The sequence below is a fragment of the Portunus trituberculatus genome, chromosome 41, assembly GCF_017591435.1.
Source record: "Portunus trituberculatus isolate SZX2019 chromosome 41, ASM1759143v1, whole genome shotgun sequence".
Taxonomy (NCBI): Eukaryota; Metazoa; Arthropoda; class Malacostraca; order Decapoda; family Portunidae; genus Portunus; species Portunus trituberculatus.
In genome coordinates this window covers 27,148,548-27,218,227 of record NC_059295.1, presented here as the reverse complement: position 1 = coordinate 27,218,227, position 69,680 = coordinate 27,148,548, and the positions used below count along the sequence as shown (strand labels likewise).

Sequence of the window (69,680 nt, the reverse complement as noted above, 5' to 3'; positions counted from 1 at the left end):
GCGGCGGAGCATTTACCCTGACACCCCGCACCGCCGCCCACATGTACCCCCAAACCCCGCCCGCCTTCTGCCTCCGCCGCCCACTGCAGGTAACACACGGTAAGAGGGAGGCGCCCTTGCCCTTACCCCGACAACGCCCATGGAGGAGGAGGAGGAGGAGGAGGAAGAGAAGGAAGAGGAAGAGGAGGTGGTGGTGGTGGTGGTAGTGCGGTAAAGTCTTCAGTGATCTCCCGTTACTAATTTCTTTCCCTTCCTTATGGAGATCATTTCTTTCATTTATTTCTCTCTCTCGTAAATAATAATGACAAGGTAATCTCCTCCTCCTCCTCCTCCTCCTCCTTTTTCATCTCTTCATACATCTTTTCCTGCCTTCTTAATGCTCTCCTTTCTCACACACCAACTCCGTCTGTCTCTCCTACTACCTATCTATCTATCTCTCTATCTCTCTCTGGTTCCTATCTCAAGGTTCTTCCAGGTCGCCAGCACGTCTCTGCAGCGCTCTCAACATACTGCCGGGGCTACACAGTGCTATGGGGGTCTGGGCGGACGGAGGGGTTGGAGGGGAGAAGTAGGATGTAAGGAATGGAGAGTGGAGGAGCCTGATGGAGGTAAGAAGGGGTGGAGGAAGGAGAAGTAACAGACCTGGTGTTGTTAGCCTCCTACACTCAGGCCAGCCAGCGACACATCCCAGACACACCAGCCCTCGCCGCCCACCGCCCTGCTCTAACACGGGACCACACTACACCCACACACCAGCGCCGGCCGCCCACGCTACATCCACACATCACAATACCTACTCGTCCCAGCCACGCCCATGGAACACGTCTCCTTTTCCTCTTTTTCTTTACGAGGGCTTTCTACTTCTTCACTTTCCTTTACGAGTTGACAATGCTTTTCCTATTAACATTTGTAAGGTGAAGATGAAAGGATGAGGAGGAGGAGGAGGAGGAGGAGGAGGAGGAGGAGGAGGAGGAGGAGGAGGAGGAGGAGGAGGAGGAGGAGGAGGAGAAAAGATGACAAAGATATAGATGAAAAACGATGATGATGACGAGGAGAAAGATAAAAACAGAGATAAGAGCTAAGAAAAATTATATTAATACTGTAGTACTATCTCTCTCTCTCTCTCTCTCTCTCTCTCTCTACCACACCCTATACCACCTCCTGACTTCGTACCCTGCACATTACCCTCCCACTGCCCCCCATCACTCGACTCCACCCCCCTCCCCCTAACACACTCCCGCCCCCCCCTCACTAACAGTACGTACACGACTAAATCTCACTTTTAACATGGACACAAGGAGAATACGTACGAAGACTTAAGTAAACGGTGTGTGTGTGTGTGTGTGTGTGTGTGTGTGTGTGTGTGTGTGTGTGTGTGTGTGTGTGTGTGTGTGTGTGTGTGTGTGTGTGTGTGTGTTCGTTCTGAGAAATGTAATGCATATAAAAAGTAATGAGAATCCAATCTATACATACAAACACACACACACACACAGTCACTTTCTCTCTCTCTCTCTCTCTCTCTCTCTCTCTCTCTCTCTCTCTCTCTCTCTCTCTCTCTCTGTTTTTGCCTCTTTCCTTTCGCTCGTTTTACTGTCTTTTGTCTGATTTATTTGTTTTTTCTTCCTGCTTTCCTTTATTCATTCATTCATTCATTCATTAGCATTGTTCTTTATCTTCCTTCTATTTCTTTCTTTCCTCATCTAACATACCAACTATTTTTCATTCTCTCTCTCTCTCTCTCTCTCTCTAGACACCAGCAAAGTAATTAATATTCACTAAATACTTAAGCAGAGCATTTACATATCAATATTTGTTTGTACGTATAAATTAACAAAATTTACTGAGAGAGAGAGAGAGAGAGAGAGAGAGAGAGAGAGAGAGAGAGAGAGAGAGAGAGAGAGAGAGAGAGAGAGAGAGAGAGGGGAGCACCACTTATTCACTTACTGAGAATCACGTAGCGGTAATAATAATTCCGTGCATACCGTGGACAAGAGGGAGAAGCTTCACTCGATACACTGACTAAGGAGAGAGAGAGAGAGAGAGAGAGAGAGAGAGAGAGAGAGAGAGAGAGAGAGAGAGAGAGAGAGAGAGACTGACCTCGCAAGCACTGTCCTAAAACTGGTACTGGCATTGCAGAAAAGGAAGATTATTTTTTCCCTAATCACAACCACCTCATGGCTGCCTCCCTTCCTCCTATATACTCTTATTCTACAAACGGCTGTGTGTGTGTGTGTGTGTGTGTGTGTGTGTGTGTGTGTGTGTGTGTGTGTGTGTGTGTGTGTGTGTTCTCCTTTACAATGTTCACGCTTGTTTTGTTGTTTCTTTTTTTTTCCCTCCTACTCGTGCATTCTTCTTAAAATAATTTTAATTTGTTTTCCTTCCTGCTGTCTTGAGTCACGCTCCTTCAGAACCTAACTTGTGTGGACAGCGCTCGACATGATTTAGCGCCATATTCAGAAACGCTTCTCTCTCTCTCTCTCTCTCTCTCTCTCTCTCTCTCTCTCTCTCTCCGCGACCATTTTCAAAAGCTACAGAGATGACTAGCCGAGTTCTAAAGAGTATTTTCCCTGTTGATAATGCAGAAAACTTGTCAACATGTCACTAGAATCACAGAAACATCCTTAAAAAAAAACCAGTGTCACTTCAACTAGAGCCCTTTCAAAAGAGTAAAGGTGCTGTGAGGCGCGGAAGTGTTTCAGAATATGGGTCTCAGTCTAATGTTACGGTCAAGATTATGACAGTGATTGTTAGACGGAGAAGTGAGTGCCAGGTACCGACTGACACATGCGCCAGGTAACGTGAAGGAGCAGCAGGTAGTACAGTAACAGGATGACCAGTGGGTGTGTGCGTGCGTGTGTGACAAGTGGACCAGATAATAGCGATCCCATCCCGAGTTACAAATTATCTTCCTCCATAATTTTACTTCATTTTAGTCTGTGTCAGCGGATTCCCTTTACTATCGTTACCATCAATATTATTACCAATTATACAGCAATCTTTCTCCAACACCCACAAGGTCTGAGGACTACAAGGGGCTGAGGAACGCCGCTATCTCACCAGATGTCTCGCCCTGATGCACCCACACCACTATGCCAGGCCACATGCAAATCTCTCTCTCTCTCTCTCACACACACACACACACACACACACACACACACACACACACACACACACACACACACACACACACAATTTACACATCTAAGAGAATCAAGCGGCGCCCGAGGGGATGCTGCAGGCGGAGCGCGAATCAGCTTCTCTCCCTCATGATTCCCAGCCGTCTGAAATACCAAACCGTAGCGGCGGAACCACCACCTTCACCTGACCCAACGATTCCTAGGCTAGTATCCTCAAACTTTTCTGTGCTTCACCTCCACTATTTCTGGCTTTGTTTAAATTAATACAGAGTTTTCTAAGGTGTTTTTACGGTTCTAGAGGCAAAGCGACAAGATTTCTCTATTATTAACCGGAGAAACACTCTTCTTGAAAACCACGCTAGTCATCTCTGTGGCCTTGGAAAACAGTCGTGGTGAGAGACCAAAGCGATCCTGAATACGGGCCCTAAAATTGTCAGCCTAGGAGCACTGGGGTATGTATCACCTTACACCGTCCCAGCCTCACTGTGACCTATGATACCAGCTAGGCCTTCACTGGTAATGTTCACAGTTACAGCCAGACCAGTTTGATATTGAATGTGTCGCCTTACAGCTTACTCTCTCCCTGGAACTCGCTGTGAAGTATGATGTCAGGCCTTCCACCAAATCACTCGAGTCAAAGGGGAGATCAGTTCACTCACGCATAACTTTGATGCTACACATAGAATGGTTCTCAGGCCACGAACAACGCACGCCACGCCAACATCAACCCCAAGCCGCCTCATGCTTCAGAACTACACTGTTAACGCAACTATGACTCAACTCTCTCTCTCTCTCTCTCTCTCTCTCTCTCTCTCTCTCTCTCTCTCTCTCTCTTCAATGACACAGAACAGACTACAAGGCACTACTAGACACACTTCACCATGGCAAGTTAAAAAAGGAACAATACTTAAAATCAACACATACCAATCTTACGCTCGTAGTGCCTTGCTGAATACGAAATTTCAGAAAATCACACCCAATCAAGGAATTTAGCAACCACAATTGTAAAATTCCCTAATAAGGTGATCTTCTGGATGCAAGTGTCAAGTGCCCCTGTGTGAACTAGGCTTAGGAGAGAGAGAGAGAGAGAGAGAGAGAGAGAGAGAGAGAGAGAGAGAGAGAGAGAGAGAGAGAGAGAGAGAGAGAGAGAGAGAGAATAGGAGGATTTATTCAGCCTTTTACTTTTCCCTTGCCCTCAAAAGCTGCTTTCTCTGAAAGACTTAAAGAGAAACGCAGTCTTACTAAAATGTAAAGATAATAACCCTTCCTACATACAAGGCGAGAGAAAATGTCTTCCCCACCTTAAGTGAAACCACCTCTCATCAGCTGGCAGAACACAGCCGCCCGACCCGCGGCGCTGCGAGGGAAGCATCACCTCAACGTAAAGAAACCCATTTCTTTTTATCAGGAAAAGCCGTCCGTCCCCCTCCAGCCAACACGTGAGGAGGAAAAAGTCCACGGCAGGGCACGGCGCTGAGGAGTCTCGCCGCCGCCAGTTACAAAGGAAATACTGAACCCAACAGTTAGGAGGCCAACCCCGCCTTAAGGAACCGACCCGCAATGCGCCTCCATTCTTGCCAAAACACATGACCCGCAGAGCACCCAGCATCTCTGAGGCAAAAAGAACCAGAGGGCATGTGTGTCTGAAGCCGAGGCAGGCCGAATGGTGGTGGTGGTGAAGGGGAGGTGGGGGGTTAGGAGACGAGACGTGCCCCTTGCCTCCTCGACCCCTCCTGCACCTGTGAACACTCCGCCTCTCACACCCCACTCTGTCCCCATTCAAACGCTCCCCCGCCACCAGGCACACCCAAACACCCACTATATTCACCCCTACAACATTAAATCACCAGTCACGTGACATATTTAATAAATATTAACACGACAAGCAAGCTCTCGGCCACGCAAGAAAATAAACTAGTTAGCAACTTTGGAGCGGAGACTGAAATCCCGGAGCATCTTGATGTGGCGGTGTGCGGCTCAGCATCAGCACCTGTGGCACACCAGCATACCAACACACCACCACTGAACACAGAATTAGCGGGTGGTATGAGGAGCGGCTGGGCACGAGGGAACCCACCGTCTTGAGGCGGCGCGGAGAGGCCGCCGCGTCATGGCAAGCAGCAAGGCCCAGTCAAGTGTTCCACCACCACAATGCTGCACTATTTTCAGCCGCCAAGGGTGAGGGAGTCGTCCCTCCACTACAGCCTTCTCTCAGCACCACGGAGGGTCGGGGCATCAGAGCAGACGGTGTGGTGTTCAGGGTAACGAGTCTCACACGAGCACTAACTTGAAGGAAAATACTAAACCTGCCACCCCGTCGCCACACACACGAGTCCCCCGAGGGTGGCCCACATCACACCATCCCCGCATCGATACCATGCCCGACCCACCACACCACACCACTACCCCGCCAACATACACACAGTCAGGCATTACTAGTCTCAAATCTTACCTTCATCAAGAAGTCTTTCGACGTGCAGAAATACGCTGGGAAAGGCTGCGAGCTGTTTCTTATCCTTTAAGAGCTGGGCGAGGTAGTCCGCAATGCTAGTAGTAGTGTTAGAGTCACCCATTGTGTCAGTCTGTGTGAGTAGGCGAGAAGACGAGTGAGGGAAACAAGAGGTTAGTCGACACTACGGAGCAAGACACCAGTACTAGACCACCAACCACGGTTCCTCACTCCCCACTGCCGCGCACGCGCACTGCTTCCCTGGGCCAGCCCACTCGCCCCTGCGGGGGAGGGCACCACGTTTTCTACTCTGTATTTAAAGGTAGACTTTCTTATGTCTGCAAAGACGTTCTCTGGGTCCCTCCTACGCTACATATTTTATTGTTACATGTCGTATAAAAACTCACGTACACAGAATAGCACCCACATGTGCACATTTATACATTTTATAACAATATACAATTGTTCAAAATGTGCTTTATGCGGTGATATACCTCACGGCAGAGAAGAAGAGTATTTAATCATGATTTAGCTGATAAACTAAGTACTGTGATACATTTACTTCCACCACTGTCTTATTAGAAAGACATATATAGCACCCCGCTTTGCTTGGACATACTAGTGGTGACTGGCGCGCCATGCTGGCAACTCAGCTCAACATAAAACAAAATAAACTCATAATAAGGCAAATATTTCATCAAGTAACCTGGCCTACTTTTCTTACCATTGTAGGAGCAACATGCCAGCTCGTATTCCACTGATGTGGTGTTCTCATTCCATATACTTCACGCTTGATAGCTTCGTCAGGATTCGTTTCGCTATGCTATTCAGATGAGCGATGATGTGGAGAGAGATGCTTGGGGAGAAGCAAGCAGGATACCGAATGTGTGTGGACGAGTGGCAGGGAAGGAAGGATTAGTTGATTGTTGGATTGAATTGTTTTTGGCGTTACACCAACAGATCATATAGCACTTCGTAAAGATCAGAGTATTAAGGACACACCTTGCTGCAGCACGTCACATTAAACGCCAGAAATGTTACACGCCACAACCTTTATTATACTCACCAGTGATTTCCGATAAGCCGCTGACCTTCAACTTATACGCCCCCGCAGCTCTCTGACGCTCTTTCTTCCACTTTCCATCTCTATCGCAAGTTTCCACAAACAGAAATTTTCCTTATCTCTCTTTCTTTGACTCTTTTCCTCGTTCCTTCTTTAATTTACCTCTTTCTTAATTCAATCTATATCTAAATCCTTCATCCTCCTTTTTTTTTTTTTCCTACAATCATTTCTCTGTTTCTTCTCTTATTTTGACAGAAGCATTTATCAAAACCAAACAACTCTTCATTCATTCTCCACCTCTTCAGAACCACGCCATTTGCTGTAAAGACCCTGAGTGCTAACTTTTCCCCTCTACAGTCCATCTCATGCACCCAGTTACTACGTCTCCAGCTATATCACCCAGTGATGTCACCTGCTATGTACATATCTTTCGTTAGCGTTAGACTTCGAGGCACCACTGCTGAAACTCTTGCTAATATGAGCTGAATTCTCCCTCATGCATAGTATACTGGCACCCCTAGTCATACAGTTTATGGGGCGCTCTTGCTTTCACTCTCAAGGGAGATTTAACTAACCCCTTCAGTACCATGATGCGTTTCCATTTTCATTCTGCTTGCTTTATGGTGATTTTATACAGCTTCAGAAACTTATGTGGGGAAATAGAATAGTAAAAACTGTGGCCACCAATCTTCTGACCTCCATATACCTTTCGTAATGTTGATAAAATGGTCTAATAGTACACAAATCTCAAGGTGAAAATTTGTCCCAGTATTAAAAGGGGTTAATGTTATTTCTCAGACCAACTGGCATATCACAAGTAACTTTCCAATTAAGTACATTTCGTAGTGTTTCAGATCGTATATAAATGGAGGCGTTATATGTATGGGGATCTTGTAACTTATATCCAGAAGCATATGATCCTATTGTTGCAGTGTGTTTTATCAGTTAACCACTTTAGTACTGAGACACATACCTTGAGATTTGTGCACGATTAGACCATTTTGTTTACATCAGAAAGAGTCTATGGATGTCAGAAGATTAGTGACCAAAGTCTTCACTATTTCAATCCTCCACATGAGTTTCTGAAGCCGTACAAAATCACCTAATAGTTAGCAAAATTAATATGGAAATGCGTCATGGTACTGAAGGGCTTAATAAACTTGCCAGATTCTACTTACTTTGTTGATCTATCTATCAATCAGTGTATGTATCTATGTATATAATGTATGTATGTATCCATCCATCCATTTGTCTATTACTAGTTAATCTAATGTGCAAGAAAATAAATAAACAAATGCTGTTCCCGAAACCATCTTACATAAAAAGGATACAGAAGAACCAAGTGATAAGACCAGTTTAGTGTCCAGCATGTCTTGAAATTCTCCTGAAGTGTCTCACATCGTATATTAGAGGAAAACAGACAAGAGAAGTTAAGAGTTTACCAGTAAGAGTGATGAAACAATGAAAATACCGGTTAACACTAGTATTAAGAAGCTGGACTAAATAGGGTTAGTTACGTAAGAGTAAGTAGAATTTTTATGAAACATGTATTAGAATGGCAAGTAGTGATGGAATAACAGTAGATTATAGTCAGAAGATATTACATTTTGGCAGCAGGTGAGACAAACGAAAGCAGACTCTTGGAAGAAAGGATTCAATGCAACAAAAAAATATTTAACGCTACCCTTTAAGTCTCGCAAATAGGATCATACTAAATCAAAATCAGTCTGCATCAATAGACAAACGTTTAGAGTGGGTGGTAGGGAAATACAAGCTGAGAAGAATATAGTATACATACCTTGAACATCAACTTGTTTCCTTACCACCCACTCTACACGAAGTCAGTCCATTAATAGCAAGTTATGTGAGAGGAATTTTTTTCAGTTTCGATACGCTTACCAACTCTACCAAATATTCCGTTAGTGTAGGTTCATTTCACGCTACCTTTTCCATCCTGTAGGAGTGTAGATGTGCAGACACTCACTTCATGTATATATAGATTTTAAAAACAGGTCACGTAGAATAAACCAGGAGGCTTATGTCATCTGCTCTCGTTATCTTTTCTTTATTTCCTCTTTCTTTCTTTTCTAGCCCCATTTCTCCACCCCCCTTCCCCGTCTCTCTCTCTCTCTCTCTCTCTCTCTCTCTCTCTCTCTCTCTCTCTCTCTCTCTCTCTCTCACGCAACAATTATACACGGAGGCAGAGGCAGCCAGGTGCAGTGCAGGAACGTATGTTTACAGTCTTGCTGGGACATACTACGTAAGTAACATTTGTAACAGCTTGAAAAATAAATGCCCTTGAAACTCGTACATATTTAAGAGTTGTTTAATGGTTCGCGAATGTTGTTCTTAATAATAGTTTTACGAACATCAGAAAGGACTGAACGAATTTAAGGTCATAGATAGTTAAGCGTTCCCTTCTCCATTTTTTCCTTTTTTATTCGTGTTGGCAAGACTTAGCACGTTTAGCCTAACACAAACTATTAGTATTTTGGAAGTGGAACGAGCGTGTCCTCCCACCCACGCCTGCCGACCCTCATGCGCCCAACCACTGCGGCCAAAGGTATTTTAAGTTTCTAAGTTAATAGGAGTAAGACGTCAAATCCTATCAGCTTTTGTTCTATGCGCCTGACTGACTCACCGCTCGTGGGGCGTGGTGATAAGCGGGAGTTATGGACGGCAAAGAGAACATCACAGTCCTCTCGGGAACATATTTCCAAATGTGAATATTTACGAGTATTGGCAGCTCGTCTGAGACTCAAGGTGGTCACGGGGCGCTGGAGTGACGGGGAGGGCGCCGAGATGGGATCTGCAGCAGGAAGTGTGGCCATTGAGGAAAGTTGGAAGATTAAAGCGGGCGTGGTGTCTAAAAAAACAATAAATAAATAAAAGAAAAAGAAAAAAAAAGTCTTCCTTGTTTTTAAGCTTATTAATTCTGGGCCGCCGCCCACACACTCCCGTCGCATCCACAAACTTCGTGATTATGTAGTGAAATGATCAACGATGAAACTTTAGCAGCAAACATACCTACATTATGCGTGGCACATTTTCTTTTACGATGTGATCAAACAGACAAGTCAGTGGCATTTTAATGTTACTAAAATATTTCAGTTTTATTGGTTGCGTCAGAGGGGTGACTCCATGGACAGTTGCAGCAAATCTAGTAAATTGGAAATGTTCTTATCTTCTAAACTGGTACCTTTTCAGCCCGTGACGTGGGTGACGCATCTGCTTGACTCATGCAATCCTCAAGTAGAAGAATTTTCTTGGCGCTCTCACTTCATTCATAATTAAATCCTCGTGTTTGTTGGAATACATATAGAAGACATGAAGGAAAGTGTACATAAAAGTTTACAAAAGATATATTCATCGTTGTTTCATACTTGGTAAAGTTTGCAATCTATCTAATCAATCTCCCTTCGTTCTTAATTAATAATGCCTTGTTTCCTTTGAAAATACACTTATGATGTGAAGTAGAGCTGTGGATGTGGTGAAGCAGGGAAGAAAAGTGGCAAGTGCAGTCATCCTAGGATCACTGTAAAATGTTCAAGTTGCAGTCTGTGAGGCCCAACGTGTCAACAGGAAACCGGTGTGAGTGTAATAAGTGACGTAGGCGTGACGCGTGACGGTGTACTCGTAGGCCGCTTTGCCGTTAACTGGAGTGAGTCACATCGATGGTACATTTACGCGTAAGTGTGGAGCTGTCCTTGATGATGAACTCAGCTACTGGAGCCATAAGTGTTCACGGCACCGCGGTCACCTCCCGAAATAACCTGAATACCATTTTTAGACTTCATCTGCCGGGCTGGTAGAGGCTGACTCATCAATCTCTTCTCCCTAGTCTCCTGTGTGAAGCCATGGCGTGTTCTGAGGCGCAGAAATGTGTGTGTGTGTGTGTGTGTGTGTGTGTGTGTGTGTGTGTGAGAATCAGGCAATACTTTCCTTCGCGATCCTGCCGGCTTGCAGACCCCTCCAAAGGATCTCACGCTTGGTTGAAGGTCACACTATCTTTCAAACCTACACAGGCGCCATACACGGCACGATGAATGGTTTTTTTTTTTTTTTTTTTTCCCTTTGTGTGTGTGTTGTGACAGTTGGCTCATGTGTTGTCACTGCAGAGGGAAAACAGTGATGCATAACTTTTGCGTTGCGACACGTTACTTTTCACACACACACACACACACACAGAGAGAGAGAGAGAGAGAGAGAGAGAGAGAGAGAGAGAGAGAGAATTTCGATATTAGTAAAGTGCATGAGTTTTAAGCACTAAACCAACAACCATGTAGCACCAAGGCTATTTTGGTCGTGATTATATTAGGTGAACAAGAGTGGACAAAAAGAACCGATGTTGGATATGAAGGTGTAAACTATAAGGCTGCCAAGAATGCCTAGACTTGAGTGAAAGTAAGAATTACGTTACTTTTATTAGGCAATCAAGGGGTAGCTAATTGAGAAAATGATGGACGATAACAGTATGAGTTTGAAGAGGACTCGTGAGTTAATTACACGCACTGCTTTCATAATGCTACAAAGATGGGTTTGCTGCAATATGGAAGATGAATTTGTAGGATTGGATACATTTAATTACTAATATTTGAGTCTCATTAATACTGGTAGAGGAATTAAGCAATGTGAGAACTACATGATTAATTAGCAACGTGTGGAAAAGTTAATTGCTAATGTTTGAGTCTCATTGATACTGGTAGAGGAACTAAGCAATGTGAGAACTACATCATTAATTGGCAAGGTGTGTGGAAGAGCTACAGAACGTGTGATACAATAGTGTTTGTTTCTAATGTTACTTGCATGACTGGAGATCCAATATAAAGTTACTTCTTTTTATAATTAGACAACAACCTCTCATTCTTTCAGGAGTTATAGGAGACTGACTTCTAACCATTCACCCCCAAATGCCTTAAAACAAACTTTAGATTCAGAGTTTTTATTTGTATATACATGTTTAGGCCCTTTATACAGTGCACATCATTTGATGACGCCCTCGGTCCCCTGCTGCTGTACCATCTAAGGACCCCTGAAATAGTTCTGCTGTAAAGGCCTTCCAGATAGTCCTGGAAATGAGGTACTTGGCCTGAATAACTGTCCTCCTGTGGTGAGCTCCTAGACTACATCGATATGTGGAATGAGGCCTATCTTTCACATACTCAACTGTTACCTATCGTTGGCCGAGGAAATAAAACAAAATAAAAGCATGTCTACGTACACTTGGTTCACTCGTCTACAAAATAAAAACGGTGTTCTTTTTCCTTTCGTCAAGGTTGGCAATACAGGATCACAGCAGTAAGTAGTTCCAGTGTACTGAAGGATTCGCCCTTCTTTTAAAACTGTTCGGTAAAGCCCTGACGTCACTTTCCTCCGTCAGGTGTGTCCAGCGCACTCGGAGGCTTGTGGTGGAGGCAGGCTTGGGCTAGGCTTGCACTCTACTTCATAGATGATGTCTTGCCAAGCTCTTTTTTTGTATATAATATATACTTCTCTTTACCACTATCAAAGAGTAAAAAACACATGCTTTTCCAATTACCTATGAACTATTTTACTCAGAAGTCTTACAAAACTCCAGCCTGAGGTACAACAGGGACCTGGGTACATTATAACTCCATTTTGTACTCAACTAACATCTGTAGTGACCAGTATCTGCAGTCCAAATTTAGTACTTGCACACACTACATAGTATTACCTCAGACGCCACACAAAGCTACCATATCAACACTAGTTTGATCACCAATCATTAGCTGAGTACAAGATGCAACACACATCTCCCAACTCAAACTACGTACATACCCAGGAAAATATAAGTAAATTTATTTGTGTGTTTTTTCAGGATGAAGTATGACACTACACCAGTTCCTTTAAGCCTAACCACTGGCAATGTCTTATGCATGACTCACTCAGGCAGACTTAGGATACACTCAACTGTGTCAGGTAAAGATACAAAATCATTTGAAACTTGCTCCTAAATATATAACATACAGTGATTTTGGGTTGCACACAATGCAATACACAATCTCAAAGAAACACATTTTTGTGTTAAAAAATGCATAGCAGCTAAATGTTTCAAACACATTATAATAACAATCAAAGAAGTAAATACTATACATATTTTGTCAACAAACATAAATGCAAGCACTCAATTTTGCATCTTTACTGTCACAGTCATTTGCTCAGTCTTACAACTGCACACTAAGTACACATGAATAAGATGTGCATTCTAAAACGAATGCCTATCATTTCTTGGGGAAGAAAACTAACATGTAAGCAAACACATACTGGCGTATGAAGTGTACAAAAGTGAGAAAAGATGCTGAGATAGTAATGTGAAGAGAGAAAATAAGCTGCTTCAGTCTCTTGACAATATTAATTGCCAAATTTTTTATCTCCTGTAAATGAGGTCAGATGTTTTCCTCAATGATTAAGGAAGTGGGAGCCCAATTACACTTTAATCATGGAAGCACAATTGAACACAAAGGTAATACTTCAACCGTGAATGTATTACAGATTCTGGTTGTGCACTACACACTTCCTTTTTTCCAAATCTCCAAACAGGACACTTCCCTCTCAAAGGTGGTGCTTCATTTCTTAGGGAGACAGGTTCACAGGGACAAGCTGGATTCATTCCTCCACTAATGACACTCGGGCATACTGAACCAAACACACAAAAAACTGAGTATCTTCTCTGGGCTTCAAGAATTTTTAAATTGCAATATAATTTGCATTTCTTTAAAAGCGTGGACATACATCTTTTGAACTCAATATGGGGACAGAAAAAACAAAAAACTAAAACACATATATGGCACATTGAGCAACAGTAACATTACTACTACTACTAAGGAATCTTCCTTACATAGGGAGGGACACAGTTGCAGGCAGCTGAGGGGAGGAGTCTGAGGTATGTAAGAGGAACCACAAGAAAGGGACACAAGGGAAAACACTGAGGTACACCTGGGGATAATGAACCCTAATAGATGCTGGCTTATGATAATGACAATTCATGATTAACAAAAACAAATAAAGTAGCAAAACTGGAATCGTATCACACATAGCTCAAGGTTTGCTGGACTGAGTCGAGACCACTGGTGTGCAGTATTCTCTCCTGCACAGGCAGCCACTCAGCTTTCAACAAGTGTCTTGTCTAGGGATCATTTGTGTGGTATTCCTGGTAACTGCAGCTGAAAACTCCCCAGGATGCTTTCTGGTCTGCAGATGTACTTGAAAGGCAAGTGTCTGAGTCTTAGCGTTCAGGGTGATCTGAACGACACAAATATGAACCGAGAGCTTACAGTAGTGGCATGCCACAGCTAAGTGTTCAGGTTGGGTGGATAGTATTACTGGGCTATAGGTGACCCTACTGTGGCTGACACTGGCTCTGGACATCACATCATAGGATGCCGTCACACTCATGGGTGAAGGGAGGAGTGAGGCAGGGTGTAGCATCATTAGGCGGTGGGAGAAGTAGTAGGGAGGGAACTTTCCTGTCTTAGACACACTAGAAGTATCTTCTCTGGGGAAATTAACTTTTCCCATTTCAAAAGTTAATTTCCGTAGATAAAGGAGAGTTTGCTGTATATGCTAGTGTGAGTGAATGATGATGCAATGAGAGGTGAGAATGAGGAATAATGAGTGGCAGCAGCAAATGGGGTTATGACAGTGATGAAGGTGCTGGGGATGGAACTGTTAGGAGCTGGGTTGGGGTAGAGCAACATTCTGTGAGCCAGATGACACTGGGAGGACTGCAGAAAAGCAATGGATTCAGACCCTTTAGATGGACATGCGAACTCTTGAATGAAAAAATAAAGGCACTATCTAAATCCATGTTTTTTTGTTGTTTTTGTTTTTTATACAAAGCTGCACAGATATCCTACCTACGCCAGCAGGGAGACATAAAACTTTACTGTCTGGGGAGAAGAAAGCCACTGCTCTATTGTCCTGGCTGCTCCCAGGTGGTGTGCAGTTACACTAAGTTTTTATTTTGGTTTTAATCACAGTTATCTGTAGTGTTCCAATGCAATATAAAATTTCTAACAAAATTGATACAACAAATATCCTTAGAGGCTCACAAATACATTATAAAAATGCAACTTAACTCCACATGCAAAATAATACAACAGATCTTCCAAACAAAAACATGGGAAATTATGAGAAACAACTACAATTACTGCATATTGATTTTTTTTCAAAGATTATTATATAAAAATCTTAACATCTTATTACCTAATTATGAACTGTACTCAATCATAACATTGCAAAATGATCCCTGCCTTATGGATAGAGGCAAGGAACAGGTTGTATTTTCTGTACTCAACACATATATACACACCCTCACACATCCAAACAGCAGCTATATACATCACTGGTACTCATGTAAGCAAAGAAATCCTGTAGGTAGAGAACCACTCTTGTGCTTAGTCCATATTGGTTTTTGTGCCAATCACCATCACCACTGCATTGTACACAATGATGGCGCAAACAAGCTTTATCTCTAATGGTTCCACACAAAATAATTGTTCCTAGTCCTTACTTACAAAATATTTCCACCTTGTGCAGGAAATATCTGACAACGAACGGACGTCATCACGTCATAATCTGATGTGATACACATCAATCATCACTCTATTAAAAGAAAGGCTTTTGTGAAGGTCAAGCAGGATAAAATCAGACTACATTCACTTCCTTGAGATTTTTCTTCTCTTTTCTTTTTTCCCCACGGCACTGAGTTTCCAGAGTGCAGAACGCTTTCATATACTGCATAACATTAAGCGTTTTTAAGTCCACAGATAATTCATAGCAATAGAAATATAATCCACTATATGGCTATGGGTGATGTGGACAAATCACAGTACAAAGGTGGGTAATATAGTCTATGTAAAATTTCCAATACTTTGTGTTTAGTTAGAAGTAAAGTGCATGAAGACACTAATCCTGCTTTTCTAAATACTGATCATAAACCAAAAGGCTGGTGGGCATCCGAGGCAGAGTCTAAATACAAACTTTACATTACGGTGATGCTCCCAGCCGGTAGTTAGACCTCTGCCATCAATGACTGTGATTCGATGGGCGCAGCAGAGTCATAGAGGGTGTCTGTGTCCTGCGTGGGCTCCCCCTGCAGCTGGCATTGGTTGTTGAGGGTCCCAGCACCACAGTCACAGAAAAACCTTAAAACAATAGCAAGATTGAAAGTGAGACACTGAACCACAACTTCAAATATATGGGAATGAGTCAAATACTTTACATATATGAGAGAGAGAGAGAGAGAGAGAGAGAGAGAGAGAGAGAGAGAGAGAGAGAGAGAGAGAGAGAGAGAGAGAGAGAGAGAGAGAGAGAGAGAGAGAGAGAGAGAGAGAGAGAGAGAGAGAGATTCAGTTTTAAGAATTCTACTGATAAATGAAAAAGTAGCCATAACCTCCCTCCAAACACAGCCCTTGTTGACACCTACCTGTCATGGCGTATGAACTCCACCACGTGTCCATTGTGACAAGTCTTGATGCAGTTCACACATATGGCATTCCGTTCAGTTGTATTGCATGTGCGGCACCGAAAAAAGTCGTGCATTGGGAAGCTTGTGTAAGAAGATATCTTATAGAGGCACTGACCACTGGATACAGCCTTTTCCACAGCATCATGATTACTGAATATCTTATTGCCTGCAAGTGGAATGAAGAATTAATGAAAGGCATCTTATTTTGCAAGGTAATTTGTCTTCTTGCTTACAATGTTAACTCAACTTTATGCTTGCTCTTTTAATTGCTATTCTAGGCCTTATCCTGTCTCCCATCTACTGACCACCATGAAACTTTCAACTCAGTCAGTATCGTCTATTATTTCCACATTGCCTAATCTAATACAATCTCAGTCATAATCACTCATATGATAAATGCATTGATATGTTTCTTATTAATCTAGTTTCAAAGACAGCTTGTGCTCCATCAAAGCGATATCATTACTGCACACGTAACAACCTCTATTAACATGCATATTTCAAAGGCCCACTCCCAATAGCTAACCACATCTAAATTATTCATAACTATGTTGCAAAAGCTAGTAAGATCTTAAACAAATAATTACAGTTCATAGCATGAAATTCCTTGGCATATACAAATAAACAAGAAATTTTAAAAACAACCATTTCCATAGATTAACAGTGAGAATTTCCTCCTAAATGTCATAAAGAGAATCAAGACAATCACTATCAATACTTGCCAAACAGTTATATAGTACTGAAACGCTCACCTCTCTGGATTGGGTTCACTCCTGATGCTAAGCAGAGGCCACCAAAACGATTATTGAATATTTGGTTGTGCTCTAATGTTGCCGTTGCATTATTGGTTATTTCAATGCCCGCCGCAAGCCCGTCATATATCTGGTTCCGCCTTAAACTAGGATGGCTCTGTGTCGGATGGCTCTGGGTGGATATTAGAACACCTGCTTGCGCATTTCGGAAAATCTCATTCTCCTCCAACAACCCTGGAAAGAGAAAACACCATTAAGTATGTAGACAGGAAAATTTCTTGAGTAAGTGATGTTGAGTTCTTCAGAAGATTGATATTGTTGGTGCAATGTCACCTACTCACCTTTACCCCCATTAAATATACAAATGCCAGCCTCTCTTCCATCGTATATTTTGTTCCGCCGCAAGATGGGGTTACTGTCCGTCTTTATCCACACACCAGCCATGGCATTGTCAAAAATTTCATTCTGTTCCAGTAGTCCCAGACCACCATTGTACACCAAAACACCACCGTTCTGCCCTCCCCATATCTTGTTCCGACGGATGATGGGGTTACTTCCAGTCCTGGAAAAAGAGTACGTCAAATGAGATTAGATTTTCCAAGAAATATATTCAAGCAACTCTCAGGCAATCAGACATTAATGGTTAAGAATGAAGCTAAGTTGTACAGGCACAACAAAAGACACTCACCTGATTTGTACTCCTGAGTATAAGTGATTGAAGATATCATTGTCCTCTAGCAGGCCATGGCCATTATCATAGAAGTACACCCCAACCTGCTTGCCCGAGTGGATGCGATTCCTCCGCAGTGTTGGGGTACTCCCTGCAATGGGTGGAGGAATAAGTATCTTGCATAGCACAAAAAACCTTGAAAGCCTTGGCTCCATCTCAGTTAAGCAATTACTGTCATGCATACATTGAGTAAATGACCATACAACACTTTTAGAGTTAATTCTGTCATGCACCTAATATTTCACAAACTCATCAAAATTTGTACATCTATTTTCTATTATTATCTCATGTTGGTTTCTGTAACCATCAGTCTCTCACTATTGACTCAATCCATTTGGGTTAAAACAAGACATGTTACAAGTCCCTCAATGTCTTTAATTCTGCTCTCCACAGCTGCATCAAATTTATTTTCAACACCATTATATAAACTGGAACTTTAGATTAAAAAAATGCTACAGCAATGTTTGTCTCAGGAAACTTGGGGAAACTTGGTAGAGGATTACTGAGACATCTCATCTTTTTGTTATAGAGTGACAAGAATACCTATACTAACATAACACTAATTGCATGATTGAGCCATATGCAGGAGGCAGTCTTACCTGTAGTGATCCAGACACCTGCCAGTGTATTTGCATACACCTCGTTGCACTCTATGAGACCCTGTCCCTTCTCATGAACATAAATGCCCCCATGCTGCCCATCGTGGATCTTGTTGTGCCGCACGATGGGATCGCTATTGGTACGTATCTGGATGCCTGCCAGTGCGTTACCTGTGAAGGAGAGCAGCCTTCAATAGGACATAATGACAGTAACTTTTGTAAAATGCCATACTACCATTGCTATTGTTTTGCTGATATTGTGGCACAGACATCAAGACAGTTGTGTGTAGTGGTAACTGGAGGTAAGCCTTCAAATTTGGCATTGACAACAGGCAACAGACAAGATTCCTTGGGAGAGAGAGAGTGAACGACAAAAGAAAAAAAGTATGTATAATAGCACTTAAGAGAACAATTGCATATATCATTCTGCAAAGAAAGAAATTGTTAAGAACGTTATTTTTATGGGAATGTAGATGAGAGTCCGAGGAATGCTAATTAGAAGATGAAAAGCATATACGAGAGAGAGAGAGAGAGAGAGAGAGAGAGAGAGAGAGAGAGAGAGAGAGAGAGAGAGAGAGAGAGAGAGAGAGAGAGAGAGAGAGAGAGAGAGAGAGAGAGAGAGAGAGAGAGAGAGAGAGAGAGAGAGAGAGAGAGAAATACTCACCATAGATGTTGTTGTGCTCAATGAGTCCACGGCCGTCACCAAAGATGTACACGCCACCCTGCAAGCCGTTGTATATCTCGTTCCTTCTGATGGTGGGATTGCTGTTGGAGGTGATCCACACACCGGCATACTTGTTGGAGTGTATCTTGTTCTCGATGAATTGGCCCATGCCGTGCTCGTGGACATAGATGCCCCCCGTCTGGCCATTGTGGATCTCACAGCGCACTACGGTTGGGTTGGCCTGTGCCTTCACTTCAAAGCCAGCTATGCGGTTGTTGTGTATATCATTGGCCTCAAAGTAACCCTGCGGAGAGGTAACAGTGCATGACTAACTGTGCCTTCTGGAGTGATACTTTTCTTTTTTACATCAACAGGAGCAAAATATCTCAAAGAAAGGCATAGCAGAACAAATATTTTAAGAGAGAGAGAGAGAGAGAGAGAGAGAGAGAGAGAGAGAGAGAGAGAGAGAGAGAGAGAGAGAGAGAGAGAGAGAGAGAGAGAGAGAGAGAGAGAGAGAGAGAGAGAGAGAGAGAGAGAGAGAGAGAGAGAGCAGAAAAACAGCAAATGGAGGCCACTACTCACCTGTCCCCCATCAAAACAGAATATGCCGACATCTTTGCCATGGTGGATGTGGTTGCGTCGCATGATGGGGTTGGCATAGTTCTTGACCCATATTCCAGCCAGTGCGTTGCGGCTGATCTCGTTGTCCTCGTAGTGGCCTTGTGCCCGGTCGGTGATGATGAGGCCAACGTTCTCACAGTCACTAATTTCACAGTGGCGTATCCCAGGATCAGCACCCGGCCCACTAACACTTACAGCCGCCCCCACTGTGGAAGGAGAGAATAAGGTGAGGCAGGTGCATTGGGACTATTATTATTATTTTTTTTTTTTTATGCAGGAAGAAAGTCAACCAAGGGCAACAAAATATTAAAAACGGCCCACTTAAAGTACTGGTTCCCTTAACCCTTTCAGTGCTTCGGACCACGATCGTGGCTTTGAGGGAAATGTCTCATGTCCACGATCGTGGTCCCATATTTGACGAGTCACAGAATTAAACCGCGCGCCTCCTGGCTGCTGCTAGTTGCCAGATGACATTCTCCCATCCTCCCTCGACTCACGGGATGCGCCATCAGTTGCATGGTAAGAAAAATATAGTCACAATGGCAGTAGAGTATCAGATGCCCCTTTTTTCACAATAATTATTATTTTACGACGTCGCTAATGGCTATTTGTGCATTTATTTACAGAAATAACAAGAGTAATGATCAAATCTTGTTGTTAGAGAGCAGATATGCCAGATATTATTCGTTTATTGGTAGTATATTGCATATTTTGTATATTACCATATATGGGCATGTGTATCCTCGCTCATGATAGTACGTACATCACGAAAACACACTGAAAACGTATTTTATATTATTTGTGTGGACATAATGTATGCACAGGTGTGAAAAATAATTACCCTAGCACATTCTGTAGCAGTTCTGAGCAACTGCAGTTCAAATCAGGCAGAAAATTCTGTGTAATATTGTGAAAACACCTGCACAAGTTGCGGCGGAAAATAACCACCTGCTATGATGGCAATACTCAACAGCGCACAACATACCACCATAAAGCCAACTTCCTATGATTATTGCCCCACTTTCCAGGGTGAGCAGACCTAAATTTTTTACAGTAGATGCGTAACACTCTATTATGCATAAGAATATTGATTCTATTCAATTTTGCAAACCGAATTTGCGTCTCACAGACATGACCCAAAAACCTATTTGTGCCCTGAAAGGGTTAGAGTAGTACAGAATTAACAAAAATTAAGGAACAAATGTCTTGAAACTACTATTACCCTCTTATGATGAAGCAATTGCCAGGACAGGAAGGAGAAGGTGGTTGGGCAAGAGGAAAAGAGGAGGTATGTATGGTAGCTGTCTAGAAAATTTTGGTGATTATGAGGACTGAGAAGAGAGGACATAAGAAAGGATAAAGTGAATATAGTTTCGTTGTTTTTTTTTTTCGTTGGTGTAGTTTTCGTAATGCAGTCTGAGAGGGAATGAGAAAGAAGAGAGATGAAAAAAGAGAATGGAACTACTATGATGAAGCAAAATAAACAAGTGGAAGCTGCTCAGTATTCTTGATCAATATAGTGACAACTCAAAGCAAACACTTAATCCCTTGAGTACCATGATGCATTTCCACATTCTTTCTGCCTACTAATTAGTGATTTTATACAGCGTCAGAAACTCATGACCTCTATAGATCCTTCCTAGTGTATATAAAATGGCTTAATTATACATAAATCTTAAGGTAAAAATGTGTCCCAGTATTGAAGGGATTAACCTAAGATAACAATGGGAAAAGAACAGGAGGATACATGCATAGTTCTGGTCAGAAACAGATTAACAACCTTTTATGTTAATTTCCAGTGTAATATCATTTCCATTTATGTCTTCTGATTTGTTGATTCTCTTATAAATACTGGCATGAGGTAGAGAGTCAATGAACTTAGAATTGAATAAAGACACTAAATGCAGAGAAAGTGTGATGTTACTCGACTAAAGCTCGTGACTGTACTGTGCCATTCTAAGGGTGAACTTTCAGACCATGACAACCATGATTTTGAAGATGAATTTCAAAGCAAGTATAAAGATTGTTATGAAAAGGAATACATACAAAGAAAGAGTATAATCACATATGAAATGAAATGTCAACAATTGAAGACATTATAAACAAAGGCACCAGAGTAAAAGGGACAACAAAATGTGGGTGGATATTGATGGAGACGTTTTCCATCACGGCTACAATATGTGTGTTCTCCCTCTCCTTTACTAGATGCTGTGCAGAGATCAGGTGAAATTTATAGGCAGTCAAGTTCAGTGTTGCGTTGTATTTCCTTCATGTCTAGATGTATGCCAAAAATTCAAATTTAAATTACCACTATATTCTGATATTTTGATTTAGCACAAGTGCCCTAATCCTTTCTTACTCTCAGGCACTATGTACTATAATGTCTGTTTCTTCTAAAGGATGTGGAGAAGTATTACATATCTATTTATAAAAAATGCACCATCATTAAAACAACAGATTTTACAGATTTTGGTCCTTCGTAATTACTAGAAATAGCAATAACCTTATGTTACTCTAAATAGCTTAGGCAATAATCCTTAATTGCATAAAGTCTAAAATATTCAACTTCCAATTAAAAAATCAATATATCAATACTGGCAACAAGAGCAGCAGGAGCAGCAATACAAGATGAGAGTGTGGGGAGTGAGCCCTGAAGCCCTCCATGTCCTGCTGTGAAGCCTGCCACCTGGCCCTAGGGAAGCCTCAGATGCAGCCACCACCACTGCCACCTCCTCCTTCCCATGCTGCCTCTCCTCTGAGTCATGTCTTTCAATCCATCTCTATCTATGCAATGTTATGGCAAAAATATTTCTTCATATATGATAACACCCTACTACCATTTCACCTCCAAGATTCTTCCTCCCTAGAATTTTCCTCTTTGCATATGAGTGTTGTATTACATGTGATCCTCTCATCCCTGCTCTCTCCTAAGTCATTTTCCTCCTTTATGTCTCCCTCATTCTCAATTGCTCTCTCTCTCTCTCTCTCTCTCTCCTATCACCCCCACCATGACCTTTGTACAACTTTTTGGAATTGATGAAACTGTCAGATGTTTTATAGTTACCACCTCTATACATCTTTCCCTATAGAAGTCGTTGAAGTAACATATAACTACTGTTTTCACCTTAATATGGCTGGTTACAAAAATAAATCTGCTGTTCTGGCAATGTTTTACCACGGTCACATATTTCTAGCTGTAATTCACCATATATACAAAGTCAACTATTACTGCAAGTGTTATGAATATCAGCAACACACACACACAACTTAGTGCTAAAGGTAAGGGAGAAATCTTACAGTGCGACACGCTGCGAATGATGCAGTGCTCTATCGTAGGAGCACAGTTCTCCTGGATCTCAAGGGCATAGTGCTTGTGGTGCTGCACAGTGTCGTTGCAGCTGTGTGGTGAAAACTTGATGGTGACATAGCCAAGGTAGGCCTGCTGGGCACCCTCATTGAAGAGCACTGTGGACTCTCTTTCCTCCTCCAGGATCACATTTTCTGCCACATTACCTAGGATGGAGAAGACAGCAACGAATTAGAGTTACGCTAAGGGTTAACAGTGGCATGCCATGATAAATTAATAAGTTTTCGTCCACGAGAAATAAGATGAACTGACAAGTTCAGGTTTGTCTGTGACTGCTTGGTCCTTAATTTTTCTGAACTTAATTCTTCATTGCATAAACCTCACCTAACTGAACATGGAAAGGAATTATACAAGTGGTGGAAGGGAGGAAGAAGAAGAAGAAGAAGAAGAAGAAGAAGAAGAAGAAGAAGAAGAAGAAGAAGAAGAAGAAGAAGAAGAAGAAGAAGAAGAAGAAGAAGAAGAAAAAAAAAAAAAAAAAAAAAACTGGTTTTCAATACTATGAATTTTGAGAGAGAGAGAGAGAGAGAGAGAGAGAGAGAGAGAGAGAGAGAGAGAGAGAGAGAGAGAGAGAGAGAGAGAGAGAGAGAGAGAGAGAGAGAGAGAGAAATGCAAAGACAACTCATGGCCATCTTCAAAAGTAATAAAAATCCTAGGAAACAGATACCTGATGAAACTTGCTTTAAGAACACAATAACTTATATACAATAGTCATCTTTAAACATGTTTGAGGTATAAATCATTACTAAAGAATTACCAATGTTTACATGTTAGCAGACAGAATAACCTTCAACACATTCATTCATATATCTGTCAAGCTACAATTAAACACAGTTCCAAAAAGCAGGGTGTTCATTACAGTATAGTGCCTCCAATACTCCTCACCCCTTTAGTAACACCCCCTTCAACATGTTAACTGTCACAACTTGCAGACAGAATAACCTTCAACACATTGTCAATTCATGTACCTGTCAAGCTATAAATAAACACTGTTCCAAAAAGCAAAGAGTTCATTACAGTATAGTGCCTCCAATACTACTCATCCCAATGGTAACACCCTTTTCAAAATACTATCCAATTCTCTAATTTCCTGCCGTCACAGGTCTCCGGGAGCCATATTCTGAAACATCTTCCTCTCTAATGTCGATCAATTTTTCAAGGGCCACAGAAACAATTAAATGTGTTCGAAAGAGAATTTGTCCTGTTGGTACTGCAGAAACCTTATTAACATGGCACTAGATATACACAAACATGTTTAAAAATCAGTGTAACTTCAACTAAAGCCCTCTGAGAATAGTGGAGGTGAGATGCAGAAGTGTTTCAGAATACAGGCCCAGAACTCAACACTCACCTGGCGCTGCCCCAATGAGAGAGATATTGGTTTCTATGATGAGACGAGTCCGGTACACCCCTGAGTGAATCAACACGAGAGGCCGCTCCATGTCGTCACAGTAGTCAAAGGCTGCCTGAATGGTCTCAAAGTATGCCACCGACCTGCCAGTCTCCTGCAGCAACACAGATTCTCTTAAGATGTGTAGTTAATAATTCTGCCACTAACTTTGTGACCTGAGTCTTATCATGGCCAAAAAAACATTTCCTTCAAACCATGAATAACAACCTTGTTCCATTAAGTTAGAGCTTAATACAAACTGAGAGATACATTCAAAATCAATCATATAAACAATAAGCTACTGGACTGAACAGGTGAAATAAGTTTAGTATGTGAAACTCTTGCCTCTTCCATGATTACTTTACTCCTAACTTCTATCCTGACACATCTAAGGTCAAAGTTTTCAATGATGAGCCACAATCTGAGATCAGGTATGCAAAGAAACTTGATAGATATTGTGTATGGTATGACAGGATCACTGGTGTGCTAAATGTTGTTGATTACTTAATAAATATATTGTGGAAAGCTTGGTGCCAAATGTTTCTGTTTCTTTGCCAGATAACAAAGCTTTAGTGATGAAACTGTTAAAGACATAAAAAGATATGATTTTTTTTAAGTGTTGCAATGTAAAAAGATAAATATCCACTTAGCTCAGACATACAAATTAAGAATATGTTCAATGCCTCATTACATCAAGTCTTGTGGTGATACATCACAATTTTGCCAACAATTTTAGCACCCAAAACCCCATGTCTGGCAATTCCTCTGACTGCTTCAGGCCGGCAGTGTTGACATGTATTTCAAAACATCCTTACACTACCTTCAAGTATATATGAAATTATATACTTCAACACACTCTTCTACTCTTCTATCCACTAAAAAAAGACCTCCTTTAATTCCCTATCTTCTATTGCAAAAATGTAAGAAACTATATACCCTTAGACCAGCTACAAATCATCTTCAAATTACTTCCCTTCCCTTCAGATGTAAAGTATGTAAGAACTTATATACTTCAACATATTCTTATACTAACGAAAAACCATTTCCCTTAATTCCTTATCTTCTATTGAAAAAATGTAAGAAACTATTTACCCTTAGACCAGCTGCAAATCATCTTCAAATTGCTTAATTCACTACTAATTCAACACATTCTTCTACCAACTACAAACAATTTCCCTTAATTCCCTATCTTCTGTTGCAAGAATGTAAGAAACTATATACCCTTAGACCAGCTACAAATCATTTCCCTTAACTTTCTACCTTCTGACATGGTAAATAAGAAACTATCTGGGTTCTATCACACTTGTTACCTTGCAGTTACCCTTCATCATACCCACCAAGAGATTACATACTTTAACATTCTTCTACCAGCTACAGATAATTTCCTTAACTCTCTACCTTCTGACATGATAAACAAGAAACTACCTGGGTTCTATCACACTTGTTACCCTGTAGTCACCCTTCATCACACCCACCTTGCCACCGTGCTTGTGGTAATTCTCTCTGACATGCACGCCATGGTATAGCTGCTTGAAACTCTCCTTCCACGGGTTGTCATAATCACATTCTTCTGGCTGGACAAAATCAAACTTGCACGGTGATGGATTGAAAAGTGGCAGGTCATATTCATACAGACCTTGGTAGAGGTTTTTCCTGCACAAGAAAGAAAATGAGGGTGAATAGGTACTGCAAGTAAACAGCTAAACAAACTGAAATATCTCAGCCTTTGCTTAAGGGGGTATATGAGCCTTCTGAGCCATTTTCTCTAAAACTCATCCAATCACTTTGAACTTTCCTTTCAGTCCTCCAAGACACTGGTAGACTCGAGGCAAGCCCCTGAGACAACAATACAACACCAAGAATGTTACGATATAGGCCATGCCCCCTCTCCCCAATCCCCTGCCCCACCCCCCAAAAAAAAATCTATGCACAAGTTTCCTATTCCTCAGAGTGGACCTTTAAATGCCACTGCTAAAAGCACATAACTTTAAAAGTGCTGCCAGAGGCTTTAAGAATGGCTGCAGAATACTGAAAACTTTATCTCTGAAAATATTGCCAGAACAATAGTAGCCTTTTGGAGGAAATATCTTGTTTTATGGTTTTGACAGAAAATGTATCAAAGAGGCTGATATGCTCCCTCAATAAACAGACACATGGGATTAACTTACCATAATTCATTATCATTGGCTATTGTGTAGAAGCGTTTACAGACTTGTGCAACGTGACACAGGTCTCTCTCATACAGATAAGAAAAAATGGTGAGTAGCACCTCGTCAGGAAGTTCATACAAGAGGTAATGTGCTGCAGGACTACACCCCAACCCTGTAACAATAAGGAATCATGAGATGCTGTTCTAACAACTAACTGCATGCATTATGACAATTGCGTTGAGCCGAGTTACAATACAAAATATTGATAGTTACATCCCACATATTGACAGATGATCACAATACCAGTATTCCATAATAAAGACAGCCGTCCCTCACTCATCTCTCCTCACCTGTGGAAGAATCCCCAGTAAAATAAGTTTTGCGAGGACGTTTGCGGGTGGGTAACATGGAGGGGCAATAGGCGGTGGCTGCAGTGATGGCAGCGGTGGGAGACAGTACTGGTGTGGAGCTGGTGGCAGCAGAGGGCAGCCCGGCAGTGGCTGCCGAGATGCAGGCTGGGGAGGCGGTGGTGGGGGATGCAGTCACCGTGGCTGCCGATGCACCTGCTCCCGCCGCCACTGCCATCTTCAGGTTGGTGAGGAGAAAGTTGTGAGACTTGCGACGGAGGTGATAGGGAGGGTGGTGGTGGTGCATGGCAGAGGTGCCTGCACTGCTGGCATCTGCTGCACCTCCCACCAATCCAAACATGTCCAATTCCGCACTTTGCATAATGGGAACCTCACACTTCTCCTCTGCAATAGAAAAGGACGAGTTTACAACATCTCCCAGGGATTTTTCTCCGCATTAATATCTATTTCTACAAATTTCCTCCCTCCAACTAAAAACAAATTAAAGGTGACAGTTACATAAAGAATAAAGATAAAAGTAGACAAACACTTTGGCTGCTCAATGGAATCAAGATAAATGTTGAAACAAGATGGAGATGAGACAAGAACACAAAAATCTAAGAAGCAATGAAGAAAGAGATAAAGAAGAGGCCTTCCTTATTTTTTGGTCATTAATGGCAATGACATACTAATTCATGTCACACCAATCTACAAATGGCAAAATCTTCACAAATTATGAGAATATGGATAAACTCAACACTGTTTTAAATAAAAAAAAATAATAAAAATCTTAAAGCAGCTGTAAACAATGATTCCTCTTCTCGTTTGTTATCTTATCTACCCATCCACAAGATATCACACGATTATTTACCAACGAATAATAGAAACTTTCAAAATAGTACAACAACTTCCATTTTCTAAGAAAGGTTTAAAACACATTGATGCTTCCACTCCAAAATCCACATTGACTATCTGACACAACACAGCCTTCCAGTCCCCACAGCACATCAGTGAACACAAAACAGTAAGTCCTCACTATACACAACCACCTAATACATCATACACCATTAATACACTCAAAACAAACTTACTTTCTATCCTACAACAATGTGCAGCTTCCCTTAATACACTTCACCACAGCTTTATTATCAACACATGACAAAGCAGCCATAACCAAACGCAACACCATCACTCATGGATGTACAAAGGCTTAATCACATGTACACACACACACACACACACACCACACAGCCTGGCCCAACACAACAAACACAAGGCACACAGCAGGAGTCTCCTCACGCCGGGGTAACAAGCAGTGTGATGTACGTCAAGCTTTGATACACTTGAGGGATCACTCAGCTCACTACCCCCCTCCTCTCTCCCTCACGACACCATTGCACACTGTGGTTGTAAAGTGCTTTGTTCAGGTTTTCATATCCGTATTGTCACGTCACCTAATATAACTCAGATAATTTTTTTTTTTTAATCTTGTTTTATTTTGTTTCCAGGATTTCTTAAAGTTTGCACATTTTTTTCTAACTTTACCCTCTTCAGTATAGCTTTCAGATACTTATGTTGGGATTGAAATAGTTAAGACTGGCCATTAATCTTCTGACCACCATAGACTCTTCCTAATCTAAATATAATATTGCAATCATACACAAAACTCACGGTAGAAACAGCGTCCAAGTATTGAAAGGGTTAAGAGACACAGAAGACACGTGCCTATTATTCAAACTCACATGCTTCAAAGTTTCTATCTCCATGGAAATAAATCATTAAAACAAATGCAATGTAGTGTATCATCATTATTCTTCATAAAAAACCTACCCTTGTAATTTTAGAAGTGTACAAAAACTATCCTATATCAAACCAGAGGCTTCTTTAACACAAGTACTGTAAAATAACACTAATTACAAACTTTGTGAGCTTCCTGTTTACTCCTTAGAATAATGTTACCATGTGAAATTATTATAACTTCTTTTAAATATCTCCTGTAAACAACCATTCCAAGCATACACCAAAGCACTAGAAAAAAAAAAATAAATAATAATGATAATAATAATAATAAATGAATACATAAATGAATAAACAAATAATAAATAGAATAAAATAAATAAATACAGATAGTTCATCATAGAGAATTTTTTGCTAAACAAGTTTCAAATTTTGAGGAAAGGATAGCAAAATATCATTAAGAAAGTGTTACGACTTCTCTATAATGAAAATTTAAGAAACATATCGACAAATTGTGTATATTTAATGTATTCTTATGAGCCAAGCTAAAAAAAAAAAAAAAAAAAGGGGGTGATGCAGCAAGGATACAGGCTAAAAAAGTTCCAATTGAAATGGGTGACTTAATCCCAGCAGTGACTTGTGTCCTGCTCTTGAAACTATAACATACATATGGCACTGTGATGACCATAATTCACAGACAACTTTGGTGGTTCAGGTTCCCTCCACCTGTAGTGCAGAGCTTCCAACCCAGCATGACCTTGGTACAAGTATTCCCAAGATATTCTGTCCACACGTTTCCTTCATTTATGCTGCCACACACTCCTCCAAGCTATCAACCAAAAAGAGATCCTTTGTCCATGTTCACTGCTTAATACCACTAAAAAACAGGACAACTTTGAGTACCCGGTCAATAATGACTCAATATTATTCCAGGAAATATTTATATCACTAAAACATCTCAGGAAATGTCAAGTTACTGTTGCTTTGTGTTGAAATTTTCCTGAATGATGGACAGACTGAACTTTTTCAGGCCTTCCATATACATTGTACTGAGAGAAAAAAGTGTAAATAAATACAATGAAAGGGCTTTCATTTGTAAAGTTACTGGTGAGAACTATAAGTGTATCTGTGGTAGTACTGTCACCACACCCCACCATTGATGGAAGACCACTGGAAAGACTCACACTGGAATCTTGAGAATACATCAGCAGCACACACTTAGTCACAAACATGCACTAATCAGACCATAAATCATGACCATCATTATAACTTTCACTGAAGAGGTTGGAAGGCCCATGAGCCTCGTCAACTTTTTTGTGGGTGTAAACAATCTCTTCTTGATGTAATGACAACAAATGGGATGGTTTACCGTGATGCAATGTATGGTAGTAGCCTCCAGAAATACACTGCTATGTGTGACCTTGACAATTTTATAATCCTTACAAGTTCATAGCATAGGAGACCACTCTTCTCACTGAGAACTCTCTCTTACTCAACCACCAATTCTAATACTTCAACTCACTAGCACGAGCCTCATTACATGACCCTTCCCTTCCTTTTCTCACTGTGTCCATGCTACACCATAGACAATGCTGACAAAATCTGTGGATCATGTGCTACTCTTACTTCCATGATGCCAATACCATGACTGGCACAAATGCCTCTAAATTAATTTTCTTTTTCTTTCCTATTGTCAAGCACATTAGTAGCTGCTTTAATGACCATTTTAGGCTGGCATGGACATCAATTTGATACATGCCGGTGTGCATGTGCACGCACACACACACACACACACAGCTGCTTTTAATGAATAATAGCTGACAGACCTCACTTTGATGCCAATAAAAAGATTTTCAACACACTAAAAATCTTAAGTTACTTGAATGCTTTCACCGAGTGACTATGTACACACAGACAAGTAAAGCTGATGGGTGGCATGGACCACACTCAAATACCAATGGAAACATCATCCAATGAAACATCATCCAATGTAAAAGCTCAGCTAACTATTTGCACAACAGTTAATTGCTCACGTGCTCCTGATACACATCACACACCACACCCAATCACTAGCTACTGCCATCTGAATACATTCTTGGCACTCAAAGCGATCATTAATTTCCCTTTTAATAGCCATGCCTCAGACAAATATAATCAATGCATCTGTAAAATGGTGCCTACACTTTTGTTTAATGCTTGTAATGGTATTTGTGTGAGACTTCTTTACACAACTAAACACACACCCAGTCAACCAGACACCAGTCACCACTACACTCCTCTTGTACTGTACATATCCCAAGGTAACATAATCTGATGGCCCTGCACTGTTGTTCTTTAACTCCTTGACAGCTATTTCATTAATTATCTATCTATCTTTATTTATCCTCAACTATCTATAACTTTCAAACCACATAGAAGTTGCCATTTTCTTCTTTTATTATTATCTCTTACTTTATTTAGGATGCTTATAAAGACTTCATGTATTGTATGGCCTGTAGTGTGTTAATTGTCTCATATTGCAGTGAAAGCTTTACACTGCTAAAACCATGTTGCTCTCCACCTCTCAGCTCTACCATGGCATAAGATGGACCTCCTCTGCTCACTCTGTTACATGGGGAATCCTCTGCTCATTCTCTTATATAAGCACCATAAAAAATGCAATCAAATATGAAGTGAAACAGTTAGGTACAGTAAGATGAAGAGTAATGATGCAGATATGTTAAACTGTCATCACACTTACTGTACACTATGAAGCCAAATTATGTAAGTGTGTGTCAAGTTTTTGTGTTGTGTCTGTTTTGAAGAACTATCCAAACTAGAGCCAACCTTACTTGTAGCAGCACACACACAACAACAATGACAACAAAATAAAAAATAATAAATAAATAAATACAAATAATAAGCAAACAAACAAATAAATACAAACAAATAAGTAAATAAGTAAACAAAAAAAAAAAATAAATAAATAAAGCTTGTGAGCAGAAACACACACACACACACACACACACACACACACACACACACACACACACACACACACACATGCAACAATTTAAGAGCAATTACATAATTTCTGAATGATGATGACTGACAGACTGTCCACCAGCCATGCCATTACAACTATTGAATGCTTGAGGTGACCAGCCACTCTTGTCACCACCACTGTTCCTATGTTAACAAAACAAAGCAAGCAGTTATAGCTTGCCCTTCCTCCACTGATGATAAACAATGGAAATTCTTTCTCATAACTGTAGGGAAAATGTAACACATGAATCCTTGGGGCACTTGCAATTGGCACAAGAGTACTGTCAGTCATCCTCAGAGCCAGATGCATCATTCTTACTTCTAAATAGCTACACTGTCCATTTCATTTCAGAACCTGCCTCGTGTTAAGTCACTGGTTCTTTTATTATTACTTTTCCATGTTCTTATGTATTATTTACTGAATTTCTCCTAGCAATTTTCTCAATTTAGATAGAAAATATTAAACACAAAAATGAAAAAAATAGTATCTATAGTTCCTTCAAATAGCTATACCATGGAATGTAATTAACTTTAATCGGTGTGGAATTTTGAACGTCTCATCCAGCACTGTTTGTGAAGGAGTTAATCTGTGACACTTGCTGTCTCAACCTGTCCACTGGAATGGTCCTGAACACTCCTTGTGATGTTTTATGCTAGTCTTGAGCATAATCACATTTACTGGGAATTTACTTATGCATCATACACACCCACCTTGGAAAACCCCATGTCACCACTCATATTTCTACACAAAAATCAAGTAGTAAAGCCACATCTTCCAGAAGCTATGGCTCCATCACAGCTCTGGTGAGACAAGTGAATGCGTAATGGCAATTGTGACACAGTGATCCCCGGCACAGCAACAACACTAACTGGCATCTCCACCCACAAGCCTGCTGGTGACAATGAAGGATGCCATTCCATGGATTCTAAGGTGACATAACAATCAGTGTACGCACAAGATTACCCCAGTGAAGGACTCATCCAAGGAGTGGCAAGGGGAGAAGCTTCACATGTACACATCTACTACATGTTATTGTTGTCATTTCTTATTCCTGTACTGTTTGGACTGGCACTCTGTAGTCAGTCATTATAGAAGAACTCATCTGTAGCTACCCACAAGGTGTGGCTCCTCTTGGGTGCGACGTTGCCACTGCTATACCAGTACCTTCTTCAAAGAAAACGGAGTGATGATCGTTCTCTACTTCACTAAAAGAAGTCAGAAGAGACCCAAATACCTATGCAGCTATATAGTACATTAAACGCAATAAAGATTCTGGTTATATACATGAAAATGAGACAAGTAATTTACATGTTTGTCAAATAAGTGCACATACGAGAAGAAACACAGAGTAATATATTGAGTGGTTCCTTGCTTGAGTTAAAGGTAAGAGTGTTGCCCGATTTGCTTTCTCTTGCAAGAAATATCTATTAAGGCAGAATATGAATTCCTTGGTCTGGCTGCGCAAGACAGTGTATGACGGGGAAGTGTCAGGGGGTCCTTCCATGGTGGTGACCAGAGGAGGAGTGAAGCGACACGTGCGTGGCGACCTGACTCCCCCGCCCCCAACCTCCCCGGGAATTTCCACCTGGGTCGTGAGTGGCAACGTCGCCTGACCTGATATGACACATCACCGTCCATGTATATGAACTAGCTTAATTTATTTTCGTATATGACAATTATTTACATCATCTACCACTTAATTAAGGTTTCTGAATGTTCTGAGAACGTTTTTGTTGATAATGCTATGATTACAGGACAGTGAGTAGTTTGTTTTTATTGGAGATTTGGCATAGTCTCACGGCAGACATGGCCAACGCCATATGGGTAGGTACGGATGAGTTTTAGTATAGTGGAACATACATTACAGCCAACCAGTTAAAGGCATTTAACTCAGTTTGACAAGTGATTGTTAATAATAAACAATTAATAAATGGCCATGAAGATTATTCAATGAAGCACACATGTATGTTCAATTTCCTCACAGATTAATTTACAGGGGAAAGATACACCCACTATGGAGCTTTACAATGCTGCAAGGCCCATACAGTGAGTAGAATTACTGATATAAATATGATTCATTTTGAGGAAAAAAAAAAAATAAATAAATAAAAATAAAAATAAATAAACAAATAAAAAAAAATTAACAGAGTACTGAGATGCACTCTCGGGAGGGTGAGGGTTCTGGGTCTGTTGTCTGGTCCTCACTGATGATGATGGACAAAGCCCACAAGAGCACAGGCAAATCTAATGTGCCTACATTGCTCTATGTGCATTTGGTGTGCATTCTGCTGCATTGTAACTCATTAAAGAAAAAATGTCTAAATGAAAAATTCATTGGGAAAAAAAAAAAAAAAAAAAAAAAAAAAAACCTATCATACAGAAGTTGGCCTTGGATATTCTAAAGTGCAGTTTTTACACACATGGTACCTCATGTAAATAAATTGTGATTTTAGTCCTGAGATTATAACATCTGACAGTATCTTGTGTGTAACATGACCTGCTAGACATTGTTCCTGCTGCCCCAGTGACCAGTCTGGGCAAGACCTGCATCAGGTGGAAGAGAATGTGCCTGAGGTGGTCACAAGAGTGCGCACCACTTCATGCCAATAGTAATGTTCTGCACAGACACACTGTTATAAAAGCTGAGGGAAAGCAAAGAACTGGCTCATAACACGTTGCTGTTGGTTTACCAAGCAGAGCTATTTATGTAATATCCTTGAAATCATGATTTCTTTTCATAAAAAAGGAAAACATTGTGGTTAATTCACACACAAATCTAGATCTTCCTTACATCTCTGCAACATCTATCCAGCAAGTAAGTAAAGATTCAGTGTGCTTTATTGTATAATATCTCATAGGTACTATATTTTATTGCTCTAAATAAAAGTTTTTCAAAAAATTTGAGTATCCTTTCCTCAAATTAGTCCACTTATTTAGTCTAATGTATTTCTAATAATATATATTTTGTGGTGGAAATCTATAACCACAGCCCAGCATGAGATTCCATTAGTTTCCTTCCATGATAAGGGCAATACACCTCTTGTCTAGACCCAACACATTCCTAATGTCTCTTGTTCTTTATGGTGTTGCTCTTTCTTCATTATACATTCATCTTTTCCTGGAGGAAAAGATGAAGATATTTGAGTCAGTATTAAGCTTCACGTCAGTCCCACCACTACCCTGCGTGTCTGACTGGTGCACACAAGCTGTGACACTTGCAGGACACACTGCTGGCTGAGAGGGTTGTGTTGTCTCCATGGTTTATCATATGAGCGTGGGCTGACTGTCTTCAGCACTACTTCACTATAAACAAACACTGCACCATCTGCAGCGAGTTATGATAGGGTATCTCTTGAAGGAGCAGCACTACTTATGTAACATTTATCTGGTATCACTGACCACCTTCACTGTCATGTGGAGAAAACTTTTCACTAGATAGCCTATGAACAAAATAAGCTTCTCAAATATTATCAATAAAGAAGCTCACATTACATATTTGTTTTCCAGACAGCATATAATAATTACACCAAATATTCCAATATTCCTCCAAAGCAATTGGAAATCTGGTACAATTACTTTGATTTTCTTTGTGTTTACTTCAACATATCATTAGTCTTCTTAGTGTGCATTCTTTGTAGTTTTCAAGTAATTTTCTTTATAATGAAGATGATAAAATGTTAAAATGCAAAATAATATACAGTACAAAATATGTCATAATGAGAGCATCAATCTCATAATGTACTGTATGCCAAACAAGTAAGGCAACAACATACAGTCCTGTACTATTCTCCCATACAATATCACACACTCAAGGTTATTACTGTATTTCATCACTGATTCTTTACCTTTTTTTTTTACTTATTTCTTTCTTCATGTACAAGGAAATATGACCATGTGGAAACAAAAATTATTAAACAAAAAAGGCCCATTTAGATGCCAGTTCCCAAGCAGGTCCAAGACAGTTAGTCAAAAGAATGGGATGAATGTCTTGAAAGCTCCCTCTTAAATGAGTTCAGGTATAGGAAGATGGAAATACAGAAGCAGGTAGGAAGTTCTATAGTTTACCAGAGAAAGGGATTGAGAATACTAGTTAACAACTCTTGCATTAGAGAAGGGACCAGAATAGGAGGGAGAGAAAGAAATCCTTGTGCAGCGAGGCCACAGGACGAGGGGAGGCATGTAGTTAGCAAGATCAGAAGAGCAGTTGGCATGAAAATAACGGCCGAAGATAGCAAGAGATGCAACATCCTAGCGGTGAGAAAGTGGCTGAAGACAGTCAAATAGAGGAGAGGAATTGATGAGATGAAAAGCTTTTGATTCCACCCTATCTAATAAAGCTGTGTGAGTGGAATCCCACCATACATGCTAAGAGTACTGCAAACATGGGCAGATAAGACCACTGAACAAAGTTAGCAGTTGGGAAGGTGAGAAAAATAGACAAAGATGACTCAGAATGCCTAATTTCATGGAAGCTGTTTTAGCAAGAGATGAGATGTGAAGTTTCCAGTTTAGATTATAAGTAAAGGATAGACCAAGGATATTCAGCGTAGAAGAGGGGGACAGTTGAGTGTCATTGAAGAAGAGGGGAGAGTTGTCTAGAAGGTTATGTTGAGTTGATAGATGGAGGCATTGAGTTTTTGCAGTACTGAACAAATCTAATAATCAAAGAAAACTCCTGAGAGACGCAGTCCTTAAACATCACTTTTGTGGCCAGTAACAGCTACAGTATCTAAACAGCAGCTGTCACGAGACAGAATGGATCAGTTCACACAACAAACTCCACAGTGAAATATACCTAGATGCAATTGTACACCTACACCTACAATATATAATGAAACTATCCTGCAAGCATGAATGAAGCGTGAACTATCTTGCTTGTTGCACAGCTATTTAACTCGTCTGTGAGAACTGTGGACTGTACAGAGCCTGCCTTGGTAACAAGAGAAATATTTAATGGCAAAATAGCCCGGGGTCTATTATACTAAGACCAATAGAAGAAGCTGCCTGAAAGCATGTCTGCCCATCTTACTGAGACCAGCAAAACAGCCCAATCATAGAAAACACCAAGGGCTAAACAGTATCAACCTGAAGCCAAGTAATAGTTAGAAGTGACATGTATGATCTGAAACGAATAAAATCCTGTACTGAACAAGACTAAAACATGTCACACCTGAGCTAACCAGAGAGAGGCTGCAACCACAGACTGCTGGTGACATAGAGCATTGAATCTCACAAGAAAGAGAGGGAAAGGAAAGACCAAAATGACCATTGGAATAAACAGTTTATCCAAAATACTGTTGCGAAGACGACTAATTAATATCAACCTCCAGAGCAAGGCACTATGTCTCAAGCTGCAAAAGAAGAGAACCAGCCAAAGGAAAGCCAGGCTGAATAGTCACTGCAAAGACTGTACCTCAAGTCTACATCAACATTAACAATGAAACAGCTGAACACTTGTACCATGCTTGTTAACCATTGCAGCAGGAGACAAGCAGTGTACAGAGAGCCTATTGAAGCTGCCATGGCAAAACCTACATGTCAAATTTAATGCATCCATCAAAACACCTTCCCACTTGCATCATGCCTCTTATGGTTACAGCTGATGCCTGCACAGCTGCCCCCTGTGTCTTATTTACCCTTCCACATGGCCACGGGGACCAACACAGTGATAAATAGATGACCGCGGGGCCGAATGACTTGAAAAGCAGGCCAGCCAGACCCATGCTTGACAAGAGGCGACAATAGAATACCTAACGCCTCCACACGTCACAGCCAGGCAGACCCGTGAGTCACCCCTGGCACCCGAGTGTGGCTCCCTGGCCCCGTGTGTCCTTCCCGCACCTACACTGGCTAATCACCACGAGATATGGACTTGCTAAACACAATCCCTTACCTAATCATGTGCCTCAAATGACAAGGTACTTTCCTAACCCTGGTCCACCTCACACCTGCCCTGACCTGACGGACCGCTGCTAGGGTACATCAAGGTTATCTGTGGTGGATAATGAGCGGTACAGTCCCCGTGGAGGTGGCTGGTGGTGTCCCCTCGCCCTCAACACAGCCCCAACCTTCATTTTTACACACACGCAAAAATCAATGTCTGCCGTTGCAAATTCACCTCAAACCTGCCTAAAAGAATGCAAGGAATATGTGGCTCTACTATCTCCTGGACAGGGAAGCCACAAAGGGCCTTCCAGATGAGAAATTCTCCTCCACCTACGAGCTGGTGATTGGCCAATAACAACGAAAACAAACAAATGCTCCTCACAATACTGCTCACCATTATTGCCTTCCTTCAGCGGGGTTCCTCGCCTCAGCAATTTCTTTTTTGCAATTCTCCTCTTTCGTAACTGTGGTAAGTTTGACCTAATGGCCTGGTGGGACATGGTCGGGCTAAATGTTAGGTCAAAAATTTCATAAACTTGAGACAAAGGGCATGTCCAGCCCCTCCCTGCTCTGTGCCAGCACTGAGCCAGCCATTTTGTAGCGCGGGTATTATTGTTCCAGGCGGAAGCGAGACTCACCAATCAGCGCACAGCATGAAGCCCGACTCACCAATCACAGCGCGGCCTGACTCTCCACTCACCAATAGACACTCACTCCGCGGTCACGTGACTTACTTCACAGAGCCAGAACGCAGACCAGATGATTTTGAAAGAAGGTTTTTAAAGTATTTAGGGCGTCCAATCTATGGAATTCACTGCGAAAAAACTATAATGAGGTGAAAGGTTTTGTCCGTGTGTTTGGCAGGTGGCTGCAGCGTCCTGGTGCCATTGTTTATATGCAACGCCGTAGTATTGGAACCCAGCCTTGATTACACATATCGGCTACTTTACATTTCCATCCACAAAATAAAACTTTCATATTATTTCACGGTTTAATAAAATCACCTTAGTATTTTAACACCCTTCACAGAAGTGTTCTGGGAAGCACTGTATCTCTCAAAGACAAGGAAAACTTGACGATATTGATCAGTGGAGCAACAGAAAACGAGATGTAAACAAAGGAGTGATTTCCTTTTGTATTGTTCCGAGATAGATACACGTAAATATGTATACACGAAAATAAACATTGGAAAAAAAAGAATATCTCCACAAAAATTGCTATTCAAAATCAAACAAAGGCATTTCAACTAAAATAAACTTCTGCTTCCGATAAGAATGAGAGAATGTAGGTACTTTTGTATGCATTGGATGAAATGTACCTACCTATCTAGATATTGAATTACTTATAACAAAAAAGACACACAATTTAGCAGGTACTAGTTTCTTTACTATAAACAACCTTTGATTCTTGAAACAGAAGCAAATAATAGATACTTCTCCATGGGAGCCGAAACAACAGCGAAAGGATATATAACGAAAACAGGAATAAAAGATCAATACACCAATAGATTAATGTATTATATAAACAAATGAGATGAACCATGAATGTACAGACTGAATCAAATTTAACTAAAGTTGGTGGCCACCCTGAACCGAAATGCTTCATTGCCGGTGTGGCGACTAGCGGTAAGGTGGGCGGTAGTATGCACCATCACATATTAATCCCTCTTACACACTTGGATGGTGCCTCCTGTCACACAACACCCATTCATTCCAGCGAATTGTGTGGTGCAGCGCTGAAACAAGTGTGTGCAGGGCGTGGTGTGGCCTGTATCACGCCTCAGAGCGGTGGGCCCAGTTGAGGTGACATAGCATGGATCATCGTCATCACCAGCACCAGACGGTAAACATCATCTGACCTGACCACATCCCTGATCACCAAGATATATGTGACATTCAGCACAGTTCGGGTGAACGTGCAGAATAACCGTTTCAGACCGATCTGTATTATTATGCAGTGCACTACTACTGAATGGTGGAAGTGTTACACAAATCTCAGGGTGGATGGGGACAGTGGGAGTGTCTCATGGAAAACCTTTACCTTAGCACTAGTGAGACGCAGAATGTATCAGCCGGTTCATGTATTGATCTCTCTGGCTCACGCCCGATACGAGCCTTCCCGATAGTACACACACTTTGGATTCCCAGTATATATTAAGTATGATGGATTGTGTCCTTTCAGTGGTGAACATCAAGTATGGCCGAGTTTGAGGAGACCTGGACGGAGCAGAGCTTCTATGACAAACCGTTAGCCGTGTGGCTTGCGGAGGAGGGCGGCACCAACCCTCTGCCGCTGGACATCTTCACCGCTGCCAGTATTGGTTGTTGCCAGCGGGTCAAGGACATCATCACTGAGTCAGTAGCTGTCTGCCTGTCTTTTGCCTTCCATGTGTTAGGGACGAATTCACCAGAGTGCTCTAGTCATGGCCAGGAAACAGACATTGTTAAAGGCATCATAAAACTTGTAGCACTTGGCACTACGTATATTAATATTATTTATTCAATTTTTTTATCTGATGAATGCCATGAGTTTAAAAGTGCTTCAGTTTATATGCCTATTGATTTAGTGATCCCAATAAATCGGAAAGAGGTCCGGCAAAAATGTCTCAGGTCTTACTGTAGGTATGCATCATCATTGCACATTCTCATTTTCTTAATTTCCTTTTAAAGTATGATAGACAAGCACCAAAACCAAAATCTAATATGATATTCAACTTATGTTCTTTTACATTTTTCCATCTACCGCTTTATTGGCATATCAGACTGCACTTCTTTATTATATATTGTATGAATCGTCAGTCATTTTGTGTAGGTCATAAACAAATTTTTATTCTAGAGACAAGAATGCTTGTAATCAGAAGAACATTGGAGGATGGACAGCCTTGATGTATGCTGCTTACTATGGTCACTGTGATACAGTGAGGCAGCTGCTGGGACATGGCGCCTCCCTCCACATACGAAACCATCAAGGTTGCAGTACACTCATGTTAGCAGCAGTGTGTGGCAGTGAAGCAGCTGTGGAGATGCTCATTAAGGTGACTGTAAAGCAATTATTGTGCTGTACGTGGATACAAGTTACTCCTTCCATGAATCATTTAGTGGAATGAGACTTAGTTCTTCACTGCAACTTATAATTTGTCACTGCTGGTTTACTTTTTTTAGTATAAAAACTAGAAATTTATGTGTTGTGCATATGGATATGATTATCTCTCCAACTCTTACACCCATAGAATGTCCCAGCTTGGATGGAGCTTTCACCTCTCTCTATCTCTTCATGTTCAATTTCTCTCCTTTCTTAGTACCTTTTTTATGCATTCTCCTTCATTGTATTGTTTTACTCTCCAAGTGGCCTTCGTCTCCCATTAGGAGCTTTTATGTATTTATCCAACTATTATTAGGTCCTCCAAAAATCTCAAATGTTGAATCATGTCAAATCAAGCATATGTATCTGATGCTTGTGTCGTAGAACTCTCGATGACTTCAGCAGAATTCTTGATTTAGTCCTGAACTTGCATCTCCCCTTTGCATTCTTTAATCTTCTCATTCCTCTCTCATCTTTTCTAACATGCTCCAACATTTGTCCTATTTCATTGAAGGTCATCCTGTTGCATGCACTGTATCTATCTTGCACACATTTGCTTTGGTCACTCCACTTCCTGGTGTTTTCTATGTGCATGTGCTTCACAATATCTGATTGGTGGCGGGGCTTTCAGGCCGGCAGCATTCTGGAGACTCGTGACTGCCGTGAATGGACAGCGCTGTTCCATGCAGTCCATGCAGGACAGCGTGGCTCAGTGCACACCTTGCTGCGTCACAGAGCTAATGCCAATGCCTGGTGAGACACATCACTCAAGTCTTAAGCACCATATACCAAGTCTTTCATGTCACTACAGCCACCCTCGCTTGCATTAGGTTACTGCATTACTTTTGTATACTGCCATAATTAAGAGATGAAACACTGCCCATTGACTGGTTGGTGGTTTTGTTTGTGGTGTTGTGGTTTTGCCATTGTAGTGTTGTTTGTTAGCTTATTTTTCATATTCTCTATTTCTGTGTAGCTGGATGAGTTATTTAAAAAATACTTGTGATTTACATAGAAACGGTAGAAAAGTATTGAAACTAAAAATTATGTAGGGTATCAAGCACAAGCAAGAGAATGCAGATTGACTGAGGTTTGGGAATATGAAACGCAACACTTTAAGATGCTCGGCGTTGTAGAAAGATGAGGAGAAATTGGCATGACAAAGGTACAGGCAATCCCTGCTTAACGAATGTTCACACAACAAAATTTTGCTGCAACGAAGGTTTCCTTTTACTACCATCTGCTCGTATAACGAACACCAAACTTGCTTTAACAAAATTTTATTCAGGTAAGTTTTTCCAAGTTTAAAAGTCCGCTGTATCACGCAAGCCGACAGGCTTTTGAATACACCAGTGCTTCTCGTGGACAAAACGTGCACCACTCACTCCCCCTAGTTCAAAACAATAAGTGTCAGCAGCAGGTCGTCTTCCCTCATTCTACATGCCACCAAAACGCCCTGCAAGGAACGTAACCCGTTTGTTAAGCTGGTATTGCCTGTATTGTACTGTACATGAATATGATAGATGTGGTGGCTGTAAGATGATGCGTTTTGAAATTGGAGGACAGTGCTGGAGTATGTCAGAGAAAAAAGGTAAACACGGAATGAGAAGAGAGGAGGATGCAGATAAGAATGAATGAAGTCCTTTATTATGACCATTCCCATGGGATAGCTGGGAAACGTATCAGGTATGGGTAAATACATTGGCAGATATTGATTGTTGCTGAGTTGATGACACAGTCTTGTCTTAACCCTAACCATTTCATAAAACTTGCTGAATATCAGTAATTAAAGTTTGGTGGAGATACACATGTCACTTTGGCTGACTGTGGAATAAATTCTTATTGGTAATGTCGTCATGGTTGCATTGCAGTGAGCGAGAGAGTGGCATGACGCCTCTGATGCATGCAGCACGGCTGGGCGATGCCGGCACTGTGGAAGTACTGCTGCGAGCTGGTGCCAGCACCACCCTTACCAACCACCAGGGTCACACTGCTGCCAGGGTGGCCCAGGATGCTGGCTTCCCTGGCATTGCTGCCACCATCACCCAGTGGGCTGCACAGGGTACCGTCACCACTATGCTGCTTCCTGTCTGTTACTGTCACTGTCTCCATCTTCATACAAGTTACTGTCATTGTTATTCCTCATCATCACTACCCTACTACACCTACTACTTCCACCATAATGTTCATCACTCAATGATAACCATCATGTCTGAAATCACCATGATTTTCACAACTACCAACACCTTCATATTAATTATTGCCTTTGTTGGTGCCATCACTACTAGTTATCACTAATACAATTTATACCACTGTTATTATTATTGTTGGTGTTGTTGTGGCTGCTGCTGCTACTGTTATCAGCAGTGTTCTCTACCACTGCCACTATCATTACTGCATCTCCACACCACTACCAGCATTGCTATCTCCACAGCATCAATACTGCTGCCACAACAGCCACTTTGTGACTTTTTCTTGAAATGTTTAACAGTTTTGAGGTAACAGTGGTAGTAGTGAATGGACTTTGTTTGGCCAATCTGTGGGTTGGTTGGAAGAATACTGCTACCGTATTCTCTGCATATTGTAAAGGCAACTGAGACTGAGAGATGGAATATTTTGTCATGTCTTGGCCAATTCCTTACCATACAGGGGTGTGTCAACATGATATACATGTATGGCTAGACAGATCACATGTGAAGTGATTAATCACACAAAATGACATTTATTTGGCAAGGTAATATTGGATAAGCATGCCATTTACCTCCTGGTGTTTTCAGACAAATATTAATTTTTCTCTTAAGGTCCCAATGGTCCCAGCTTGTTGGATGGACCTGCTACCCTGGAAGCCAAGTTGGGACACTCTATGACCCCCAAAAGCAGAGCAGCCACAGCTCCATCTGTTGACAATGGTAATGTGCTTCATGCTTGCTTTTTGCATGTCATACATCGTAACTTTCTTGCATAGTTTTTTACCAGTTTACCTGTAAAGTATGGAAATAAATTGTGCAAGATGTGGCAGCCAAAAAAAAGTAATAGCTATTCAGAGTAGGGAGTTGATTTATCAGTAAAGTATACACTTGAGACAAAATTTAGATTCTTTTTAGAAAAGACAAGATGATGTAACATTTTGCACATTTTATTTGTCTGTTTGTCCTTTATTTGTATCATAATAGGTAAAAAAAAAAAAAAAAAAAAAAACTAGCTGTTTTCTGAAGTAGTAGCAAGATATGTGAATCTCAGTGATGCAACTTTGAATAACTACTTCAAAACTCTTCTGTAGTGAGATGCATTTTTACCACGATTTTTGGGTATAATTTGACAATTTTATTTGCATTATGAAGTGTCAATGGAAGACAGAAGATTAAAGACCAGAGTCTTCACTATTTTAATCCCCATATAAGTTTCAAAAGCTGTATAAAATTGCTAAATAATAAGCAGAATGAATATGGAAATGCATCCTGATACTGAAGGGATTAAAAGAGATGAAAGCAAAAACTGTTTGGAAGGTAAGTATTCATGATTAGTACAGCACCTGTGTAGACAGTTTTGATGGCTGGTAGCAGTTGTTTATAGGGATTGTTTTCCTTTACAAATCTGTCCTGAGTAGTGAATATGAGCATTGCTTTCCAGCAAGTGTCCAGCCCACGGACCTGGAAACCTTGTTGGATCAAGTAGGATTGAGTTCTTATCTGCCAGTATTTCATGAGCAAGATGTAGACCTGCAAATCTTCCTTACCCTCACAGACCAAGATCTCAAGGAGTGTGGAATACAGTGAGTCTTGGTTGTCTTGTTTTTGTGGTTCTTGAACAAACTCAAGATTCTTTGTTGTTGGACGAGGGAGGAGCTTGGATGTAGATTAAGATATTAATGAATATTGAATTAATTTCCTATTTGATGGAAAATATGTCTGCTTCTATCTCTGACACTGCACTTTCTCCTTGGGAATATTTCCCAAAAGTAATGACCATGGCAGAAGAGCCTTCACTTCTCCCTATTAAGTAGTGGTACAGTAACTGCCTTCTTCCACTCTAGTGATACTTTACCTTCCTTTTATGCCAGTTCATGATTTAGAAGCATCCAATTTATGAAATGTTTTAGTAATTTTTTTAATATTTAAAAATACTGGAAATGGTGTGCCGCACAGATCAAATTATTAAAATGTGCTTATACATAATGTGTCTGCTGGCCATTGTGGTGCATTATTGTTGCAGTACTCTCCACCTTGCACATGTGTTAGTCAGTGTAGTGCACTGCATGCTGATACCCGATTCATTTTACATACTTGGAAATTTGCTCCATTCCTGGATGTCGTTCATAAGCAGAAATTGTTCTCACAGGAAGCTTGGTCCTCGCCGCAAGATGACTTCTGCCATCGCCCGCTGGCACAGTAATGCACCACTGCGAAGCACTGTTGAATGTGCCTATGCTGACAAGCTGGAGGTTGAGATGCAGGAACTTGGTGTGAAGCTGACACATACCCTCAAAGCTTTAGAGCAAGCCAAGTCAATGGTGAGAAGTTTTTGTTGTGCATAAATTCATTAGCCCTGCTTATTTTTTCTGTGCTGCCTCTACACTTGCATCTTTATGTCCTACTGTCTGAATTGTGGCGTTCACTGTGCTACTGTCTTTTTACATCATGTCTCCCAATACCTTCCCTTTGCTGCCTTTGAACACCTTAGTTGTTTCCTGATATGAGGTATCTAGAATAGAAGGGGCATTCCCACCAAGTTATAGTTAAAGTTATTAAACTTTGAAATTTGTCATTTTTGATTATATGATATCTTTATAAGTAATAGGAATATTCTTGTATATCTTGTATTAAAAGGAACTTGAGGAAAATTATAATACATATTAGAAAGTCCTGATATTATTCTAACACCAGAAAATTTTAATACTATAGAACATACACTTCCTAAGTGTACACTTAAATAATAATAGTAATAAAACATTATAGATATAATATTTGAATGTATTATTAAGAAAATAGTCATTTGTTGTTGAAAGAGGATATAGTCAATTCTCGATTAATGTGAGAGAGATGCCTCCTTATTCAAACATAATTTACCCATAGAAAACAGTGGTAATAGGGGGTTACCTTCCTGACCACTTGGAAAACCTGCCTATTTTGGGGATTTTGTTACTCAAACCTTAAAAAAATTACATCACTAAGTCACAGAAATAATAAAAACACACATTCTCATTTTATATTTTAAGTACTTTACATTTATATGTCACTGACATAAAAACACGCCCTCACACTCACCATCACTGTTGATGCATCACTGGTTGCCCTGTGAGGGGGATGCTTGAATACCACATCTTTGTTTTCTGGGATATTAGAAAATTATTAATTGAACGTGATTTGTCGTATGATTTTATATGCCAGAAATATTATCCCATATTCTTACATTTATTATTAATATGTTTAAAGAAATAAACCATGAGTGTAATTTGGTGGTGGTTGGTAGCGGTGTTTGTTTACCATTACCTCAACTGATTGAACCACGCAGTCCAGACCACGCTGCCTCCCTGTTCCACCACAGGCAACATGGAAAATCTTATGAAGAGAACCAGCCCTATTACTGCTGCAGAGCATGATTTATTGATAGACTTGATAAGCCGGGAAAAAAGTGCTTCTAAGTAAAAGCACAAGTTGCCATATAGTGTGGCCTTAACATGGGAGAGAATGGCCACCTTGTTGAACTGTGCAGGCTATAGAGAGGACATTCCACCAGCTTTCTACATAAATGAGTACTTATCAAGCAATAAAGACATAGAAATTATTGATCGTAAGCTAAGTAGAAATCTGATAGAAAACTTAGGAGATGGAGATGCGGTGACTGAAGCTGGCAGCGGTGATGTTGTTGTTGTTCCTCAGATCTGTTCGTTCACTAAAGCTTTGTTACTATCGATGCGTTATTGACAAGTTTCGTGGATTCCACCCCTGGGTTTGGTTCCAGTCACAATATTGTTAAATTGGCTATTTAAACAATAACTTATATAATGTTTCTAAAATCAGTTAGTTCACAAAATGATGGTTCATCTTCGCACAAAGGTAAATCTTGCCTTCTCAAGCTGCTGGAAGGCAGCTTTCACTCTTAAGAATACCAATTTCTCCCGAACAGTAGCCTTTAACTGATGAAGTTGGAAGGCATTGTTTAGGAATCCAGCCGTCATCTAAGTGCGGTTCCCCTCAGAAGCAGCGTGGGTTAACCCACGTTAAATTGAATAAATTGCATTATTTAGTTGTATCTCCTTAAATATCAAGTTGTGTTAAATCAAAGTCGCGTTGTTCAAACTCACGTTAATTGAGAGTTGACTGTATATATTTTTCTTATTAATAAAAAAGATCAGATAAGCTCTTCACTTATCATGTGAGCCCAGACCTAAGTGATTTTTAAAAAATCCCTTTCATGTGCTCATTACTCACCAACACTTGGCTTTTCTGGTAGGAGTTACAAGCAGGACCAACTTATGACTCTTACACCTTACCACTGTCTCTTAAGCTTTCCTGCTGGTTTTTCACTGTTCCATATGTTTCTGTCACTTCTGGGAGATTCTTAGCACCTCCACCTCATGTTCACTGCTGCTGTCACTCATCTTGCCAATGAATTTCCTCCTGACGCTGCATGATAAGTACAGAATTCAGCCATCACAATAGCCTATTAGTTGAAATAATACATGCTTCATTCTTATGAGTGCTTTGTTGCCAATCACTGATAGCTCAGCTCACATTGCGCACCTTAATTCCCATGCACATAATTCATATTTAATTGGTACTTTTACAGTTAATGTGTTACTACCCAAGTAGTTGTAAGTAAACCCAAACCCTAAAGCAAATACTCACTTGTTTCATTATATTGACTGATTGAGACAGCTTTAGTAAGGATGTGTTAAGCTTACAAATGTTTTAACCCATTCAGGTGAGTCAAGAGAGTGACCTGCGCTCAGTGACAGAAGGATGGGTGGTGGAGGCCCGAAAACGCCTCCACCAGTGTTACCAGCATGCTCGCCTACTCTCTGAACAAGTGGTAGCTGTCAGGCATTGTGTTTCACTTCTCTCAGCTCAGGTGGGCTTGGTGCAGCCTCCACATGGCCAGCCATCACTTATAGCCACTGCTATGGACACTTTGGCTGCTCAGGTTGACTCTCTTCTAGCCTTAACAGATCCTAACATTCCAAGAGGTCCCAAGAATGCCTCCCCCTCAAAGAAGCAACATGGGCATGTCAGTAATTATCTCAGCTAGTAAATGCATGTTCTGTAGTCATCTTGGTACATACACTGCTGTTTGGAACTTTTTTTAATGTTAAAGGAAACAGACCTGTGATGTGAAATTCAGTGTGATTATTCCTTCAGCCAGTAATTATGAGTTAAGGAAAGCAATTTTGTCATTAGAATTGACAAAAGTTTTAAAAGGTGCTAGACAAGGTTCTCCTTGACAAATAGGTGTTAGGATCTGCAACATTCCTTTGAAGTTGGTTTGCTCTTATGTACTTTTTTTTCCTCCATGTAACTTCTACCCTATCATTTTTACACCAGTGACGTGTTCACGAATATTCTCGTCCAGAAGCATCTGCTCTTTATCTCCATAGAGTGTTAGGTGAGTGACTGAGACTTACAGTACTACTTTAACCCAAGTCTATCCACACTGTCCATTGAATACCTGAATTATTTGGTTAATGTTGATCATAGACATTGTGGGAAAGCCAGTGCCGAGAGACCTGAGTCACTGTCTGCCTGATATTGCTCTATCAACACATGTATTTGCATTACAAGCTGTAAGTTTAGCATGCTAGCAGTTGCAGGTAAGTTTTCATTTTCTACAGCTCCAATAAACATTACAGAATCAAGTAAAATGTCAAGGTTTCTTGAAACTTCATATCCAACATATGCAATGACAGTTACTGATATATTTTTATTTACTGATTTTCCAAGTTTACTTTGTTGTGAAATTTTATATTATCAGTAAACAAATACTCATCTCTAGTGCTTAGTCTAGAAAATATGTGGGAATTGCATTTTTTGTTATAAATAAGTTTTAAAGTTTCTTTCAGGGAATATACTGTATAAGTTTGTAGAAAAAAAGTGGGAGTTACATCTTAAGCTTTAAACAAATCATTGTTATTTTTAGATGGTTTAAAAAGTTTTCCTCTTCTTCAATACTATAAGGACTTGCTGGATATATTGAATTATTTGCAAACAGTGGTGCTTAGTTATTGCTGTTAAACTTGTCATTCTGACAAAGATCAATATCTTTACACTACATGACCTTCCAGTTATAAAACTGCCTCTTACAGTAGTACTGCACATCCAACTTATTTGCTCTTTTTTATCTCACATCCCTATCTGGGCATTGTTAACACTAACAGTCTAGTTTTTTCTGTCATAAAGTAACATTCTCTACACTTCACATGTGATTAGTGTAATGTCTTATGGTTTGTACTTAACTCTTAAAACTAATGTCAACAGGATGGAGCTTGTGCAAATATCTTTTAGTATTTTGTAAGATGAATTATTGCTCAGCAATTGTGACAGGAAAGTGAAACTTAAGTGCCTTGATAATGTGATATAAAACATGTAGACTGCATTGGTTGGTTGCGGTGAAAGAATGAATGAGAATGTCTGGATGAAGTATGATAACCTTTTAAGCAAATGATAGAATGCCAGTAGATATTGCAAAGTAAGTAGATATACTGTAGCCTAAGAAGAGATTATATATGGCTCTAGTGGCATTTGATAATGCCACTGTATTATAGTTGGTGATGAAAGTTATTCCAAGCTGATATGGCTCCTGTCTTTTTGTGAACTCCCTTGTTAGCTTCCTCTCACTTCAATAAGAATAGATCCTGTGGTATATGTGGTGATAACTGAGTACATATTATATTTTAATTTACTTAGTTTCTTTGACATAAAAAAAGAAAAAAAAAAAAGAAGATAAAGGAGTTTATAATGGTCTAAGTAGCAACAAATCCCATCATATATCATCACAATGGTACTGCAATCTATGGCAGAGACATTATGGCATCTTTGCTATATTAAACATGCTCTTGCAGAAGTTATGAGTGTTTTCATTGGTGTTTTAATTATAATTTAACTAGAATTCTTAATCTTTAGTACAAAAAGCTTTGGAATCTTGACTAATTTTTAGCTTTTGAAAGTCATTCTGATGCCATCCTAAGGCACTTCCAATATGAACCAGGAATAAAAATAAAGAAACTATATTGCTTTCAGAAGTAAAGAAATTGCATTTAAGAATGATAAATAAACAGCTCCAAAGGAAGACTTATACTTATCCTCTATGCAGAATATGCATTATACTCTGCTAGTGAAAATGCACCCTATAGAAAACTGGATAATGAATAAAGAGGAATGATAAACATGGAAAGGAATAATAATTTGTAATCTTAACTATAATAATCAACATATAACCAGCACTACCATGAAGCAACACTAGTAGTTAGTTTTCATCTGCCTCCTTGCATCCTGTGTGTGACCATGTGTGTAATCTCTCAAGTGAAATAACATACAAGGTTTAGTTTTATTCTTTTGTATGCAATGAGACATTATAAGTAAATTTGCTTACCAAAAAAATAAAATATTACCTTTCTGTTTTAATTCAATCATAAACAAGCTACCAAAGAGGAAAACAGGACCACCAAAACTTGAAATTGTTTGACAGATCTACACACAAATGAGTTTGTTTAAGGTAATTGTGTACCAACTTGATTTAAGATTGACTCCTGATACTGAAAAAATAAATAAATAAATAAAATAAAAATAATAAAAATAAAATAAAATGGCTGATGACAAGAACTAGTGCAAAGATGGTTGTGAAGCAGCATTAAGGTATTTGCCACAGGCGAAACGGTGAGTTATACTGGATCTTCACTCCTCAGAGACTAGTGAAGGACCCACCCATTGAGAAATAGCTATCCTGATTCCTGACACAGCATATCACAACACAGCTGCTTGGGCCACAAAGGTGCTGGGCCAAAAATCAGATTTTATATATTTGCTTAGCACTTTTAGCAATGCTTAATTATGTAAGCATATACCTAAGAAAATTAAATATGGGTAATAATCATCTGCTCCTTATTCTGTAGGCCTAAATATGTTGTACTTTGCACTATGTAGCTTAGTATTAACAGAGGGTAGAATTCACTGTAATGAAAAAGAGACTTGACAAAATGCAAGGTAGGTAACTTGAGGTAATTGAAGATACAAGTTTAGCAGAATTAAAGAAACAAAAAAAATTAAAGTTAAGTTTCATTTGTGATCAGTGACTCTCTCCCTTTTTGCCAGTGACTCTCTTGAAGTCTGACATCTTAGTGGTCTGGACAGGAGATCCAATGATCTGAAGGTAGCTGACCTGGGTGGTTTCTTCCCCAGTCTGGTTGTCCTTGAAGAATATAGTGAGATTCATCACATTCTGGAGCTTGACAAACTTGAGTGGTATCAGCTCTCCATCCAAGTCCTTTGGAGCCAGACTGGCCATAACAAAAAACGACAATTGATTAATCAGTAAGAACATTTGAGACTTCCTAAACAAAGAAATATTAAAAGAAAGTCATCATCATAATCCTGGATCTATACTACTACATATTCTACATACAACAGCATGAGGTGACAGAATAGGCTGAGCATAAGAACTGTGCATCTATTTCTCATTAATTATATCTAGATATATTGTGAACATCATGCTATTGTGGTTATATATATATATATATATATATATATATATATATATATATATATATATATATATATATATATATATATTTTTTTTTTTTTTTTTTTTTTTACGGTAAAGTCTATAGCGCCTGTAGGCACACTTGAAGAGTGTATGGGAAGCGCTGTTCAGCTTCCGCCCATTAGTGGCGCAGGCAATTTTGTTTATATTAGGGCACATATCACCGCCCAAGCTCATCTTGAGTGTAACCACCTAGAACTTGGGTATCATGGTGATATGTAGGTAACTTTAAACCACTCAACGAATGGCAAAGTGTTTTAAGGCTGTACATGGTGGGATTCGAACCTACGCGTGGACGTCTGCCCGATCCCACGCTCACCACCTTATCCACTATGCCATATATATATATATATATATATATATATATATATATATATATATATATATATATATATATATATATATATATATATATATATATATATATATATATATATATATATATATATATATATATATATATATATATATATATATATATATATATATATATATATATATATATATATATATATATATATATATATCTCTCTCTCTCTTTTCATTATCATGGCACCATATGGAAATCTCTCATGAAGGATAACTACACAAAGCATCCAAACTTTTTCCTGTGTGGTTTTTGCACTGAAATCTTCACTGTTGCAACTCTCACTTTACCAATGCTGTATTTTCATGGTTACTGATCTGAACTTGCCTATGTATTATCTCCCCATTTCAGCCATGTCACCACATAAGACTTACTTTCACTCCAATTGTGTCCACCTCACTAATGCAACAATTAGCCAGTAAGGTGTTGAACTCTTTTCCTAATGCAAACAAGGAATATATACAAAAAAGGAATGGAATGTAGGAAGGAAGGCTGGCACTCACGTCAACTCCTGCACAGGATTGGCAGACTCAGCTGTGTCAAAGTCAATGGTGTGTGGCTGGTTGATAAAAAGCTTCAGTGTCTTGGGGCCATTCTCACTTGGGCCCTTGATCCTCATACTGTGCAACTTGACAGCTTGATTAAAGGACAGATATAATATGAGCTGGAAGTAAAAAGGCAAGTGTCAAACATTTACCTGGAAGGGCCAAACATTGTTCAGCCTTGCCTAATATCAATCTCACTTTGACAAAATTGCTTGACCAAGTAAACAATAAAAATAAAGATGAGGCTCTGTGGCACATAATTTATAGGGAGAATGCATGAAAAGTGAAAAACAAAGACAGGATTCTGTGTTTCAAATGTAATTTCCACCTGCTCATCTGTGTCAGACTCCATGTAGCCACCAGAGGATGAGAGTGCCTGGGTAAATGGATGGTCATCACTCTCATTGAGGCACTCGCACCCTGCCTTGTTGATCATTGGCATCAGGTCAATCTGAAATTGATGGATTGTGAGAATATTCCATTCAGTACACTAGTGGTGGACTGGTGTGCATCTCAATCCACTTTGTTTTGAATACACCATACTGATCCAAAGCATTGGAATAAAAAAAAAAAATAAATAAAAATATATATATATATATATATATATATATATATATATATATATATATATATATATATATATATATATATATATATATAAGAATAAGCATGAAAGAAAAAATTTTGTTCAAGTGAAATATATTGATTTGATCTGACTTATTAAAGATAAAAGGTTTAAAAGTAATCTGCCACAGGATCTGAAACCTGGATTGGTTGTCAAAACACAGTGGTATAGTGGTGGTAATGAATGAAAAGAACATGCAGATCACTTTTCACGTCTGAAAGTATTGATAACAAGTGGTGGTAGACGACATGAGTGAATAATTACAGTGGTATATGAAGTATTATTGAAAGCAACTGAATAATAAAATGTGCTATTGGGTAAAATTTCATGAATAAAAAGCCATATTTTGAATTTCTGAATAATTATATACCAAGTATAATGAATGAGTGGGTGCAAAGCCACACATCAGTAATTGTTGCACAATGGCACAGCACACCATGTTTTGAGAACTTGCATCACTCTAATTCAGAGTTTCTCATAATCTCTGGCTATAGTAATCATGTGGAAGGCATCTATGAAAAAAATATTTTCATAACTTAATCACATTTATAATAAAATATTAAGATTTTCTTCTAACATGTTAAAAAGGATAGACTTTTTTTTCTAAATATTGAAACAAGAATAAAAGGTTTGGTTTCTCTGTACCAACACTTACATGTCCAGGCACCCCAGAATCTTCCGCCTCCTCCCCTTCCCCATCACCATAGTGTTGCCGGATTCGTGCCTCCAGCCCTTCAGGATCCGCTCCCTGCAGGCTATCCAGCTTTGTCTGTCAGGGAACAAGTAGTGATGTGTACTGAGAGTGGCCAATAATCATACAGCTGCAGTTTCATTATTTCTATAAGTTGAGATCAAAATTATCTTCCGGAAAGCAATAAGTATTAGAGTTAGTTACTGAATGGAAAATGGATAGAAATGCAAAGAAAGAGAGAGAGAGAGAGAAGTGAGGGGCAGGTGCTTGGTTATTTCAAATTTGATGTATTAACTTACAAGGTTGTCTCTGGAGAAGTCACCTGTTATTCTGTATATTAAAGGAGCAGTTCATAGATAGTGAAATACCCATTGCTGATAACTGACCTTGTTTCTGAAGAATATGAATGTTGGGGCAGCTGTTACCCCTTGGGAGGCTGAGGTTGTGGGGCACTGGTTGACATCAATTTTGAGGAAGACTGCATTAGGAAATCTGTGTGCCATCTCCTCGAATACTGGAGCAATACGTTGACAAGGTCCACATCTGGAAATAGATAATGGATGAAGTATCTGAAAACACTGATATATTACCTAAAAATATAGTGAGCTTTAATTATTCCCACTTTTTTCAATAAAACTTTTGTCTGTTGCTAACTTCACCCCTCCATCCCACATCCTGCACCCCCCCCCATTGTGTTGAGCAACTACTGCACTTTATAGCACATAAAAATAGTAGCCTACAGAAGACTGGCTGTTTTCTTCATAGCAGAAAAGCTCACTGATGACTCAGCACTAGACACTAGACATCATTCATACAGAATATGAAGTTTTAAGTAGGCAAGAGTAGGAGAGAGAAGAGAGGCTACAGAGTCCTGTGAGAGGTTTATGTATCAACATTATCCCCCGGGGGAGGATAAGCGTATCACCTCTCCCAACTGAACTTCCATAAGCCAAGAGTGACATCATGACCACATTATATTCACTCTGGAGTGTTCTCTAACGTTCCGGAAGATTCTGGAATATGCTTTTGGAATGCATGATTTGTGTTTATGTGAAAAAACATGGGGAAGATGTGAACAACAACAGGAAAATAAGGAAAAAAATTATGAAAATTATGGAAAATTGGCATTTGTGATGAGATGTCGATGATATATATATATATATATATATATATATATATATATATATATATATATATATATATATATATATATATATATACTTAATTTTGAATTAATTAAAAAAAAAATAAATAAATAAATAAAGCACACAATGATACATTTTTTGCTGAAACACGAATCTCTCTACCCCAGCCGAATGTACTTTCTAATAATTTTTGACCTGTTTATAACAAGTTTATATGTTGTTTTTCGAGTAGATCACTAGTTTTTGTTTCTTATCTTCATCCCACAGCTATCAAAAACTAACGTTTTACAGTAAAAACAGAAAGTAGATTAATATAAAACTGACTGAAATATACCAGAATAAAATGGTTTGGTGCTCATAAATAGGTAACACACCACCAAAGCAATGTTCCTTCAAGAGGAATCCTGAACCAATCACCTCATGACCACTGACTCTGACGTGTAGTTGGTAAGAACTTTAATGTGTGGACACATTTGGGCGAGGCATCGCCACTGCCTCGCCGGGGCTGATAACTTTCTCACCTCGCTGATGTGAAGTCAGTCACAACTAGCTTGCCGCCTGCCTGAGTCAATTCCACCTGAAACTGACTGTCTTCACTTAACACCTTGAAGTTGGCGGCCATCGTGAACTTAAACGCTGATGAGTAAACCTAGAAGACAGAAAGTTGAGTGAGAGGGCTTGGGTGTGTGGGAGACAAGTCGTGTGCTGCTGAGTCACTGGACCGCTCTGTTTACACCACCATCTGATGTTTATTGCTGCCGGTGCCACTCACCAAACTGTCACTATCTATACCATATTTTCATTATCTATTCATAAAACATTGCCTTTTAATAATTTTGTTTATAAAAAAAATTCAATGACTTCGGTTACAAAAGTGATGGCTGCTATCTAAGTTTCTATCCATATATCATTTTGCAGATGCTTGCAGTTTGTCAGCGTTTTTTATTTATTTATTTTTTTTTTTTTTTTGTAACTTTCCATTTTTCATCAGCAACAGCAAGGAAATGTACAGTACATGCTCTAATGTAAATACATGGGAATAAAAATTGAGATACACTAGAAAATTAGGAAAACTGCAAGAAACCCTCACACAGGTCTACAAGAGGAAGCCTAGCTATTTCACTTATTATCCTCACTCTCCTTATCGCCTAATACTCAGCTGTTCACCCATGGAGCACATTACCTATTATGTGTTCGATTACTCACTTTTTAGCTCCAGTGGTCAAGCATGGCATGCTCTAGGGTAAGATGACACCACGTAGGTATAGGTATACGCTATATATAACTGATAGGCTGCCTTCATTGAATGATATTAATAGTGGCATTTGTGACCGCGCTTTGTTTCCATATAAATTCTTTCCAATTTTGTTTTCCATATTATGTCGTGGATATCATTAATTAGTAGGCGTTATCGCGATAAATTATCGTCATAATTTAGTGCGATATCGATCATATATCAGCTATCGGTTAACCGATATATATATATATATATATATATATATATATATATATATATATATATATATATATATATATATATATATATATATATATATATATATATATATATATATATATATATATATATATATATATATATATATATATATATATATATATATATATATATATATATATATATATATATATATATATATATATATATATATATATATATATATATATATATATATATATATATATATATATATATATATATATATATATATATATATATCGGTTATATATATATATATATATATATATATATATATATATATATATATATATATATATATATATATATATATATATATATATATATATATATATATATATATATATATATATATATATATATATATATATATATATATATATATATATATATATATATATATATATATATATATATATATATATATATATATATATATATATATATATCCGTTATCCGTTATATATATATATATATATATATATATATATATATATATATATATATATATATATATATATATATATATATATATATATATATATATATATATATATATATATATATATATATATATATATATATAACGGAATGTACATGAGGCGTTGTGGGCTGCCTATATGGCGGATAAAGCCCACGCCACTCCATGGTGGCAATCTAACAGACAGACAGACAGACAGTATATGAGGCGACATTACACGTCAACTCCCGTACCAACAACATTTGTGAGGGTTGCAACAATAAGTTCTCAAACTTAATTGGACACCACCATCCCTCTGTATGGAAGTGCATACAGTGGTTCCAAAAAGAACACGCTACCGTGAACACCGTGGTGCAGCAGGACCTGATTGGCAACGCATCCAAACCAAGACAAGAGAAACGCTATTCAATTGCAGAAGCGGCTACGACATCTCTGTCAGGACAGGGTGGAAGGAAGAAAATCCATCCCAGAATTTTTAGAAGGACTTGTTCACAATATACCGATAACCCGGACACTGCATCAATATACATCTCGTATTTTTTTTCTTTTTTTTACTTTTTAATGTTTTGATGTTTTATAATGTTTTAATATTTTTAATATTTTAATGTTTTTAACTTTTCAATGTGTTAATGTTTTATAACGTTTTACTGTTTTTAGCTTTAATGTTTTCCAAGAAAAATTATACTTCCTTAAGAGAGAAAAAAAACAAAAAATCTAAAAGGAGGGTCCAGTTAACGTAAGAGGTGTCTTGACACTCCTCTTTTGAAAGAGTTTAAGTCATAGGCAGGTGGAAATACAGACACAGGTAGAGAGTTCCAGAGTTTACCAGTGTAGGGAATGAAGGAGTGAAGATACTGGTTAACTCTTGCATTAGGAAGATGGACAGAATAGGGATGAGAAGAAGTAGAGAGTCTTGTGCAGCGAGGCCGCAGGAGGGGAAGGCATGCAGTTAGCAAGTTCAGAAGAGCAGACAGCATGAAAACAGCGGTAGAAGACAGATAAAGATGCAACATTGCGGCGGTGACTTAAAGAATCAAGACAGTCAGTTAGAGGAGAAGAGTTGATAAGACGAAAAGCTTTAGATTCCACCTTGTTTAGTAAAGCTGTGTGTGGATCCCCCAGACATGAGAGCCATACTCCATACACGGGCGGATAAGGCCCTTGTACAGAGCAAGCAGCTGGGAGGAGAGAAAAATGGACGAAGACGCCATAGGACACCTAACTTCTTGGAAGCTGATTTAGCAAGAGTAGAGATGTGAAATTTCCAGTTTAGATTTTTAGTGAAGGATAGACCGAGTGTGTTTAATGTAGAGGAGAGGGAAGTTGAGTGTTATTGAAGAAGAGAGGATAGTTGTCTGGAAGGTTATGTCGAGTAGATAGTTGTAGAAATTGAGTTTTTGAGGCATTGAACAAAACCAGGTTTTCTCTGCCCCAATCAGAAACAAGTGAAAGATCAGAAGTTAGGCGTCCTATAGCATCTCGCCTTGAGTCATTTAATTGTTGTTGGGTTGGGCGTCTGTTGAACGCTGTTGAATAATGCAAGGTGGTATCATCAGCATAGGAGTGGATAGGGCATTGAGTCAGATTTAGGAGATCATTGATGAATAATAGAAAGAGAGTGGGTGATAGGACAGAACCCTGTGGAACACCACTGTTGATAGTTTTAGGGAAGAACAGTGACCGTCTACTACAGCAGCAATAGAACGATCGGAAAGGAAACTGGAGATGAAGGTACAGAGAGAAGGATAGAATCCGTAGGAGGGTAGTTTAGAAATTAAAGATTTGTGCCAGACTCTATCGAAGGCTTTCGATATGTCAAGGCCGACAGCAAAGGTTTCACCGAAGTCCCTAAAGAGGATGACCAAGATTCAGTTAGGAAAGTAAGAAGATCACCAGTAGATCTGCCTTTACGGAAACCATACTGGCAATCAGAGAGAAGGTTGTGAGCTGATAGATGCCTCATTATCTTCCTATTAAGGATAGACTCAAAGGCTTTAGAAAGGCAGGAAATCAAAGCTATAGGGCGGTAGTTAGAAGGATTGGAGTGGTCACCTTTTTAGGGACAGGTTGAATGTGAGCAAACTTCCAGCAAGAAGGATAAATAGAAGTAGAGACACAGATGAAAGAGTTTGACCAGGCAGTGAGCGAGTTCGGAAGCACAGTTTTGAGAACAACAGGAGGGACTCCATCCGGACCGTAAGCCTTCCGAGAATCAAGGCCAGAGAGGGCCAGGAAAACGTCTTTATAAAGAATTTTAATTTTAGGGATGAAGTAGTCAGAGGGTGGAGGAGTAGGAGGAATATGCCCAGAATCATCCAAAGTTGAGTTGGTAGCAAAGGTTTGAGCGAAGAGTTCAGCTTTAGAAAAGAAGAGACAGCTGTAGAGCCATCTGGATGAAGTAAAGGAGGGAAAGACGAAGAAGTAAAGTTGTTAGAGATATTATTGGCTAGATGCCAGAAATCTCGAGAGGAGTTAGAATTGGAAAGACTTTGACATTTTCTATTGATGAAAGAGTTTTTAGTAAGTTGGAGAATAGATTTGGCATGATTACGGGCAGAAATATATAGGGCATGAGTTTCAGCAGTTGGATGGCTACGGAACCGTTTGTGAGCCGCCTCTCTATCATTGACAGCACGAGAACAAGCAGAGTTAAACCAAGGCTTTTTAGCTTTAGGGTTAGAGAAAGTATGAGGAATGTATAGCTCCATGCCAGAGATAATCACCTCTGTTATGCGCTCGGCACAAAGAGAAGGATCTCTGACATGAAAACAATAATCATCCCAAGGAAATCAGAATAGTACTGCCTTAGTTCCTCCCACTTAGCAGAGTTAAAATGCCAGAAGCACCTCCGCTTAGGCGGGTCCTGAGGCTGCACTGGAGTGATAGAACTGGTAACGGAAATTAGATTGTGGTCGGAGGAGCCCAACGGAGAGGAAAGTTTAACAGAGTAAGCAGAAGGGTTGGAGGTTAGGAAAAGATCAAGAATGTTGGGCGTGTCTCCAAGGCGGTCAGGAATACGGGTAGGGAACTGCACTAGCTGCTCTAGGTCATGAAGGATAGCAAAGTTGAAGGTTTGTTCACCAGGTTGGTCAGTGAAAGAAGATGAAAGCCAAAGCTGGTGGTGAACATTGAAATCCCTAAACAAGTAGGAGGGAACAGAAAAGGGGCTGCTGTCAGTAGTCACAGACAACTGTGTTTCGGTTAGGAAGAGAAGATGAGGTTTAGTAGAGGAGAGGTGGTGTTCCACAGATTGAAAATTAGAACGAAGGCCACGAATGTTGCAGAAATTGATAGTGAAAGTATTAGATGAAGTGTCAAGACACCCACTATCTTCAATTCGGCAGTCTTTAAATCGTGTACATTAATTGTCAATTTATCTTCAAAAATGACCACTGTTACTTTTTTTTCCTAAATAAAATTAGTATTGTTACTTTTTTCTTGATACTTTATTTCCTAGCAATTTTTTTTCTCTTTTTTTCCGTTACTTTTTTTCCTGATACTTTCTTTTCTGTAATCCTAGCCAGGCGCCACCCTGGCGCATCGCCTCGGCTCACCTCGACTCTGCTCGTGTTGTCTCCGAGATGACATCATATATACGTAATCACCTTAATTTAAAAAATGATCTCTAGAAAAAAGACACCTAAGCCGGAATGCCTATTGAATTTTAAAAGGGCATAATTTTTAACTAACTATAGGAATATAAAAACATTCCCAGGTCGACTATTAATAGAAATATCTTTAAGGAATTATGTTAAAAAGGTTGCAACATCAACACCATAAAAGCAAACACTTCAAAGGACACAAATCTGATTTATAAGGAATAAAAAAAAAAAAAAATCTTAAAAAAATGTAAACTTATTTGTCAAGCCTTTAAAGTTTACCTATAAGCTAAAGAAGAAAAAAAAAAAAAAAAAGAGTAAACATAATTGAAATGTTATAATTTGTCTTTAACGCGCTTACAAATCATTCCAAAGTTCACATATTTAACTTAACACGAGCTTGAAACACTTTAAGCATCTCCAACAGTTTTTGATGCAATACTATCTGGACTAGTGGCTGAAATAATAAAAAACTCTGAGCTGGGATGAAAAAAGCGGGCCCAAAAATGACCAATATTTACATACAAAACAACAGCAAATTAAGTACATCTCACTTAACTGAAACATCAAACACGCCTCAGAAGTTACTACATTTTCATAGAAACCACAGAAATCAATTTAAAGCCAATATAAAGGAGTAGAGAATAATGGAAATAATATTCGAACAAGGACAGCTGGGGACCATCATAGCTGTGGACGGAGCTTGGTAGCCCAGCAGCTGAGGAGGTAGCCATATCACCTTATTTTTTTTATCCTTCATCACAACAAAACCGGACAATTCTCAGTTATATTTTGGTAAATATGAAAGATTACACCTGCAATTCCATTTCCTGACATGTTTGGCTTGTAATTAGTGAGAGAAAAGGAGATAATGATATAAATATAGATGATCTGCTGGCACCTCAGCCTACCCGTTTTTTTTTTTTCTTTTTTTAGGTAAATGTTTGCCTCACCGCTCCCAGGGATCAAACCGGGGCCTACTTGGTTGTGAGCTGAGTGTGCTAACCACTACACTATGCAGTGTGTGTGTGTCCCACAATCCCTACAGACATTAGGATATATGACACAAGCCAACCTTACCAGATATTCCAGGCCTATCACACTTTACATATTGCAGGGAGCTGTACATGCAAACACAAACTGTGTGTCCTTCAATCTTCATCGTCTCCCAATAACAGTACAGTAATGGTACAACACTGACAATGTACACGCACTGCCATGCATACACTATTCCTCAGGTTGCAGCCTGTCCTGCCTCTGTACCAGCTAAGAAAGCGAGGTTCCTGCCTATCCATAGGTCGTGTAATGCTACCTTAGCCTGTCACTGGCCACAAACACAGAGCTTGTTGATTATTGGCGGGAAAAAACAGCGTGATGTCATTACACGTGAAGACCATCATGCGACATGTGCACTGCTTGCTAGCAACAACAATAACAACACACACAACAGGGACAGATAAAGTATGGGATTTCTGGTAATCCCAAGTACAGGTACCTGTCCTGGTCTACCCTGAATATCTGAGTAGATCCTGGTTATCAGTCACAAACTGCTACTTGTCCATGTGCAGTGGTCCAGAATCAAAGTTGAGATGAGTGTAGCTGTACTATATAGTACAGAGATTGATTGGAGCAACGACTGACACAGGGGAAAAAATATATTTACAGTATAATTAGGTCATTGGTACTCAATCCCTCTGTTATTGGACCACATAAATGAAAAGTTTCTAGTTTTCACCAGATTTCATTAATAGTTGCAGACTGGTACTGATTCCCTTATGCAGTACACCCATTGCTCCCTTATAAAAATATTGTAGGATACTGGGTACCCACAGACCTAAAGTTTGTCCCGGGTACCAGACTGGCCACCTTGGTACTCATCTGTGATTTCCTCTTCCTTACCTTTATTTCTCTCTCTCTCTCTCTCTCAAAATATATGAAGAAAAGCTAGTCTAGAGGTATTTGTATACGGATCAAGTAAGTAATAGGTAGGCAGTGATGTAGTGGGTAAGATGGTGAGCGTGGGATTGGGCAGATGTCTACATGTAGGTTCAAATCCCACCACATACCACTCTGAACCTATGCCATTTGTCGAGTGGTTTTAAGTTACATACATTTCACCATGATACCCAGGTTCTAGGTGGTTACACCAAAGATACACTTGGGTGGTGATATGGGCCCTAATATAGGTACCACTACTAATAAAACTGCCTGTGCCAATAATGGGCGGAAGCTTAATGGCACTTCCCACTTCAAGTATGCCTACAGGCGCTATAGGCTATAACGTAAAGAAAGAAAAAAATGTCAGTAAAAGCTAGATGGAAGTGGACAAGCTGTGCTGCCTTGCAAATCTATGGTTCTGCAACAGTTACCACTCAGCCACTCTCACATATTAATACCTTCGCCAGTTTGAGGTGCTTTAGCATGTAAGTAGCAAATATCTGCATGATTTGTATCTAGTATGTCTTGCAAGGTGGAATAGGTGTGGTCAGGCAGAAGTGGTGGTGGGCTTTGTGGCATCCTGTGCCACTGAGAGAGTACAGAGACTGCAAGGTGACAAGATGCGTGAGGAAGGAGACAAGAGGAGGCAAATTGAGTCCCTATGATGAATGAAGTTGGTGTGATACTAATTGTGACAGTGTGAGCACCTACCCCTGCCTACCCTGTGTCTGTCTGTGTCTTGATTGTTGCATGGTGACATGGGTACTGTTGTATAATTGATGGACATAAGAAGTGTGTTTTCCTCTCCCTACTCTGTGTGACTGTTCTCAATGAATGTGACTAGGTGTGTAAGAGCTGCAGCTGTTCCCTCCAGCCACCCAGGTGAAGTTCTTCTCCTGGATGTTGGCATGTGGCTACGCTCTGAATCCCACCATGGTGTGAGGCACAGTTAATCTACTGGTGGGATACACTTCAATATATTATTCAACAAGAGTTTTAATGCACAAAAATCATAAACAGGAGTATAGTTTAATCAGATCTGTTACATTAAGGGGAGGTATACCCATATGAAAAATAACTTTAAAGACAACAAAAAAAAAAATTGAAAAAAAAAGTCAAAAAGCAAAAAATGAGTCATTGCACAAATCAAATGGCCAGCTGAGGGCATAAAGTGTTCACATTTCTTATATTTTGCCCTTTAAATGGTTGCATCACCTTGAAATTCCTGGAGAGTGTCCCCAGAGGACCTCATCAATTGTCAGTGCACTTCAACTTCAGTTTATATTGTGGTTGACTTTTCATAAAAAAAAATATGGGTATACCTCACCTTAAAGAAAACTTTACTAATTGATACAGGGGACCCTCGAGATTCGATCGTTTGCAGTTTGAATTATCGCCAATTCGAACTCAGTTAATTGATACCCAATCCTCAAAGTACCGACTGACTTGCCAATTTAACATTCGTATCACACGCCACCCCAAATTCGCTGTAAATTCCTGTAAGGGTTTATCACACTGGCCTATGATATGTGGAACGAGGAACATCCACTCGAGATAGCTAGAACTTTACCGGGATTAGCGGAGCAAAGTTGGGATGGCTTCATATCCATTCTGGTTCTTTGTATGCTATCCCAATGAAAAAATAAACATAAGATATGTAATAAAACCCTATCATTCAAACTAAAAAGAACATGCCTTAATTTTTCATATATTAAATATTTCATCAGTTTAGAAAGATGAAATATATGTATATCATGTCAATATTTTGGGTTCATGGCAACCATCCCCCGACTCGAAAAGTTGCGGACGCGCAGCTCTCAGTTCTTCCCTAGTTTCCTTTTCTTTCTTTTCTTCTATAACTGGAAGTGCAAGTGTAGTGGCAGCACGAAGCACAGGGTGAGATATAAGCAGCATGGTTTTGTTCTGGTTTGTTTTGATTAGGCTTGGTCTTGGTTGCTGGGCCATTTGCCTAGCATAGCAAGAATGCGGCCAGCTTGTGTGTGATAATGTTCTTGATTTCGTACCACGAACCATGGCCTGCATTCTGTGTATCATAGGCCAGTGTGACACCCCCTTAAACCGATGCTACCCTGTGCAAAATAAATGAAGCTTTTAATAGTACTGATTTAGTCTAAGTTAGTGTTTTTTACAGGTTATAGTGATGTTTTTGGGGGGTCTAGGCTGGAGGTTGGTCCTTATCCCCCCTAATTCTTAAGTATCTTATGGGAAAAATTGTTTCACGATTCATATAAACAATGATTTGACCGACGAAAAACCGCCCTAACCCTGTCGAATTGCGAGGATCCCCTGTATATACTTTCAAAATTCATAAATAAATAAATGAATGAATAAAAATCAATAAACGAATAAAGTGAGTTCCTCACATTTGGGTTTGGATCAAGACTGAGGTCCATAAAATCTGAACCATCTTGATTGTCTGGCTATCCCCTCCTCAATACTGATCCTATCTATGACAGTTCTTGAAGGAGGCAAATTCACTGACAATACAGTAGTTTTATGACGCAAACATAATTCATCAATGAACTTAAGGCCAACAATCAATTAAATTAATTTTGTGAATTTATTGGGCAAAGGCAAGATCAAAATACTCCTCCTTCCTCTAAAGCATCATCTTCTTCATCAAGATAGTTATCACCATTGTCAAAGTAGCTGTTGAAATAGTCTGTCCCTTCATCCAACTCTTCATCAGCCTCTTCAAGCTCTTCCACATCTTCAACTTCTGCTTTATCTGCATTTTCTCTTTCATCTTCTTCATTATCTTCCATACCCATTGCTTCTGCTTTTTCTAGAGCTTCCAGAGTCTCACTAACATTCATGTCTTTGGTTCGAGCCTTCTTTACATTGACTTTAACCTTTTCGGCTTCTTTCTTTCTTTTTTTCCTTAAAATAGACACTGAAGTGGGGTGAAGTTCTTTAGGGAACCGAGACCAATTAAGGCTAAGTTGGCCTCGATGACTAGACAAAAGTTGGTACCTGTCAGAATATCTCTCAATATCCTTTCTTTTAACTCCAGGTTGAATGTAAAACTGAGAATTTTGCATATGTTCCCGGTACTCTTTCTTGACAACCAATAAGTATGATTCGGCCAAATTCTTTTCTTGTGTTGGCTGCACTGGTCTGAATTCAAGTGGTGGATATGTTTCAGGTGGACCAACAATCCTATCAGGTAAGACTTCTCCCTTCTGTACTCCAAGCTGCTCCAAACTCATGCCCTTTCCTCGGCCACGCCCACGACCTCTTCCACCCATCTTGCTTACTGTGAATAACAGACTGCATGAGTAAACAAAGTATAACAACCACATTGAATACATCAACATGACCTCTCAAGTATGGTGCATATTCAAAGAAAACTGGTTATGTTAGAAATTATCTATTCAAATAATGTGTAACTGTTAGGCTTTCAAATGCTTTTTAGCTACTCCATTATTTCTATATTTGTACATTTTTATTTACAGTAGTTCACAATAGGCAAAGAATCCAAGGATACCCTCACAGTTGATTTAAATAAATGATGTAATGAAATATGTGTTTTAATATTCTCATCATAGATCTTCAATAAAAGTTCCTGATCCTTCATCATACATAAAGCCATTTACAGTGGAAACCTAACATTTATTATAATAGTTAAATTTTTCCCCATAAAATTACTATTAGCACGCTTGTTTGTGATTTATAGTGTCGCCTTGTTACTGACTGTGCTACATGTTTGTCTCGTGCTAGCTCCCAAACGCAAAGCATCATCCATGCATGCTGTGTGTGTGTGTGTGTGTGTGTGTGTGTGTGTGTGTGTGTGTGTGTGTGTGTGTGTGTGTGTGTGTGTGTGTGAATAATATTGAAAGACAGGCACAAATATACGCACACACAAGAAAACTTCCCACTTGATAACTCTCTCTCTCTCTCTCTCTCTCTCACATACACACACACATATGAACATGATTACATAGATTTAAAAAAAATCATACAGTATACTATTCATGAAACATAATCCAAGCACCTTCATTCATCATAATGAAATGATGTTTGACAAATCCAAGGAGGCAGCAAAGGAAAAAGGAAACACCCCTCTCCATTGTTTGATAAGGTGAAAGGGGAGATGTAAACAGAACAGGTTAGCCAGTCATCACCACCAACTGCTTCAAAACAGGGTGGTACATCCTTACATAAACTATCATCAGTCAGTTATGGATTAAATAAGCAGTCATCTGTCAGTCTGGAATAGATTAATCCATCTTACATTATTTCTTATGGGAAAAATTATTCGTCTTTTGTACAAAATGGATAGTGTACAAATATCATGGTTCTGCTGTATGTATTCTTTGTACAGTCCTCACCCAGACAGTGAAACACTGTCTGTCTGTAATTATTTTTTTTCCATTTGGAATATATAAATGTACTTGTATACTTGTATATTGATTGCAAAATTACTTACAAGATAAAGAGTGATGTATTTATGCAACAATCCTTCAATTTTTTACTAGCTGTTTTTCCTTAGTGGCAACTACACGCTCCTCTTCATACTCAGCAAAATCATCCTGAAATATGAAATGTGTTTAGTGTTTATATTCTGGGCACCTGCATGCCTTGAAGAAAAATAACAGAGGTAGCAGTGATGAACATACATGGGTCATAGTGAACAAAAGGGCATGACCTGCATCAATTCCACTGCTGGACCAGCTTTTGTTTTTTTAATTAAAGATTTCTGTAGATATATTTTGAAATCATCAGAACTTTAATATTGCTTTTTTCTTAGTAAAGATTGTTGATTACTTCTATAGGAAAGTGCTAATCTTACTACAAAATTCCATCTCCTTTGGTTTCATATCCCTCTTGGAGCATTATGGAACCTCTGAGAAATTTATTTGATGGTGAGATAAACTGGTCATGAAACATCTGTACTGCAGACAGAACCTGACAGGGCACTCAGGCTGAATCTAAGTCCAGTAACTTATGAGGAAGATCATATGTGATCATCTAAATCAAAGTGAATACAAGTCTCTACTGTTCTGTTGCTACAAACTCTTTTGGAAATATAGAGTACAGTATATATAGATATAGCATACAATATATCCATGTATGTATCATACATTACATTGTGTGTGTGTGTGTGTGTGTGTGTGTGTGTGTGTGTGTGTGTGTGTGTGTGTGTGTGTGTGTGTGTGTGTGTGTGTGTGTGTGCAATTCACCTCGGTAGCCTGCTGGTCACCCAGCCAGTCTTTCCCATTACGGAGCGAGCTCAGAGCTCATACACCGATCTCCGGGTAGGACCGAGACCACAACACACAAACACACACCAGGAGAGCGAGGCCACAACCCCTCGAGTTACATCCCGTACCTATTTACTGCTAGGTGAACAGGGGCCACACATTAAGAGGCTTGCCCATTTGCCTCGCCACTTCCCGGGACTTGAACCCGGCCCTCTCGATTGTGAGTCGAGCGTGCTAACCACTACACTACGTGGTGTGTGTGTGTGTGTGTGTGTGTGTGTGTGTGTAATTCACCTCAGTTGCCTGCTGATCACCCAACCAGTCTTTCCCATTACAGAGCGAGCTCAGAGCTCATACACCGATCTCCGGTAGGACTGAGACCACAAGACACACCGGGAGAGCGAGGCCACAACCCCTCGAGTTACATGCCGTACCTATTTACTGCTCGGTGAACAGGGGCCACACATTAAGAGGCTTGCCCATTTGCCTCGCCACTTCCCGGGACTCGAACCCGACCCTCTCGATTGTGAGTCGAGCGTGCTAACCACTACACTACGTGGTGTGTGTGTGTGTGTGTGTGTGTGTGTGTGTGTGTGTGTGTGTGTGTGTGTGTGTGTGTGTGTGTGTGTGTGTGTGCACAGTATGATAAAACATAAATTTGGTTATAACGATGAAGCTATTAATATACTTCTTAATTATAATTATTCTGTGTAAAGGGGCACAACATACATATTCCAATTGAATTAATTTGGAAAATAATTTTCATTAATTTAGTTGATGTGCAGAATAGCTACTTCTGACTGATCTCTCTAATTTTTTGGAATAAAAATCAATATAATGATAATAACTCACAATATTGTAAACTACTTTTACAATGAGGGAACAGCTGGGGCAGGTAGCAGTATCCTCCCCAGAAGCTAGGTCCTCCTTGCTGATCTGGAAGCGGTCTCCACAAGGACAAGGGTACGTGTAGAGCTCTGTTTCTTCGTCAAAGTCAAAATCCTCAATTTCAATTTCGTCATGATAGACGGACATAGCTGGAACATGAATAAAATTGTGGTACATAAACTAAGGTTATACGGCAATACCTTGGCATACGTCCTTAATCTGTTCAAGATTATACCCCACACATTTTTCCCATAAGAAACAAAGGGTAAATTATCAATCCATTCCCATAAAAAAATCACATTGCAATTGGGATATTATTTTCTAAAGGTAGTGATTAATTTTCCAATATGGCATGAAATTTTTAATTTCCCACAGGTCACGCCTGGGGGTAGATAGAAAAACACTTGCTTTGGAGAAATCCCGAGTCACATGTAGCATGAAGTGGGTTAGCGGCATTTTTTTGTCATTTTATACCATCATGAGATACGTATACTATGAGTTTTGTGAAGATATGGAAGGAACTAATAAAAAAAAATAAATAAGAAGGCAGATCTATACTGGATTTTATAAATAAATGAATAAATTTATAAACAAATAAATATATAAATATAATATATATATATATATATATATATATATATATATATATATATATATATATATATATATATATATATAAACGCTAGGACTATGCTACGAAATGTAGTATAATATGTTAAACTAGAGCTGACAGTAAGCTCATTGAAGGCATATATACGAACACGCTTAGTAAAGACAATAGTACGCAAGGCCACATGTACTGAGCCCTCACCTTTCTCACCTCGTTCAGTATCTTCGTTGCGTCCCTACGCTTGCTGCCCAACCTACAACCCTGAGAAGTGTTGCTCGAATATGCAATAGCCTAGACAAGACACTAGGCTACAAGGCAATTACTCTAGCACCACAAAGTCTCTCCAGTCCTCACCACTCTGCTATACGCAGCCCACGTTGTTGGGATTCTTCCAGTCAGCCAGTCAGCTGCCAGTGTCAGACCCAGTTCGGCCCAATAACAACAAACTCGGGCCACTTGAAAAGTTGATCTCTTTTATTTTCCTTTATATTAATAATTTCCAAGATAGCTATATGTGATACTGAAATACATACCATAAGTATGTTAATATTAAAGATGAATTTCTATATACTGTAGTTAACATGGTGTTTGTTCAATCAAAAACTTTTCGTTTTATCAGCTCCTCTTTTCTTACTGACTGTCTCAGATTCTTCCTCACCCTAGCAATGTTGCATCTCTTGCTATGTTCTACCGTTATTTCCATGCCAACTGCTCGATCTTGCTAACTGCCAGCCTCCCCCATCCCGTTATCTCATTGCACAAGACTTTTTTCTCTCTCTCTCTCATCCCTATTCTGTTTACCAACTAATGCAAGAGTTAACCAGTACTCTC

The 69,680-nt window shown here is 39.6% G+C and overlaps 5 protein-coding genes across 10 annotated transcripts in view; 1 reads left to right on the top strand and 4 right to left on the bottom strand.

Annotated features, from left to right (window-relative positions):
- Positions 1–5,841, bottom strand: part of LOC123516929 (protein held out wings-like) — a 132,388-nt gene extending 126,547 nt beyond the window's left edge. For all 4 annotated transcript variants that reach the window (XM_045276706.1, XM_045276709.1, XM_045276713.1 and 1 more), the window contains exon 1: positions 5,590–5,841. In XM_045276706.1, the coding sequence (XP_045132641.1) occupies positions 5,590–5,710 (121 nt within the window). In that variant the 5' untranslated portion in view covers positions 5,711–5,841. The remainder of the gene's footprint in view (positions 1–5,589) is intronic.
- Positions 5,842–11,575: 5,734 nt separating this feature from the next.
- LOC123516928 (F-box only protein 11-like) lies at positions 11,576–38,026 on the bottom strand. 2 transcript variants are annotated; one of them, XM_045276702.1, is made up of 14 exons: positions 37,799–38,026; positions 26,760–27,161; positions 26,428–26,581; positions 25,735–25,912; positions 24,221–24,374; positions 22,803–23,018; positions 19,467–19,711; positions 18,885–19,188; positions 18,221–18,391; positions 17,580–17,712; positions 17,233–17,453; positions 16,892–17,125; positions 16,098–16,305; positions 11,576–15,816 (listed from the first exon to the last, which is right to left on the bottom strand). In XM_045276702.1, the coding sequence occupies exons 1-14, from the start codon at positions 37,902–37,904 to the stop codon at positions 15,684–15,686; spliced, it is 2,859 nt and encodes a 952-aa protein (XP_045132637.1). In that variant the 5' UTR covers positions 37,905–38,026; the 3' UTR covers positions 11,576–15,683. The 2 variants fall into 2 exon arrangements, with proteins under 2 accessions (XP_045132637.1, XP_045132638.1); XM_045276703.1 differs by lacking the exon at positions 37,799–38,026 and adding an exon at positions 37,155–37,179.
- A 973-nt stretch (positions 38,027–38,999) lies between these two features.
- LOC123516743 (ankyrin repeat and SAM domain-containing protein 3-like) lies at positions 39,000–49,376 on the top strand. 2 transcript variants are annotated; one of them, XM_045276348.1, is made up of 10 exons: positions 39,000–39,029; positions 39,121–39,246; positions 39,586–39,758; positions 40,240–40,438; positions 41,117–41,238; positions 42,357–42,547; positions 43,287–43,394; positions 44,116–44,257; positions 44,824–44,995; positions 47,410–49,376. In XM_045276348.1, exons 3-10 carry the CDS (start codon positions 39,601–39,603, stop codon positions 47,731–47,733), a joined length of 1,416 nt encoding a protein of 471 aa, XP_045132283.1. In that variant the 5' UTR covers positions 39,000–39,029; positions 39,121–39,246; positions 39,586–39,600; the 3' UTR covers positions 47,734–49,376. The 2 variants fall into 2 exon arrangements, with proteins under 2 accessions (XP_045132283.1, XP_045132282.1); XM_045276347.1 differs by having other exon boundaries at positions 39,003–39,246.
- Positions 49,377–50,013: 637 nt separating this feature from the next.
- LOC123516744 (thioredoxin-like protein 1) lies at positions 50,014–55,353 on the bottom strand. Its single transcript, XM_045276349.1, has 6 exons — positions 55,132–55,353; positions 53,852–54,008; positions 53,430–53,543; positions 52,478–52,600; positions 52,108–52,268; positions 50,014–50,974 (listed from the first exon to the last, which is right to left on the bottom strand). The coding sequence occupies exons 1-6, from the start codon at positions 55,230–55,232 to the stop codon at positions 50,764–50,766; spliced, it is 867 nt and encodes a 288-aa protein (XP_045132284.1). The 5' UTR covers positions 55,233–55,353; the 3' UTR covers positions 50,014–50,763.
- A 7,734-nt stretch (positions 55,354–63,087) lies between these two features.
- Positions 63,088–68,355, bottom strand: LOC123516922 (DNA-directed RNA polymerase III subunit RPC7-like). Its single transcript, XM_045276692.1, has 3 exons — positions 68,219–68,355; positions 66,577–66,679; positions 63,088–65,403 (listed from the first exon to the last, which is right to left on the bottom strand). Exon 3 carries the CDS (start codon positions 65,393–65,395, stop codon positions 64,727–64,729), a length of 669 nt encoding a protein of 222 aa, XP_045132627.1. The 5' UTR covers positions 65,396–65,403; positions 66,577–66,679; positions 68,219–68,355; the 3' UTR covers positions 63,088–64,726.
- Positions 68,356–69,680: the final 1,325 nt, after the last annotated feature.

What these genes read in the sequence shown, in the direction of transcription:
- LOC123516928 (XM_045276702.1), bottom strand. Translation starts at nt 37,904, where the DNA reads ATGTCCCACCAGGCCATTAGGTCAAACTTACCACAGTTACGAAAGAGG. An exon ending in GCCAATGATAATGAATTATG is followed by an intron (nt 25,913 to 26,427) that starts GTAAGTTAATCC and finishes TTTCTTGTGCAG; the next exon opens with GAAAAACCTCTACCAAGGTC. An exon ending in TGAGCACAACAACATCTATG is followed by an intron (nt 18,392 to 18,884) that starts GTGAGTATTTCT and finishes TCTCCTTCACAG; the next exon opens with GTAACGCACTGGCAGGCATC.
- LOC123516743 (XM_045276348.1), top strand. Translation starts at nt 39,601, where the DNA reads ATGGCCGAGTTTGAGGAGACCTGGACGGAGCAGAGCTTCTATGACAAA. An exon ending in CTGTGGAGATGCTCATTAAG is followed by an intron (nt 40,439 to 41,116) that starts GTGACTGTAAAG and finishes CGGGGCTTTCAG; the next exon opens with GCCGGCAGCATTCTGGAGAC. An exon ending in TAGAGCAAGCCAAGTCAATG is followed by an intron (nt 44,996 to 47,409) that starts GTGAGAAGTTTT and finishes TAACCCATTCAG; the next exon opens with GTGAGTCAAGAGAGTGACCT.
- LOC123516744 (XM_045276349.1), bottom strand. Translation starts at nt 55,232, where the DNA reads ATGGCCGCCAACTTCAAGGTGTTAAGTGAAGACAGTCAGTTTCAGGTG. An exon ending in ACTGACTTCACATCAGCGAG is followed by an intron (nt 54,009 to 55,131) that starts GTGAGAAAGTTA and finishes ATCTATTTCCAG; the next exon opens with ATGTGGACCTTGTCAACGTA. An exon ending in ATTCTGGGGTGCCTGGACAT is followed by an intron (nt 52,601 to 53,429) that starts GTAAGTGTTGGT and finishes CATCAATTTCAG; the next exon opens with ATTGACCTGATGCCAATGAT.
- LOC123516922 (XM_045276692.1), bottom strand. Translation starts at nt 65,395, where the DNA reads ATGGGTGGAAGAGGTCGTGGGCGTGGCCGAGGAAAGGGCATGAGTTTG.